At 44.1% G+C, this 72,089-nt stretch overlaps 1 protein-coding gene across 1 annotated transcript; it reads right to left on the minus strand.

Annotated features, from left to right (window-relative positions):
• Window positions 1-47,296: 47,296 nt before the first annotated feature.
• LOC120916487 (C-X-C chemokine receptor type 3-like) lies at window positions 47,297-57,121 on the minus strand. Its single transcript, XM_040327472.1, has 2 exons — window positions 57,055-57,121; window positions 47,297-49,202 (listed from the first exon to the last, which is right to left on the minus strand). Exons 1-2 carry the CDS (start codon window positions 57,079-57,081, stop codon window positions 48,138-48,140), a joined length of 1,092 nt encoding a protein of 363 aa, XP_040183406.1. The 5' UTR covers window positions 57,082-57,121; the 3' UTR covers window positions 47,297-48,137.
• Window positions 57,122-72,089: the final 14,968 nt, after the last annotated feature.

The raw sequence follows: 72,089 nt of genomic DNA on the forward strand, positions 1-72,089 counted from the left end.
AGCAGTAGATCCTCCACTTGCGCTAGAACCATGCTGTGCTCAACGATGGATATAAAAAACAAAACAGAGCTCCACATAGCATAAAATCCGGGTGATTTATTTAAAAACAAGAGTAAACAGGTATACAACTCACATTTGGGTTGATAAAACCAGCATTTGGCCTGTAACGCCGGCCGGACGTATCCAGGAACAAAGCCACTCGTATGGAGTAATGAAAGGGATGGCGTCCACACGTCACTCACTCCACCCGACGCGTTTCGTGAAAGAATCACTTTGTCTCGTTTCACGAAACGCGTCGGGTGGAGTGAGTGACGTGTGGACGCCATCCCTTTCATTACCCCATACGAGTGGCTTTGTTCCTGGATACGTCCGGCCGGCGTTACAGGCCAAATGCTGGTTTTATCAACCCAAATGTGAGTTGTATACCTGTTTACTCTTGTTTTTAAATAAATCACCCAGATTTTATGCTATGTGGAGCTCTGTTTTGTTTTTTATATCCATCGTTGAGCACGGCATGGTTCTAGCGCAAGTGGAGGATCTACTGCTGATTTAAGATCTATGGTTGAGAGATATGTTGATAGTGGTCCGGCAGGACCTTGATTTCTGGTAAGCAGCTGCATGATTGGTGGTGGATTCACGTCTGGTGCCTAACAACAGCATTCCTGCAGTTTTCACGGGTGTTTTCCTTGCTATATGGACCTACCTCATAATCTTTATTTATTTTTCATTTTGGACTTCACGGACTTCACCTACCACTTTGTGGTTTATTTTTATTTTTTATTAGCAATATTGTGGTCACGTCTTTTTACACATTTACTTGTGGTATTCATCACTGGGCTTACACATAATATTGCTTAGCAGGGCCAGGTGGCTTTGGGCCCCCTGACTCCATGCGATTCATATAAGTGTTTATATCTTAGAGTGTTAATTTAGATGTTTAGCACATGCACTTGGGCACATGCCTAAATTGTTTGTTTGATATAAGTTCACAATTTGGTTTAGCGCAATTATCCTCCTTTACCCGTTATTTACTTTGTTTATACAAAATTTAATTGCTGCTTATCAATCCGATTTTTCACCTTAGCGCAGTTGTTTCCAAATTTTGTTTAAACCATGCCCACCTCCCACGCCTCCCATTTTCCTTTCCCCACTACACTACACCATGCCTAAAAATTACTGCTCCGCCCCCTAATAAGACTCCGCCTACAGACAGAAAAGTGTCCCTATGAATTTATTGACAGTGTTGGCAACTATGAGAGCTGTGTACATATTTATAAAATTCTCTTAGGACTAGAACCATTTGCACAATCTTTTCCACTGCTTTTAGAATTTTAAAACACTTCACCACATCAACAACGGTCATTTACACAAGTCTCACAGCTACTGGTAACAGGTATTGGTTGGTTAGTTAGTGAGGCATGTGCTGTATGCCTGTATACCTACAGCTTAATAAATATATGTGGTCTGTTAAAACTCTTCCAACCCTTGTAGGATTTCTGGGTTCAATTCACAAGACAACCTCAAAATTTTGAAAATCCTAATGTTTCCAAAGAACCACTGAAGTCTATGGGGAGGGAGGGGAAGGGGTTGGGGTCCTGATATTTATTTTGTTTCTAATAAGAAAACTCGTTTAAAGAAAAAAAAAAGTACTTTGCTAATCTGCGAATATTCAGTTCACAAGACCAACACTAGAGGGAGCTACTATGCAAATTAAAAAAGCAAATAAAAGCAGTCATCTTCAAGGATTACTAAACATAAAATGCAAACTTTACAATATATTAAAAAGCCATGTTATCCAATTCATTGTTATGTATGTAAATATACTCACACTTGAACAAAAGACGATGGTCAACTTCATTAGAAATTTATATTTCAGTTTTCCCTGATTGCCAGACAGTTGAAATACCTTCTAGCTTGTCTAGAATATTCAGACATTGGATTTTCAAAGTATTCCTATTTTTTTCCTTTCCATACGGAGACATAATGCATGCCTCTTCCTGTTATCTTACTTCTGTATCACCCTCTGACCCCTGGAAGCATTTTGGTACCCCCAGAGACAAGGTAGACTGGCATTTACCTTCGGGGTAGACCACTTAGACAGACATAGTGGGACATGTAGACAGATGGGCACTGATCACTTTTAGGTGCAACAAAAAACAGGATTTTTTGTACTCACCGTAAAATCCCTTTCTTTGTCGTCCATGGACGGACACAGCCTTCACAAGTCTTGACATATGGGTTATGTTCCTGTTCATAGGAGAGGACTAGGCAGAACATGTTAGATATTTAAATACATGTTACTTTAACAGAATTGAACAGCCCCGCCCAGGGGGGCGGTCTCTCCGGACATAACCCTTCGCACTGCAGCATGCAGCCTCAGTTCGTAACAAGCAGTACAAACCTTAAAAAGGAGGAGTGGGTGCTGTGTCCGTCCATGAGCTTGTATGACGGTCTGCCTGATCCACCGAGAAATGGTGGCCGACGAGACCACCAGGCCCTTTTGTAGACCAGACACCGTCACAAATAGCGAGTCAGACCTCCGAAACTGAGCCGTAGCAGACAGGTACACCCGCAAGGCATGTACCAAGTCTTAAGTATGAAGCGCAACCCCCTTAGGATGTGCCAGCCGAGGACACAAGGATGGAAGAACAATGTCCTCGTTAAGGTGAAAGGCCGAAACAGCCTTCGGAAAGGAAGGAAGGCTGCGGGCGCAGCACCGCCTTATCCTTATGGAGGACCAAGTATGGCAATAGTGTCAAGAGAGGAATCTCTCCGATGTCTTCAAAGGGAGGTTTCTGAAGAACCAAGAGCACCAGATTCAAATCCCGTGGAGGAAGAGGTGGTCTAACAGGAGGAAGCACATGACGAACCCTCGCACAATGGTACCCACCAGGGAATGGGCCACCAAAGGTCGTTGAAAGAAGACAGCCAAGGCTGATATCTGCCCCTTAATGGTGCTTAAGGCAAGTTTCTGATCCACTCCACGCTGTAAAAATAGCAGGACCCTGGACACCGAGTACGTCCATGGACGCCACCCCCATCTCTTCGCACATAGAGATGTAGGCCTTCCAGGTGTGATGGTAGATCTTACTGGAAGAAGACTTCTGTGTCCTCAGCATGGTTGAGATGACCGAGTCCGAAAGACCTCGGCCCCTTAGTACCTGGCTTTCAATAGCCATTCCATTAAAGCCAACGACTATAAAGCAGAATGAAGTATGGGACCTTGAGACAGAAGGTCCTCCTGCATTGGAAGCTGCCAGGGTGTATCCGCCACCAGGCGCATGAGATCGGCGTACCAAGGACAACGGGGCCAATCTGGAGCGGAGCAGACGAGGAAGCAACTTCAGTAGGGGAAAGGCATAAACTAGCCGATACTGACCCCATGGGGCCACCAACGCATCTGACGGGTCTTCCCAGGGATCTCTGCACCTGGCCACGAACCTTGACACCTTGCGATTGAGGTGAGAAGCCAGGAGATCCACGTCCGGTGTGCCCCACCTCCGGCAAAGGAGTTGAAACACCTCTGGATGCAATGACCATTCCCCCTGGTCCAGCATCTGGCGACTTAGGTAGTCTGCCTGCCATTTTTTACACCCGGAATGTAGACGGCCGACAGAGCCAGCAAGTTTCTTTCCGCCCACCGCAGGATGTGAGCGACCTTGGACGCTGCAGCTGAACTCCGTGTTCCCCCCTGATGGTTGACATAAGCCACCGCCATGGCGTTGTTCGTCTGGATCCTGATTGGGCGACCTTGCAACCTCCTCGACCACGAGGAGAGGCACAGCCTGATCGCCCAAAGTTCCAGGACATTGATTGGCAGACGGGATTCTTCCAGAGTCCAGCGATCCTGGGCCGACTGGACCCCCCAGACTCCCGTGAGGCTGGCGTCTGTCATAATCACCATCCACTGGAGGGGGAGAAATTACTTCCCGGACCAAAGAGCCGGGGATCTCAGCCACCAATTCAGAGAGACTGACTAGGTGACCTACCTGAATCTGATGATCCAGAGACAATGGAGATTTGTTCCATTTGGACAGGATCTCCCTCTGCAATACTTGTGTGGAATTGGGCATACGGTACCACCTCGAAGGATGCCAACATGAGGCCCAGGACTCGCACGAAAAAACAGAGAGGCGACAATTTTCGGGATGCCAACAGCTTCACCGCAGACTGGAGAGTCTGCAATTTTTCCAAGGGAAAGAAGACTCTTGCCTCTGCGGAGTCCAGAATCAACCCCAGGTATTCCAAACGCTGAGTCGGTACCAGGACCGACTTCTGGATGTTTAACACCCAACCGAATTCTCGGAGGGTCTGGCTGGCTATAGACACATCTACCTCTAATTCTGAGCCAGAAGCTGCTCTCAGAAGATCGTCCAAGTAGCCCATGATGGCAATGCCTCGCTGTCTCAGCAAAGCTAGAATCATGTGAATGGGTGATGGTGACGCGCTGTGTGGCTAAAAGTAAAACAAGGGAATAATACAAAACCCACCGGCTGGGTAAATGAACCCTTGGTGCAACAATAAATGAATGGGGGTGAGGGTGAATCAAAATATATAGCAAAATATAACAACAATGTATCAAAATATATAGCAAACTATAGCAACAATGTGAACTGATGCACATAAGCCCATACGCTATTTGCCTACCACGCTACTTAATCCATGTGATCACCTGTACTGGTCTTTCCGCAGTCTTCTACTTTTTATCCTATTTTTTATAAATTTTTGGCTATTTTTTTGTATACCATTTTATGCCTAATAAAGGCTTTTTTTACTGGAAGTAACCACACTATGCGAAGTTGTGTGTGTTTTCTTTCCTTACATGATTCTATGATGGGTCTACCTGCCACAATGCCATTATCCATGAGTTTCCCCTGAAGGATTTTCTCTCACATTTGGATCCACTCGGCTTCTGATGATCGACTGTCTATTGGCTCAAAGGTCTCCCATTGACATCATCACTTTCCAGGAGTTCGTACATGCTTGATTGACACACCATCGCTGACGCGTGTGTCCACGCCATCCGGTAAGAGTACCCAACTTTTATCTGTATCGATTGGATGTTGTTGTGGATCCTATGAGATTGACCGCCGATGGGGTTTTTACTACCTGTTTAAATCACTAAAGTATCCGATTCCTGTGTTGATGGACTTATTCTACACGTTTTTGCAATTCCGTTTGCCTTAATGTGATTCTGTTCATTTTTACATTGGGACTTTTTCATCATCAGAGTTTCCATTCCTTGGTTTCTTTGGATTGTTTTTATGTACATTGCTATTTACAACATATATTAGCATTTGATCATTTATCTTTGGACGTATCTTCCCGGGATATTTATTTGTGATACACATCCATTTTCACTTGAGTGTGAAGTACCCTGGTGGTACCATTTGGTATCACACTTATTTTGATTTTGATTTTTCAGCATTTAAAATTTTCTTGCACATTATTTGATATTTACACGTATTGGTCTAGTGCAATTTTATATACTAATAATGGCGTTGGCGCCGCCAAATTAGCGGTGGAGCACCGCGATGTGGATGAGAAGGCCTGAGGTAGGGACTTTCCCAGAGGCAGAGCAAACCTCAGGTTTGCTAATCTGAAAAATACTGTATTACTATAGAAGGTCATTTTTCTGGTAAAAATAAGTGTGAAATGCAAGAGTTTGGTGGGTGTAAAAAGACTGCAGTCGAAAGCGCTGGGGGGGTACCAAGATGGCCGTGACAGAACATCACTTCCGTTACAAAATCTGATGGGTCGTCTAATCTGACCAAACACCGGCATCATTCAACCTGGAATACAGAGGCTATACTTTGAGTGCAGGGAGTCATAGACCTGTTCTGTGGGATGTAATTACCATGACACCCTGTGCTCTCAGTGCATTGATAGGGAGAGGCGCTTTCACCGCATCATTAAGGGTCTCCTATCACAAGGAGAAGGACCTTGCATGACTGCCCTGAAGACCTCCAATAAATACAGAGGGAGATATCTCCAGGGTGGAGGCAGCAACTGGTGTGCAGTAAGGGGAGCCCTGGAGTTAGTATCAAATTCACATTACTTTTTGCTCTAAAACATTTATTTCATATTGGGAAAAAAATAACTAAAAAGTTTATTTTGCTTTCATTTTTTGTCTCGATGATTCATTACGTGCAAAGACTGCACTATAGAGTAGGAGATGTTTCATTATGAGCAATACTAGTCTGAAAAGTCATATTCCTCTCCGTAGTTTTGACTTGTAATTTCCCCACATTATTTACATATACCCTAGAAGTGTCAGGTTGTTTCAGTTTTCCTGGCTTACATTTGCAAAATTTTACTTTGCAGATGTATTAATAATCAAGCATATAAAAAAGGAAAAAATGTAATATCGTTACATTAATTTAAAGGGATTTGCTTTTTTTTTTTTTTTAGGACTGTGAGAGCTTTGGAGACCCCTTAACTACTTCAGCTTTGAAAGATTCACCCCTCTTCATGACCGGGCCCTTTTTTGTGGTACGGCACTGTGTTACTTTAACCAACGATTGCACGGTCATGTGACTCTGTACCCAAATAAAATGTGTTTGTTTTTTCCCCACAAATAGAACTTTCTTTTGGTGGCATTTGATCAGGTTTTTTTTTTGCGCTATAGACAAAAAACTAAATCGACAAAATAAATAAATATATATATATATATATATATATATATATATATATATATATATATATATATATATAAATTAATTTTTACCTTTTGCTCTAAAACATATCCAATATATATATATATATATTTGTATTCAATTTCTTTATCTATTTAGACCAGTATGTATTCTTTTACATATTTTTGTTAAAAAAAATCCCAATTAGTGTATATTGATTGGTTTGAGCAAAAGATATAGCATCTACAAAAATTATGAGATAGATTTATGGAATTTTTTTTCTACTAGTAATGACAGCGATCAGAGACTTATAGCAGGACTGCAATATTGCGGCAGACAAATTGAACACATAACTGGCACTTTTTTGGAGACCAGTGACACTAATACAGTGATCAGTGCTAAAAATATGCACTGTCACTGGGTGGTGTAGTGGGGAGGTGCTTTTACTAGGGGGAGACATGGATCACTGTTCCTGCTGTGCATGCGCTGTCATTCAACACTGTATATTGATTGGTTTGCACAAACATTATTGTGCCTACAAAATAGGGGATAGATTTATGGCATTTTTATAGTTATTTTTTTTACTAGTAAAAGCAACGATCTGCGATTTTTATCATGACAGTGACACTGTGGCGGACACATCAGACACTTTTGACACTATTTTGGGACCATTCACATTTATACAGCGATTAGTGCTATAAAAATGCACCGATTACTGTGTAAATTTTACTGGCAGGGAAGGGGTTAACACTAGGGGGCGATCAAGGGGTTAAATGCGTTACCTAAGGAGTGATTCTAACTGTAGGGGGAGAGGACTCACAAGGAGAGGAGACCGATCGGTGTTCCTCTGTACTGGGAACACGCCATCGGTCTCCTTTCACCTGACAGGACATGGATCTGTAAGGTTAAACACACAGATCTATGTCCCTGCTGTGTGACAGGCAATTGCGGGTGCCCCAGCGGACATCGCGGCCGCCAGGCACACGCACCGGCCACCGAGTGACGCGCCCCCTAGAGGCCCGGGAATCTGAGGATGTCATGTGACGGCAGCCCGGAGGGACAGAGGGTTCCTGCAGCTGTCATGACTATAGCTGGGTAGGGAAGTGGTTTTGCCACTTTTACATACCGTGTATACATTTAGAACCTTGTTTTAAATATAACCTCAAGAGACCCTTGCAAATGCCCACAATGCATGAGTAGCGGTCTGGGGTTTAGTCAGGGAGCTCCTCAACAAATTTCCATGTCAGGAGTAGCTATTGTAGTTAATTACTTGGGAACCATTGACTTCACCCTAAGTTTGGCTTGGGGGGTACTTTCCTCTGCTACCACCAGGTGGCCGGGCACTTGGAGGTATTAGGTTGAGGAGGACAACTCAAGGTCAGGTTATGGGTATACTGTATGGGGCATCTCAGCAAATGGGCAGGGATTTTGTTGAGTCCTTTTGCCTGCTAGGAGAGCCTATGTATTCGGGTGAGGTCAGGTGATCCACGTTCTTGTGTACCACCCAGACGGCCATCTGGGTGGATGCGTGTCGTTCACCCTCAGGTGCTAGGCCGAAGATTGGGCCTATCCCGGGGGCATCAAGCTGCCAGGCTGTGTGAGGGCCTTTCCAGAAGAGGGCAGCGAAGGGTAGGCAATGCGGCTTGCAGTCCAACCAAAAGTTACAGTTCTGCCAGCCAGAGAACCCGTCAGTGGTCTGAGGTAGAAGGGAAGCTGTTGCCACAAAGGAACCAATTGTGATAGATTTCTGTAATAATGCCTATTTGATAAGCTGTGCTAATCTTTATATTAGAATTATTAATAATGTTTAGTATTATTCTTCATATTATTTTTGATACCTTTTTATATATAAGTATATTTATGCATGTGTGAAATATATGTATCACAATAAGTGTTTATTTTCCTTGAAAATAGTTTATATTAGAAATGATATATGCTATATGAAGCTTCCCCATCCCCCATTGTATTCACTCTTCCGTGCATTCCTGATCATTTCAAGAGGAAATTGTGACTTTGCTACATCCTGCCTTTTGGAGATGGAAAAGGAATTTGTAGCCTGGACTGTTTTTCCCTTAAAAGGCAACGTGCTGGTTTCCTGTGTATGGATTTCTAAATGGGCGATTTGCTGGAACTATTTCCCAACGAATATTCTTCCTCCTGTCCTGGACATGCCCCTTTCCAGCCCACCTCACTACATCCTTGCAGTTCTGATCGAGAGACCCCTATCACTTATGATGAAACAAAGACTTTGCCATGTGGATTAACAGAATGGGAGGGTAACTGGGTGGAGTAAAGGGTTATTGGGAGGGATTGATGGGTGTGTATTCTGTGACGACATAAGGAGAATAAAGCTAAGGATGAGAAGATTGCCATCAGCATCTGCTCACATTTTACCCCCTGCATCTCTGTGTGTGTGTGTGTGTGTGTGTGTTCGTTTGTCTTTGCTTATTTCCACAGATTATAGCAGTGAATCATGGCAGATCTAAATCAATTGGGCCCAACGTGCTTCTTTTGGACTTCAAGGACAGACTTTGTGGACGCACAAGAAACTGGCTGAGAATTGAGGGACCGTCTACCATTGAAAGGGGCGTCATGAACCCCTAAACACGGTAAGTGCGAGTTTTTTTTGGCTCCCTTACACCGTGTTACAGGCTGGACGGCCTCTATTCCCATCTAGTTTGTCTGCAAATTCCGAGCCTTTGAAACAGACGGAATAATTCTGGTCCAGAAGTGAACCCCGGCTTGTGCTGATTCACTGCTATTAATTTTTTTTGGTGTCTTGCTGCCTGTGAGTAGAAGGGTGCGCTGTAAGGGTGTGAGTAGAAGGGTGCGAGTAGCTTGAGTAGAAGGGTGCGAGTTTGTGGGTTGTTTGCTGTCTGTTTGTGGGGTGTGTGAAGGGTGTGCGTAGCTTGTGAGCTGTGTGTGAAATCGGCCTACTAAGTGAGGTACTGGTCGTGCATCGTCTCGGATTAAGCCGATGTGATAAAGGTGGTGTGCACGGGGAGTGCATGCTGGCTCGGAATAGCCTGGGTTCAGCCCTAAGGAAGCTGGCTGCGAAGATGTATATATGGGCTTTTGTTATATTTAGGCTTGTGATAAATATTTCAAAACCCCTTTTAGATAAATTGGGGTACATTGGGATACTGGGGATTATTTGTGTATGAATGTAGTGAGATATATGTGTGGAGTCAGATATCTCCCATCTGCCTTGCTTTGAATTTCGCGGGGTTTTTTGCTTACTAAGTTTTCCTCTGTAAGGAAAGGTGGGGGTCGAAAGCTGGAGGAGGTTGTTGCATGTGTCCTCTGCTAAGCTGTAAAGCTGTTTCTATTCTCGTATCTAAATTGTTTCTTTTCTTGCACTTCTGCCTTTTGTCACAGTTGGCTAAGCAATTAACTCTTGGTCTTTCTAAACTAGCATTCTTAACTCTTTCGTCTGTGGCTTCTTGCTCTGCTAACTGTGCTGATTTGTGACCTGAAACCCTATGCCTTTCATCACAGCTGGATACCAATTAAGGGTTTTCTGCCTAGCAGTCTTAACTCTTTGCAGTCTGAACAGGAAACTTTTTCATTTCTGTGCCTTTCCTAGTTAATTTTTTTTTGCTGGGATGATCCTTTTGTCTTTCTCAGTATGTATGTGTTTTTATTATGCTGGATAACTGTGTTTGACTGAATAGAATACCTGGCTTTCTTGTTGTATGTATTGACTGCTGTTGGCACTGACTTTTGTTTTTCATCTACAGAAGTCTGAAGTTTTTCTTTATAACTTCTGACTCCCCTTCTTCTTCGTCTTCCATTTTGCTTTTCTTTGGCTTTAGATTTTTCCCGCCTTTTCTGAAAAGCTCCTCCCCCCTCTGCCATCTTTTTCTTAGCTCCTCCCTTTCTTCTCCCTTTTTTCATAGCTCCTCCCCTCTCCACCATTTTCTTCTTAGATCCTCCCGTCCAACCCTTTCTTTGCTGCCTACTACACAGCCCCTATCTTCCCCTCCCTCTATGTAGCATGCTGATTGTACTGACTGTGCTAGAAGTGATTTGATTGCGTCTAATGGTACATTGTGTCTGTAACATATAACTTATGGTGTCTTTCTTTGCATGCACTTTTCGTTTGGGTTCTCAACTCTGTGCTGGAATCGAACTCTTTCTTTCTTATTTCTTTCTCCTTTCTTCAACCCTTTTTTTCTTCTTCCCATTGAAATTCATTGATCCCTTTTCCCAATTCCTTGTTGGCAAGTGGTGAATGAATTCTTCTTATTATTATTTTTGCTGTTTTTTTTTTATATTTCTGGGATGCCTCCCTGATATAATATATACTCCTGCCCCCTCCCTGGTGGGGGGATAGAACTGGGTGTGTGAGGAATGTGGGAGGTCCAGACCCCTGCATCCTGCCCGCCCTGAGCTCTGCCACATTTGCAAGTTGGAGGATAGCCCCCCTCTTCCCCCCCAGGGACGACAACCTAGGAGACAGTTTTTTTGTAACACAGAGTTTTTTTTTAACAAAAGGTTGACTTGGGATATTGCAACTGTTTCTGTACAATTAAAATTGGTCTGAATATGCCTGTTACATTGTACGCTGATTTATCAGATAATTCGATTTAACTAGAAATAATGGGATATTTCTCCTGAGGTTTAAAAAATATGGAACAGACATTTGATGCACATAATAAGCAATTGTTAAGTCTTTATTTTACAGTTAAAATCTTCTACAGAGAATTAATTTAGGTGAATTATTTCGTCCCGTTTTTTTTTTATCCTTTTAATCGGATGGATTGAATGCGTGTTCTGTGGGGACCTGTCCCATCTGGGTTGCCCACTTACACTTACACTGACGATGCCATGCACTGTATTTTGACTTGATACATAGAGGGCTTTTTGCCAGTTTTGAAATTTATAATGTGATACCCAGGGCCTGTTATTGTCTTTTCGTTTCCCTCATGTTCTGCCCACGATGCCTGCTGGAAGCATGGGCCCCGCCCGACTGCTTGAGGCCGTGCCCCTTCTTTCCCCTCACGTTCTGCCCAACTGTATGCCCCGCTGGAGGAAGCATGGGCCTGCCCGGATGCTCTTCCCTGCTGAAGGCTTTGCCTCGTTCTGAACGCATATGGTGTCGCCTCCTGCCCGCTGCCCGCTGCCCATACTGGATTCTGTGCCCTCCGGCCCACGGGCCTTCTTCTTCATGCCCTCCTTAGTCTGTCCAGGGGGGGGTAACTACAATGCCACTTCGCTGGACAGACACGTAAGGGAGGAGAATGATGTAGATGGGAGTGGCAGACCTACCTGAAGGTAGAATCCGCTCATATGCTGTCCTGTGTGCCCCGACCTCAATTCCTTGACCTCATGGGGTGCCCAAAAGCGGTAGAGAGAGTGTGTAAATCCTGGCGTTCATGACTACAGAAGCTGCGTTCACAAGTCACAAATGAGGGATGAGGAGATTCTGGGTATCACATTGGAACAGTAGAACATTTTACATAGTACATTTAAATGGTTTTATTCCACATGCTGTGCCATGCCATCCTCAGGGTTAAGTGGGTAAGTGGCCCCAAGGGGGGAGCATTCAATACATTATCCCTTTCTGAAATCTTGTTTGAGACAGTCTCTAGATTAGATTGTTATGAGCTATGATTATGTGACCGCTTTTGAAAATAGGTAACTAATATTCGTGTACGAGTTTTTTCTCGCATTCCTGATGTAGGTACCGATAATTACCAATATCCCCTGGGTGATGATTAAGAGGTTCCTTCGAAAATATTCTCTGGAAGATGAGTGATATTATGGATTGTGCCGCCCAAATCTGAATGAAATTATATATCTTTTTTCAAATACATGGGATTGTGACAACTGGGGTTTGTGGGTTGGAATATCTCAAAGGGGGGTCCTTGTTACATGGGGTAATTAGTTAATTAATGTCAGAGTGTAAAGAAGTTCTTTAATGAGATAATTAAGTTTAATTCTGCCTGTAAATGTTTATGAATATGTTTACTCCAACAACTGAAAATGTATTATGACATGTCAAAACATGCATGGGATTAGAACAAAGGTTTAATGGGAAAATTGTTGATTGAGATTGTGTGAAGAATTGTATACAATTCAGTAAATGGTAAACAACATGGTATTTTATGTTTAACTGAAATCCTACAGATCTGGTTGTAAGAATTAATAAGTTGAGGTTTGAGCAATGTTTACAACAGATTCTAAACTTGGGTTTGGTTTATTATAAGGTTCCCCAGAGAAAAATATTAAAATATGAAAGTTATGTTCAATCTAAAAAACTTTATAAAAAATATTATTATAAAAATTGTAAAAATAAAATTAAAAAATAAACAAGTGTTAAAAGTTATTATAAAATGACATTTCTGATAAAATATAGATTGTGAGTAATTATGAGTGACTTTATCAGTAGAAAACAATGGTCGGTTCATGCGCAGGGACTGGTCAGTGGATTTCATGAGATTTGTCCTCTAAGCGATCTTTTGTCGCTATTGGAAGTTAAGGAATGTCATGTTATAATGTGGTGTACATGATTTTTGGCAGATGTACAAACCAAATATGTTTTAAAATTTTTGAAAAAGAGTTAAAAATGAGAAAAACGATGCAATTCGATTGGATTGTATATGGTCTAAAACTTGTACAATCTGCTCCAAGCATGGGGGGGGACAGATGTTTTCCCTTAGAGGTCATTAACAGCAGATCAGGTTACAGGCTGTGGTGGTTTACAGGAGTGAGTGCTAGCTTGAAATCCGACTCCCAGTGTAAACATCCTCAACTTTGCCTAGTTTGAAGGGAAAAATAAATAAATATCAGAGTTTATGTTAAGTAAACTATGGAAGCGTATTATGAGGGTAAATCTTTCTTTAATAATACAAGGTAATTTGTACACAATCATTAGAAGATCTGAAAGAAAGCCCTTATTAATAAAGTATTATTTTTCTCTTTCTTTTCCTTTCTTTCTTTTTCTCTCTCTCTCTTTCTTTTGCTCTTTCTTTCTTTCTTTCTTTCTCTCTCATTCTTTCTTTCTCTCATATGTTACTAAACTGTGGTTTTTTTGCACCATTTGGTTTGAAGAATACCTTACTTTGAGGGTGTCATTTTAAAGAGAATGATAATGGTGTTAATCTGCATAGCTTAAGAAAGTCAGTTAAAATAGTTTAAAAATAAAAATACAAATATGGATAGATGATGCGGTATGATACAGCCATATTTATGGATTAAAGGGTCATCTTCCAGGTTTTGGAGTGACAAAGGTGTTCAGTCAGAGAGGGAAGTTGTGTTTTGTAGAAGGATCCCTATGAGATACAGTGAATCTTTAAGACTGAACCAAAGGCTGCTATGTTTGTTTAAACAGACATGCGACAAGAATATTCATGCTGCATGATCAGTCCTGAAAACTAGTGTAATGTAATAAAGTTTCTTTAGGAAATAAAATATTTAGGACAGAGCCCAATATAAAATTAAAATGCTAATGAAGGGAAATATAGTAATTTGGTGGGAACGGATGCTTTTATGAAATTTAACTTAGTAATGTAAATGTAGGTTGGATCAATTATGGTTGCTATGGTCAATAGAGGTTTGTTAACTACACCAGGGATGCACTCCAGGGAATAGCTGAACAACTAGAAGCCACTTCACGGATGACTTTTCAAAATCGCATGGCCCTAGACATGATATTAGCTGAAAAGGGGGGTGTATGTAAAATCTTACCTGGTACAAGTACATGTTGTACGTACATTCCGGACAATACAGGTCCGAATGGCAAGGTAACATTGGCCATTAAGAAATTAGAGGAACTCTCCAAAGAATTAAAAAGAAATTCTGGGTTGACAGATCCCTGGGACCAGTATTTTGGATGGATGAAAGGGTGGCAACGCATTTGTACTCAAATAGGTATAGCAATTTTGATTTTGGTTATATTGGTTGTGGTGATGTTTTATTGTATTCTGCCCTGTATAAAGAAACTGTTAGGGAAAGCAGCTGAAGAGGTAACTCCTACTTTTGTAAATTTGGGTGAAATAGGAGATTCATTGAAGAAAGTAGAAGAAGGACCTTATCCTCTGTTACCATCCTTGACTGTTGAGACTGCTTACAACATTCTCAAGTGAAAGAAAGGGCAAAGAGAATGTAGGGATGTTGCTTTTCAAATAGACCTTATAGGGGGGATTGTGATAGATTTCTGTAATAATGCCTATTTGATAAGCTGTGCTAATCTTTATATTAGAATTATTAATAATGTTTAGTATTATTCTTCATATTATTTTTGATACCTTTTTATATATAAGTATATTTATGCATGTGTGAAATATATGTATCACAATAAGTGTTTATTTTCCTTGAAAATAGTTTATATTAGAAATGATATATGCTATATGAAGCTTCCCCATCCCCCATTGTATTCACTCTTCCGTGCATTCCTGATCATTTCAAGAGGAAATTGTGACTTTGCTACATCCTGCCTTTTGGAGATGGAAAAGGAATTTGTAGCCTGGACTGTTTTTCCCTTAAAAGGCAACGTGCTGGTTTCCTGTGTATGGATTTCTAAATGGGCGATTTGCTGGAACTATTTCCCAACGAATATTCTTCCTCCTGTCCTGGACATGCCCCTTTCCAGCCCACCTCACTACATCCTTGCAGTTCTGATCGAGAGACCCCTATCACTTATGATGAAACAAAGACTTTGCCATGTGGATTAACAGAATGGGAGGGTAACTGGGTGGAGTAAAGGGTTATTGGGAGGGATTGATGGGTGTGTATTCTGTGACGACATAAGGAGAATAAAGCTAAGGATGAGAAGATTGCCATCAGCATCTGCTCACATTTTACCCCCTGCATCTCTGTGTGTGTGTGTGTGTGTGTGTGTGTGTTCGTTTGTCTTTGCTTATTTCCACAGATTATAGCAGTGAATCATGGCAGATCTAAATCACAATCTCCTTTACCAGGGACACAGTGAGTAACTGAAGCAAGTACTGGAGCAGTATTCAATCCGAACGGGCACAGTGGAGAATCTGGAAACTTCAGGTGATGATCACGTTAGGGTCCCAACCAGCGGAGGTGATGCTAGCAGAGCAGTCGTGTGTGTCAAGCCAGGGACCAAGCCGGTCAGCAGGGGTGAAGCTTGAAGGTAGTTACCACAGCAAAGCCTGGAGGAGCTCACGGGGATTCAGAGTTAGTGAATCAAAGGGTCCAGCGAGAGACCAGGAGCTGAAGGGGCCGAAGAACTGCAAGGAGAAGTTGTAGGATAGCTGAGAGAATTGTTGCTTTGAGTTAGGAACTGTTTAAATACTGTTGCCATAGGAGAAAGCAATCCTGCACGTGCAGACGTTGTGCATTGCTGGGGCCTTTCCCTGTATGGCTGTTCTCCTATTGAAGTCTCGCAGTCTGCCATTTGAAATTGCAACTACTTAAAGCAGAGGTCCAACCAAATTTTTTTTGTAAGGGAATGTCCAGACAGGTGCTCTTTGCTGTGCTCTTTATTACCCAGGCGGGTAAAAACAGTAAACTTGTGGTGAGGAAAGTAAAGCTGAAGAAGATAGGAGAATAGCAGATACAGGCGCAATGATAGGAAACAGTCCTGTTCCCAAACGTAACACTTCTTAGCAACACTCCCGCCGGAGTGGGTTTAGTGTACCCGGACAGGCATCACTTGGACAATTGTAGGAATAAGTCTCTGCCACAGACCCTCCTTGATGAACTTGAACTTGGGAAAAAGTCTCTGCCACAGACCCCTCTCAATGAGCCTCAGAAAGACACCTCTGCCACAGGTCCCCTCTGGGTTGAATTCTGGAGATATGCCTCCTTAATTGAGTTACGTCTGGATCTCCTTCAACTTGTCGCCCAGGTACCGACCAACAGGTGATCATTCCCTCGGTGTCTGACTACCTTGATCCCGGTGGTTTATCCAGGCCCTTTTGGACCACCAGCCTCTCAATGGCTCTCCTCAGACGGACTCCCCACCGAACAGCAATACAGCTTGAGATCTTCAAAGGTGAGAACCCTAGTCACTCACTGGGTCCCTGTCACTGTTCAGCTGCTCCGGGTCAGCATGGCCCCGGAACCAGGAACACCTTGTGGCACACACGCCCCGGCCAGGTAGGCCATAACGCCGGGGCGCCGTGATGTGGCCACCCTAAAGGTGGGTGCCACACTGGACGAAGAAGACCCAGAACCAATGGCGTCTGTCCCATAAATACCCCTCCCCCAGCATGCACAGCGAGGACAAATCCTTGTGATTGGCTGCTAGGAAAGAGCACCCAAACCTGGACTCCACTGCTGCCACCTGCAGCACCGGGGCTGGAAGAACACCCCAGTACAACAGAATGGGCTCACAGCACAGTCAAGCTGAGACAGAGACTGCATTTTGCTACCAACAATCAGGATCAAAGTTTAACTACACTCTGATCTACCCTTAAATTTAACTAGCACTAGTACTGTATAGTACATAGGTGCTACATGTGTTTCCCAGAAGGCAGCGGGGGGTGACGCAAAGGGGCTTGACTCCTGCGGGAGTCTATTCCCGGAAGTGGGTGCAAATACCTGTATTATACAAGTATTTGCACCCCCCTGAAAGGTGCCAAATGTGGTGGCGGAGGGTTCCGAAAAAGAGGTTCACTTTTTGTGTGGACCTCCGCTTTAAGGGTGTCCTGGCCCTAACCCTCTTTCCCCTACAAAATATAAAAAGGGACTGTGAAAGAAATAAACCTCTTTTACATCCAAGAAGCATCTGGCACCCAATGACTTTGCACCCACTATGCATCACAACCCACCACATATTGAAGGATGTCAGTTGTCTTTGGCATGTGGGGTCCTATGGGCAGGCGTGTACTGGCCATCGGGACTACCGGGAGTGGTTTAGTGTAGGCTGGTGACTCAGATAGCATCACCTCTTGGTTACCTCCCTCTGGCTTTCAGAAGATTCTGGAAGCAGAGGAGGGTGAGAGAAGGGGAGCTGTCTGGGTTGGTGTAAGGTGCCTTGAGCAATCCCCAACTTGGATTGGCAGGGGGCATGCCTCCTTAAATACCTTGGGTTAGCCCAGTTAGGGAGGAGTTGTTTGAGTGGAAGAACTGAGAGATGGAGTGTTAGGCTGTCTGGGCCTTGGAGTTACCCCCTCAGTGTGGTGGGGGGGTGAACTTGGTGCGGCTTGGAGCTGTGAAGAAACCCCACACAACTATAAGATGTGTCCTGAACAGCAGCAGGAGAGGAAAGCAGGGAACACTGCCATAAAAGTCTTCATGAGGGATCCACCAGGGGTCGGTGAGTGAGTGACAGGCAAAGTCAGGAGAGCTGGGAGAGGCATGCCAGGAGTGGATGTAGAGCCAGCGTAAGACACAGTAATGTTACATGCATTGAAATTGGGCTGCTGCAGCCAGGAGGGCTGGCAGAGTCTGCTCAGTCCACCTTGATACAGCTAGCACTTTGTTTTTCTACTGCTATCGGTTGCTACACCAATCGGGCCAGCGGTCCCTGCCAGCAAATGGCAAATACTTACAGTTGGGCTTAATTCAGAGTTGGCCCTAACCATGTAGCTGTGCCAGGAGTATTGCACAGGAGAGAGAGAGTTACAGTCTACAACGAATTGTTGTGCTGGGGAAGTCAGGAGCTTTAAAGAGATGTAAATAGAGGTTCCTATCAATCATATCAACATTTAATACTATTGATTCTGGGCATCCCATAATCCCTTTACCCCATCCAAATGTAATCCCTTAAAGGAGTTGTAAAGGTAAATGTTTTTTCACCTTAATGCATCCTATGCATTAAGGTGAAAAATCATCCGACAGTACCAGCCCCCCCCGAACCCCCGTTTTACTTACCTGACCCCTCGAAAGTCCCGCGCACGTCCACGTGATCCGTTGATTGGCTAGGCTGGACGGATTGATAGCAGCGCAGCCATTGGCTGGCGCTGCTGTCAATCACAGATGATGATGCGGCGCGCCGGGGGCGGGGCCGAGTGATACAGTCGGCGGCTATTTCCGCCGCTGTATCACGGGAGCGCGCTCGCAAAAGCTTTCCACCATGCGAGCTTGCTCGCATGAAGGTGGAAAGCTTTTGCGAGGAGGAGCCGAGACAGCCGCCGAGGGACCCCAGAAGACAGGGTTAGGGGACACTCTGTGCAAAATGAGCTGCACAGTAGAGGTAAGTATAACATGTTTGTTATTTAAAAAAAATATGTTTGCCTTTAGTGTTCCTTTAAGAAAATAACAAAAACAAAGCTGACGGACTTTTGATTGTCTGGAAAGGTAGCCAGTAGGAACACTGAAACCTTTACAGTGGTAGTCAGATTGCTACCCTTACAGATATCTAAAAAGATAATTGGCATCAAGCTGTGGGCTTTGCCAAGCGGTGTTGGCTCTAGAACTATGCAGACATCATCCAATGGGGAGGGGAGAGCAATCAGCTCAAGGAACCCCAAGGAACCTCTGACAGAACCCTGGTTGAGAATGGCTGCTATGTGTCCTGACCTTAAAGGGGTTGTAAAGGTTCGATTTTTTTTTTAAAATAGCAAACATGTCATACTTACCTCCACTGTGCAGTCTGTTTTGCACAGAGTGCCCCCGATCCTGCTGTTCTGGGGTCCCACGGCGGCTGTCTAGGCTCCTCCCCGCTAAAGCTAACCCCCTCTGGGAAAATCTTTCCTTGCGGGCGCGCTCTCTTGTCATACAGTTGGCATTCATAGACGCCAAGTGTATGACTAAGTCCCGCCCCCCACGGCCACGTCATTGGATGCGATTGACAGCAGCGGGAGCATCAAGGATGCATTAAGGTGAAAAAACACGAACCTTTACAACCCCTTTAAAACAAAACTAAACCAATGGATTTAACGGTTTTAAAAAATTTGCTAGGAACTGCAGTTTAGTTCCACTTTAAACTTGATGAAAAATGTGAACACAAATTGCTGCCATTGTTTACATACAAATAATAGTACTGTTGTGTATGTGATTTTGCAAATAAGCTGTACGGGAAATGGCACAGTGCCCAGACAGTTAATAATTTCTACATTATGCAAAACTGTTAAGTCAGCAAGGAAGATGTACTTTGGAAATACCCCACTTACTGTGTATATGCTGTAGTGTGTTTTCATAAGTGATTTAGTGTTAATGAAAGTTACTTATATTGACACAAAAAGGTTCTTTATGCAAAAACATTTTTTTTAAAGGGAAGTGTTTTCAGTTTTATTTTACCTCTGCTTTTTAAGTTTATATGATTTTAAGATAGATATTGTGTGTGTGTGTGTGTGTGTGTGTGTGTGTGTGTGTGTGTGTGTGTGTGTATATATATATATATATACACAGGTGAAACTCGAAAAATTTGAATATCGTGCAAAAGTTCATTAATTTCACTAATGCAACTTAAAAGGTGAAACTAATATATGAGAGAGACTCATTACATGCAAAGCAAGATAGTGCAAGCCGTGATTTGTCATAATTGTGATGATTATGACTTACAGCTCATGAAAACCCCAAATCCACAATCTCTGAAAATTAGAATATTGCATGCAATCAATAAAACAAGGATTGTACATAGAACAATATCAGACCTCTGAAAAGTATAAGCATGCATATGTACTCAGTACTTGGTTTGGGCCCCTTTTGCAGCAATTACTGCCTCAATGCGGCTTGGCATGGAAACTATCAGCCTGTGGCACTGCTGAGGTGTTATGGAAGACCAGGATACTTCAATAGCGGCCTTCAGCTCTTCTACATTGCTCAGTCTCATGTCTCTCATCTTTCTCTTGGCAATGCCCCATAAATTCTCTATGGTGTTCAGGTCAGGCGAGTTTGGTGGCCAATCAAGCAAAGAAATCCCACGGTCATTGAACCAGGTTTTGGTGCTTTTGGCAGTGTGGGCAGGTGTCAAGTTCTGCTGGAAAAGTCAGCATCCCCATAGAGCGCGTCTGTGGAAGGAAGCATGAAGTGCTCCAAAATCTCCTGGTAGACGGCTGCATTGACCCCGGACTTAAAGGAGTTCCAAACAAAAATGGAACTTCCTCTTAACCCACTCCTCTCCCCCTTACATGCCACATTTGGCATGTAATTTTTTTGGGGGGGGGAGTGGGGGCTTCAGGAGAAGGGGACTTCCTGTCCCACTTCCTCCTTCCGCCGAGGGGCTGCAAAGGCGATACGTCATATCGCCTTTTGGCAGCCCCTCCCTGTAGGCGATCGCCTGGGACAATTGACAGGTCCCAGGCGATCGCCTGTCCAATCAAATTGCGCTGCGCCGCTCGCGCATGCGCAGTGGGTGCCCGGCCGTGAAGCCGAAAGCTGTCACGGCCGGGTGCCCACAGTGACAATGAAGACGCCGGGAGGGGGGAAGAGGAGCGGACCCCTGGCCGGCGCGTCGCTGGAACGCTGGAGCAGGTAAGTGTCAGTTTATTAAAAGCCAGCAGCTACACTTTTTGTAGCTGCTGACTTTTAATAAACTTAAAAAATGGGTGGAAAACCCCTTTAATGAAGCACAGTGGACCAACACCATCAGAAGAGATGGCTCCACAAATCAACACAGACTGCGGAAACTTCACACTGGACTTTAAGCATCTTGCAGTGTGTGCCTCTCCATTCTTCCTCCATACTCTGGGTCCTTAGTTTCCAAATGAGATGCAAAATTTGCTCTCATCAGAAAAGAGGACTTTGGACCACTGAGAAACAGACCAGGTCTGTTTTTCTTTAGCCCAGGTAAGACGCTTCTAACATTGTTTGTTGTTCAGGAGTGGCTCTTGATGCACTGACTCCAACCTCAATCCATTTCTTGTTTAAGTCCCCAACACTTTTGAATGGCCTTTTCCTGAAAATCCTCTCCAGGCTGCGGTCATCCCTGCTGCTTGTGCACCATTTTCTTCCACATAACTTTCTATTAATGTGCTTTGATACAGCAGGTAAGAAAGCTGCCGCTCCAGGTGAGCTCACTAGGGTAATTGATGTCCACTCAGAAGCAGATGGGTGCTGGCAATGCACTGGATGTGCAAAAAACAACAAGGATATGGACAGCCGCACTCCAGTAACTTGAAAAAGACATGCCCTTTATTGGGTACAGGAAAAAATACACTACAGGTATCAGCACACAGTGGGATAAACAGCTAAAAGTAAGCTGTTTATCCCACTGTGTGCTGATACCTGAAGTGTATTTTTTCCTGTACCCAATAAAGGGCACGTCTTTTTCAAGTTACTGGAGTGCGGCTGTCCATATCCTTGTTGTTTTTTGCTTTGATACAGCACTTTGGGAACATCCAACTTATTTTGCAATTACCTTTTGAGGCTTTTCCTCCTTGTGGAGGGTGTCAATGATGGTTTTCTGCCCAACTGTCAGGTCAGCAGTCTTTCTCATGAATGTGATTCCTACTAACTCAGACAGAGATCATTTAAAGGCTCAGGAACCCTTTGCAAGTGTTATGGCTTAATTAGCTTTAGAGTGTGACACTTTGAGCCTAGAATATTGCACCTTTTTACAATATTCAAATTTTCTGAGATTGTGGATTTGGGGTTTTCATGAGCTATAAGCCATAATCATCACAATTATGACAAATCACGGCTTGAACTATCTTTCTTTGCATGTAATGAGTCTATCTCATATTTTAGTATCACCTTTTAAGTTGCATTAGTGAAATAAATGAACTTATGCACGATATTCAAATTTTTTGAGTTATATATATATATATATATAAACATTTGGGGTTAAAAGAATATACATATAGGTCTTTATATTATGTATTTTTCCTATTCATGTATATTCTGAACGAGAGAGAGAGAGACAAAATGGTCTCTCTCTCTCTCTCTCGTTCAGAATATACATGAATAGGAAAAAAGTTTAAGTTCATAACTAATGATATGCTATGAACAATACTAAAGCCATTTTGGTTTCTACTTTCTCTTTAAGAGGTTAACCCAAATTCACTATCTTTTAAAGTTTAAATTAGGTTCATAAGCTTATAAATAGACAATGATTGTATGTCATACAGGGAGGTTGTAAGAGTTCTGGTTATACTAAACTCCCCAGGTTATAACTCAAAGGTTTTGGACACTTATGCCCTGTACACACGATCGGTTCATCGTTGAAAACGGACGATGGATTTTTTCATCAGATATCCGATGAAGCTGACTTTCATCAGTCTTGCCTACACACCATCAGTTAAAAATCCGATCGTGTCCAGCGCGGTGACGTAAAACACAACAACGTGCAGAGAAAAATGAAGTTCAATGCTTCTGAGCATGTGTCGACTTAATTCTGAGCATGCATGGATTTTTGACCGATGAATTTCCCCACAGACGATCGTTTTTTTCTATCGGTTTTTTAACCATCAGAAAATTTTAAAACAGGTTCTATTTTTTTTCACTGATGGGGCCCACACACGAGCGGTCCATCCGATGAAAACGGTCCATCAGACCGTTTATCAGACGAACAGATCGTGTGTACAGGGCATTAGTAAGATAAACAAGATAAAAGGATGTTCGTACATGCTAACACAAAACAGCATAGTATTGTCTTTGTATAATGAAGCCAAGGGGCTTATTCACAATTCCTGTGGTATTGTCTATTTTAAATAATGTTTCTTTCAAATATCTTAACAATACATCGGTATTAGTAATTCATATATAAATTGGGTAAATACATAGATATTATCATTATTAGAAAGCTGCATATATATATATATATATATATATATACACACACACACACACACACACAAACACTTTATTGGTGTGAAAGATATTAGGAGCTGTATTTGTCAAAAGTAAGTTAAAGGTTATATTTCAAATTACTTCAGCTTCGAGGAATTTAACTAATGGTCTCAGTTAATGTGTGGGTAGATTTTCCCGAGACATTAATCTGAAGCCAGAACCAAAATGTCTGGGTTAGTTATCACTTCTTCGACATAATTGAACAATTATTGATATTTCACCAAGCTAGGGGCAAAGGTCACGTCAATCAACATTAGAAATGATTCCTGATACAAGACTGTCCCTACAGGTTTAAATTGACATTACTCAAGATGGCCGCATACTTGGTTGTTATGGCAACCTACCTAAACATATCGTCATTTGACGTTGTCAGTTACATAGCTGTGACACACACACACACACTTTTGGGAGTAAGAAAAAAGTTGCAGCTAATATAGCAGTAGGAGAGATCTCTGGGAAAGGTGACTATCTCTCTATCTCTGGATGAACTCTCTCTCGGAAAAGATCTCTCTCGGGGGTCTACATCTGAAGGAAGCTGGAAGGGGGAGATCTTAAAACGCAAACATGTAGCAATGGTCAAAGAGGTCCCTCTTGGGACTTTGCTTCTCAAAGAGACAGAACCTGGTAATGTATTATTTTGTTTAATTACCTGTTAGGTAATTGAAGTCTGGTTGAGCATATGCTTGACTAATCCAATCTATTGTTAGAACAGTTTTGGAGTGATGTGAATTCTAACTGCAGTATGAATTGGTGCCACTTCTAAACAAGGGAGATATATATATTATCATATGTCCTAATACTAACTTCAGGCCCCATACACACGATAGAATCCATCCGCTGAAAAATCCCAGCGAATGGGTTTCAGCGGATAGATCCTATGGTGTGTACACTCCAGCGGATCTTTTTCCGCGGATATTTACCCCCTGGGATGGATTCCAGCAGATCGAATATTTGCTGACATGCTAAACAAATCTATCCGCTGGAATCCATCCCAACGGATGGATCCGCTGGTCTGTATAGACTCACCGGATCCATCCGTCCGAAGGGATCCCCCGCATGCGTCGTAATGATTCGACGCATGCTTGGAATTCCTTATATGACAGCGTCGCGCACGTCGCCGCGTCATAATCGTGGCGACGGCACGTCACGTCATTGCCAGAGGATTTCGGCGCGGATTTCAATGCGATGGTGAGTACACTCCATCGCATGGAAATCCGCACAAATCCTCGAGAGGATTTATCCACGGAAACGGTCCGCTGGACCGTATTCGCGGATAAATCCTCTCGTGTGTATGGGGCCTCAGAGTTTTAGAATTGGTTATAGGATATGTTAAACCATTGATTCATTCTAAATTTAAAATAAGCTTGATTATATTCTCAAGCCGTGTGCACAATATGACAACTGGTCTGTACACTTATAAGTAGTAAATAAGAGGGGATCTGTTTGTTTTTGAGAAGAGATAACCTAATGTAAACAAGAATGTTTATCTAAAGCCGTGAAAGTCACGGGAAGTGATTTACTGAGTCTGTGAAGTCACGGGAAGACTATTCACAAGTTACCAAGGTTTAAAATATACAAGTATTGTTTAAGTGTTGAACTGTGAATATATCTTGTAATAAGAGTTTGCATAGAAATGTAAATAATATTATCTGAACATTTCACCATCATTTATCTCTGATTGTAGAAGTATATCAATTATTTGTTTTATCACGAATTATACCTGATTTTAATTTTGCACTATAGCTTTAGTTAATAAATATATATATATTAAATATTCATTTGTGTTACTTGTCTTCAAACTAGCATGGATAAAGAACTTAGAATTTCCTGTTTGATATTGTAGGAAATTGTAAATCTCCCAAAAACAAGATTTCCATATTTCCATAAATACAAAACTAAGTTTAATATTTCAGTATAAACATTCTGACGGTATTTGGAGGCACTATGCTGAGATACATTAATGATTCTGACAGATATATATATATATCACAAACACACGCGCGTGCGCACACACACACACAGGACTGAAACTAGGGGGGAGCAGGGAGTGCCTGCCCCAGGTGACACATCTAGGGGGGTGCTGCCAGGGATTCCGTCCCCACCCACACTGGGAACCACTGCTCTAAGGGTGTCACTGCTACCCAATCAAGTGTAATGGAAAGGCAGGTCTCCCTCCTCGTCCTGTCCAGTGCCTCCAAACTATGGCATAGGCATAGCTCGGACGGGATATCTGCACCTTCATTGGAAACTTCAGATGCTGATCCCTATATGGCTGATGGTGTTCTGACATGCCTATTTGATCTCTATTACCTGAGATCCAACAGATTTGGTACCGACTCATGCTAGGACCATTGAAAACCTTTTAAAACAATCATAGATACTATTGAGTGCTCGATCTACTGCATACAACCAGCTTCAGCCATGAGTCTTTAGGGAGACTTTAAAAACCCTGGGCTTATTTTGACCGCCGTGATTGTGGTCACATCTGTTGGTAAGGAGACTGCATCATCAGCACTTGGGTGTTCCCCTTGGTGGAAAGAGGGTGCTTTCTGGCATTTCCACAAAGTTTTCGTTTACTTATAAGAAGAAGTTCCTGGATTTATACACATTTATTTGTGATTTATGGGACTCATTCACTATTATAATAGATTGGATTGCAAAATTCACTTCTCTATTTAACAGTTTATATTCACTTTATTGTTATTTTACACGTTTGTCTCTGGAGCATTGCTATTCACATATGATTTCTCTTGTACATGCGTGTTAATTGTTTAACTTTTCATTGGAGTTTTTGGTGTTATCATTATATTGTTTTAGTGCTGTACCTTATACTATAACACAATTTTAATTTTGTATCTGCAACTTTTTGGTACTGGTAGCATTCTTCTAAATCACTATATATAGTTTAGCGCAGTGTTTTTCCCAAAAAATGTTGGGTTTCTTTTTCCACATTGGTAAGTGTCAGGGTTTTCCCTCCCCACTCATCAATCTTGCTGATCATACCTTACTATCGTTCTTTGTCTTTTTTGGATATTATGTATATTTTGCTACTTTATTGCAGATATTATCCTCCTGAAGAAGCTCTTGTCTCCACCTCAGAGCACACCAAGTATTAGTGAAACATATGTATAGACAGATTGTATTTTAAAATATTTTTCTTGTATGAACATTGGGAATTATGGGCCAGATTCACATACATTTCCGCTACGCAGCGGTGGCGTAATGTAATCCATTTACGTTACACCGCCGCAAGTTTGCAGTGTAAGTGCCTGATTCACAAAGCACTTACCTGTAAACTTGCGGCGGTGTAACGTACATGCGCTTGGCGCAAGCCCGCCCAATTCAAATGGGGCGGGCACCATTTAAATTAGGCGCGTTCCCGCACCGAACGTACTGCGCATGCTCTGTCGGGTAAATTACCCGACATGAATTGCGCTAAATGACGTCGCACGGACGTCATTTGTTTAAACATTAATGTAAATGGCGTCCAGCGCCATTCACGGACAACTTACGCAAAAGACTTGATTTTTTAAATTTCGACGCGGGAATGACGGCCATACTTAACATGGCTTAGAACACCTAGGGCTCAGCCATAATTTTACGCTGTGTATCTCGACGGAAACAACGTAAAGTTAGTTCGACGGGCAGCGCGGACGTTCGGGAATCGCCGTAACTAGTCATTTGCATATTCTACACTGACCACAATGGCCTCGCCACCTAGCGGCCGGCCTAGAATTGCATCCTTAAGATCCGACAGTGTAAGTCAATTACACCTGTTGGATCTTAGGGCTAGCTATGCGTAACTGATTCTATGAATCAGCCGCATAGTTAGGACGGGTGGATCACAGAGATACGACGGTGTATCAGGAGATACGCCGTCGTATCTCTTTTGTGAATCTGGCCCTATGTTCCTATCTGTATTTGGATACTTGGTTTTTATATTTTTGTATAAATAAAAAAACTTTAATTTTATCCCACATGTATTCTGTCCAAGATACCGAGATAGTCCATTTATTTTTCCTCTTGGAGACTACTAGGGGGATTGTCTCTTTTTCAATTATTATTTGGATGATGATACCCCCCACATTGTGTTTGAATTTAGCTTTGTTGGAGGCCCTTCCTCGTTCATCCCAAAGGTATTCTATCGGGTTGAGGTCAGGACTCTGTGCAGGCCAGTCAAGTTCCTCCACCCCAAACTCTCTCTGGGGTGCCATTAAAGGTCATGTGTGTGTGTGTAAAGGTAGGCGTTCCAATACTTTTGGCAATATAGTGTGTAGCCAAGGGATTGCTACTGGAAAGTTATCATATTAAGTTATGTATTGTTTATTTTGTAAAGGGTTTGGCTCACTCTGGTGACCACTAAACATTATTAGGATATTTCTCTTTTGGTTAAAAGATGAACAGTGATGCATTGTGGGATGTATAGTTTCATGAGGAAGTGACTTTTATCGTGTAAATCAGTTGAGGACTACAAAGCCACAATGCCAAGCCAGTGACCCACAATTCCAAGTGTCACATAACAGCCTGCTGGGTAGCCAGATAAAAGGACAAGTGTGGCCTGTGTTTGGCCTCTCTGGACGCCATTCAACTGCCCGCAGGAAGTCTGTGTGTGACCGGGAGTGAAAGAGACTGCGGCCTACACTGGAGAGCCAGATCATCCGCCCCAGATGGCTCTTTGGAGGATGGCCCTGCTAGTCGAGCAGGTGGATAAATCCGCGCTTCAGAGCATTTGAAGCGGTTTCACTCGTCCGAGCCATGCGGTGTAACAGTGCCACCTTCTCTCACAGAAGCATCATCAAGTGAGGTTCTGGACAAAGTACACCAGCTGGCTGAGGATCCATAGTGGTGAGAGGGCATCTGCCTATCAAAATAATTATCTGAGATACTGATAAGTGATTTCTTGCTATGCAGACTGTCACTGACACTTGTAGTCCCACGATGGGTATCTATTTCATCTAAGTGCTTCTACAGCCGGATTGTCAGACTTATAAATGAAATGCTAAGACTGAAGCATATACTTTGATTACTGTGTCCATTGTTTGTTTTTTGGTCCAAAACAGGCACTGAAGTGTTGGGGACCTACTCCACTGTGTACTTGCTCACATACACTTTTGCCAGGTTGTTATTGGGTGTAGTGATAGACGTTACTAGTTGCAATATACATCTCTGATAATTACAATAATCTGTGTTCATTTACTATGGGTTTTACAATAACTTCATGTCATTTTTTGCTCTAGTAAAAGTTCCTTCTGTGATTTAGTAATTTTTATTGAGTCTGTTCTTATTATCTTGAGACAACTACAATGGAACCCAAGGTGTCAGAGGTAAGAGAGACTCTGCAGAGTCGGGACAGCCTGTGGGGTATAGAGTCAATCAGCAGCCCCCAAGGGCTATATTTGAAGATTGATCAACTGTGATGTACTGATGGACTCTCATTTCTTGAGGCCCTAAAATGCCAGGACAGTCCAATTCCCCCCCCCCCCCCAAAATAAAACCTTTTTGGAAAGTAGAGAGTCTGAGGCATTTATTAAGAGGCCTAGTGAGCTTTTTGAAGTTATATTTTTTTTTTTTTGCACAATTGTTTTGACAATTAAGAAATCGAATACATTATATATATATATATATATATATATATATATATATATATATATATATATATATATATATATATATATATATATATTACATGCTGTCACCGGTACAGTACAGCATCATCATATGACTGATGTGGCAGTGATCAGGGACACTAACTGGTGACGGTATGTATGTTTATTTTTTTTACATTTTGAAATTAGGATCATTGTAACAGCAGTTTCCAATTGTCATGAATGTGTTAACCATTCAGGACAACTGTGATCACTAGTGATATGTGATTGGCTACAGCCAATCACATGGTACAAGGTGCTGCGATTGGTTCAGATACCATGTGATAGCTGTGGGCCAATCACAACATAGGCAACTCAGCGATTCATGTTCCTAAACCCAGTGCAGGCACATGACGTACAGGTACGTGATTGTGTATATGCAGGCATGTCAGTAAGTAGTTATTAAATAGAAAAAAAATGTTAGTGTGGTTAAAATTTGCAAATAATACATTGTCATACAAAATAATACTGGTTTACCTAAGTATATAGTTAGTCAACCAATAGAAAATAAATAAATAGAAAATCTCCACACATACAATCCTAAACACACAGGGGTAGATCCACAAAGAAATTACGCCGGCGTATCTACTGATACGCCGGCGTAATTTCAAAATTCCTGCGTCGTATCTTTGTTTTGAATCCTCAAAACAAGATACGACGGCATCTCATCTAGATCCGACAGGCGTACGTCTTCATATGCCGTCGGATCTTGGATGCAATTTTTCGGCGTCCGCTAGGTGTCGTTCCCGTCGTAATCCGCGTAGAGTATGCAAATTAGCTATTTCCAACGATCCACGAACGTACGACCGGCCGTTGCATTTTTTTATGTCGTTCCCGTTCTGCTTTTTCCGGCGTATAGTTAAAGCTGCTATATGGTGGCGTACTCAATGTTAAGTATGGCCGTCGTTCCCGCGTATAATTTTTAAAATTTTACGTGGTTTGCGTAAGTCGTCCGTGAATGGGGCTGGACGCCATTTACGTTTACGTTGAAAACAATGACGTCCTTGCGACGTCATTTGGAGCAATGCACCCTGGGAGTTTTTACGGACGGCGCATGCGCCGTTTGTACGGCGTGGGGACGCGCTTCATTTTAATGAAACACGCCCCCTACCCGCTGCATTTGAATTCTGCGCCCTTACGCCGTGAGAGATACACTACGCCGCCGTAACATACAGCGCAAATTCGTTGAGGATTCAAAGAAAAGCAAAGTAAGTTACAGCGGCGTAGCGTATCTTACATACGCTGTGCCCTGCGCCGATGTATGTGGATCTGCCCCACAGTTGATCCAAAGGAAGGCAAAAAACCTTATAAAGCATAGTCCAATTTGCTAAAGAAAAATATCCACCTTCCTGATCCCCCAGAGGCATTCAGATATTCCCATGATCAGCCATTTCTGGTTTATTGCACGGACCCTAATATCTGGTATTGTTTACTCCTCAGGCCCCCAACCCAACATATAGGACATGAGAAAAGCCCACATCAAACTCCAAGCATAAAAAAAAAAACCTGAATCTAATTGAAGCTCAGGCACAATGGCACAAACCATGCTGCTTGGCAACTTATACTTCCCCATCGTTTCAAAACAAGTGTTGCCATGGTTACTAATCAACTAGCAGTTAGCAAGGCAACAGAAGAATATTGTAAGTTCTTGAATAAACTACCTGTAAATACTGTATAAGGAATTAGTCATGACTGTACTTATACAAAAAGGATCTGAGTACTCTAACTTTGATGATAATTATATACAGATAGTTGCATTGTTAGATTGAAAAAAAAGCAAGTCCATCTAGTTTTACCAATAGAGAAAAAAAGCAAAACAAAAAGAAAATCTTCATATACTTAATATCTTATACCTGCGACGGGAGTTTCTTTGGGCGGGTGGAACTCAGCTTACTGTAGGGAGGACAGGAAACTCCCTTTTCAGCTTCCCAGGCTCCTCTTATGTGTAAGTCACCCTGTGTCTATTAAGGGCACAGGGTGACCGAGAAGCCCAATCTGGTCGGCCCTAACCAGACTCACAGTACAACCACACCGGACTCAGCAGTTCATTTTACCCCTGTTATGCTGGGTCTTATATGTGATGTTTGTGTAGCGCTACCCCCTCAGGAGCCGCTGGTTGATTTGGAATCTACTCTCTGTTGCTTAGCTCACCCCTATTTAATTGGCTCAAACCCTCCCTTGACACATCAGAGGTCTGGTGGGAATATTATGACCTCTGCTGGGCTGGGGTCACAATAGCAGGCATTTAATATTCAATGACAATGTAACAGTGATATTACCTGCTTTACGGATGGTTCCTCCAGACGAGAAAATACACTTCACACAGTAGTATACTTAAACCAAAAGAATGAGTTTACTTTGAGTGAACTCGAAGAAGACAAGCATAAGTTTAAATCATAAATAAGCAACTGTCAGACATTAACACAATATGATTTCGCAAGGGCCCTTGCGGGAATCAGCAAATGACATTAATGAAAAAAAATCTAGACTAAAGAATGGTACCATTCAGCTAAACTAAAGTAGGCAGTCTATGCTCACGAGCTCCCTCTAGCGAGCGATCCTGCCGAACAGCTAGGGACTACGTTGCGGCCGGTTGGAGCACGTTAGTTTTATAATCCGCAAATGGTAAATGATGAAAGAAGTTTATCAAACAGGTATCCTGAACAGCAGCGTTGGTGAACTGATCGCTAGCCAGCGTCAGTCACTTCTGTATAACAACTATGCACAATAAAGGGGCCTTTAAGTCTTAGCTGGAGGCCAAACACGTGTCTCCGGCCTGTGGGTTGGCACTAGGTTAACTGTCTAAAGGGAGAGTTTTAAGTTGAGCATGTGCTCTCTCACCCGACATGCCCGATCCGCCTGAGTTCTTCTCAGAAGGCGCGGTGGTAAATCACTGCTCCACAGCACAAGGATCCCGGACGAGGGTTTTCCACTGCTTCAGTTGTCAGCTGGGTTGCCTCTCCGATCCCCGAGAACACGGCCTGGATACTGGAGTCTTGCTTCCTTCCGAATGGCTGGTCTCTCGGTGGATTTAGGCCAAGGCTTCAGGCCTAACAGCATGGCTGTGCTGTAGTCAGCAGCTCCGCAGAGGAGAATAAACAGGTCCCGAGAGAGCGAGATCAGCCACTCCCTTTCCTTAAAGCGGAGTTCCACCCTATTTTTCAACCTGTTTGCATTTTAATTAACACTGCCCCCTTAAATAGAACTGGCATGTTTTTTTTTTTTGTTTGACAAACTCACAGTTTTATTCCTGTGAGTTTGTCTTCCCGTTGCGGCGGATGGCTTCTCCGCCGCATCCAGCGCTGCTATGCCTCCTGGGTGATGTGTGTCATCAATCCCAGGAGGCTGGGCTGAACGAGCGCCGCCGTACAGTAGTTGAATCTCGGGGGGGCGGGAGGGAGGACAGTGCCGCCCATAGAGGTGGTGTCCTCTTCCTCCTCTCCAACTCCCCCCTGCTAGCACCGCCCCCCCGCCTCCACCACCCGCCCGCCGTCTGTCTCCGGTTTGCGGAGATACAGATCATCAGGATGACAGAGCGCATCTCTGATAGATCTGTATGTGAGAACACCCGCTCGTAGTACTGCCCCGCCTCCCTGTACATAGAAACAGCGCGCTTTGCACTGTGTGTTACAATCTAGTGCAGGGAGGCGGGGCAGTACTACGAGCGGGTGTTCTCACATACAGATCTATCAGAGATGCGCTCTGTCATCCTGATGATCTGTAACTCTCCCCACTCTGCACTGGTGTCACAGAGTTAGTGGGAGAGCGAGCTTGCCATCCACTGTGCCCAATGCTGCCCTTACTGTGCCCTTCACTGTGCCCAACACTGTGCCCGTAACTGTGCCCAACGCTGCCCTCACTGTGCCCAACACTGTGCCCAACACTGTGACCTCACTGTGCCCGTAACTGTGCCCTGTGCCATAACTGTGCCCAACGCTGCCCTCACTGTGCCCTGACTGTGCCCTCACTGTGCCCAACACTGTGCCCTCACTGTGCCCAACACTGTGCCCAATGCTGCCTCAATGTGCCCGTAACTGTGCCCTCATTGTGCCCAACACTGTGCCCGTAACTGTGCCCTCACTGTGCCCAACACTGTGCCCAACGCTGCCTCACTGTGCCCTCACTGTGCCCGTAACTGTGCCCATAACTGTGCCCTCACTGTGCCCAACACTGTGCCCAACGCTGTCGTAACTGTGCCCGTAACTGTGCCCTCACTGTGCCCAACGCTGCCTCACTGTGCCCTCACTGCACCCGTAACTGTGCCCTCACTGTGCCCGTAACTGTGCCCTCACTGTACCGATTCGGGGTGCTATGCCGGGGCCGATGCGGGGTACATGGGCCGATGCGGGGTGCTGGGCCAGGGCCGATGCGGGGTGCCGAGGCCAATGCGGGGTACAGGGGCCGATGCGGGGTGCCGGGGCCGATACGGGGTGCTGTGCCGGGGCCGATGCGGGGTACCGAGGCCGATTTGGGGTACAGGGGCCGATGCGGGGTGCTGGGGCCAATGCGGGGTGCCGGAGCCGATGCGGGAGGCCGATGCGGGGTACCGGGGCCGATGCGGGGTGCCGAGGCCGATGTGGGGTGCCGAGGTCGATGCGGGAGGCCGATGCGGGGTGCCGAGGTCGATGCGGGGTGCCGGGGTCGATGCGGGGTGCCGAGGCCGATGCAGGGTGCCGAGGCCGATGCGGGGTGCTGTGCCGGAGACGATGCGGTGGGCAATGGTATGGTGGCAATGTGCTGTGCTGGGGGAAGAAGGAAGCAGGAGGAACTCGGCACAGGGATGGTGGGAACTCCTCATAATGGGCACAGCGGGTGTACAGATCCGGGAACTCAGCACAGGGATGGTGGGAACCCCTCATAATGGGCACAGCGGGTGTACAGACCCGGGAACTCAGCACAGGGATGGTGGGAACCCCTCATAATGGGGCACAGCGGGTGTACAGACCCGGGAACTCAGCACAGGGATGGTGGGAACCCCTCATAATGGGGCACAGCGGGTGTAGATACCTGGGAACTCAGCACAGGGATGGTGGGAACTCCTCATAATGGGGCACAGCGGGGGGTACAGACCCGGGAACTCAGCACAGGGATGGTGGGAACCCCTCATAATGGGGCACAGCGGGTGTACAGACCCGGGAACTCAGCACAGGGATGGTGGGAACTCCTCATAATGGGGCACAGCGGGGGGTACAGACCTGGGAACTCAGCACAGGGATGGTGGGAACCCCTCATAATGGGGCACAGCAGGGGGTACAGACCCGGGAACTCAGCACAGGGATGGTGGGAACCCCTCATAATGGGGCACAGCGGGGGGTACAGACCTGGGAACTCAGCACAGGGATGGTGGGAACCCCTCATAATGGGGCACAGCGGGTGTACAGACCCGGGAACTCAGCAGAAGGATGGTGGGAACCCCTCATAATGGGGCACAGCGGGTGTAGAGACCTGGGAACTCAGCACAGGGATGGTGGGAACTCCTCATAATGGGGCACAGCGGGGGGTACAGACCCGGGAACTCAGCACAGGGATGGTGGGAACCCCTCATAATGGGGCACAGCGGGTGTACAGACCCGGGAACTCAGCACAGGGATGGTGGGAACTCCTCATAATGGGGCACAGCGGGGGGTACAGACCTGGGAACTCAGCACAGGGATGGTGGGAACCCCTCATAATGGGGCACAGCGGGTGTACAGACCCGGGAACTCAGCACAGGGATGGTGGGAACTCCTCATAATGGGGCACAGCGGGGGGGTACAGACCCGGGAACTCAGCACAGGGATGGTGGGAACCCCTCATAATGGGGCACAGCGGGTGTACAGACCCGGGAACTCAGCACAGGGATGGTGGTAACCCCTCATAATGGGGCACAGCGGGTGTACAGACCCGGGAACTCAGCACAGGGATGGTGGGAACTCCTCATAATGGGGCACAGCGGGTGTAGAGACCTGGGAACTCAGCACAGGGATGGTGGGAACTCCTCATAATGGGCACAGCGGGTGTACAGACCCGGGAACTCAGCACAGGGATGGTGGGAAACCCTCATAATGGGCACAGCGGGTGTACAGACCCGGGAACTCAGCACAGGGATGGTGGGAACTCCTCATAATGGGGCACAGCGGGGGGTACAGACCCGGGAACTCAGCACAGGGATGGTGGGAACCCCTCATAATGGGGCACAGCGGGGGGTACAGACCCGGGAACTCAGCACAGGGATGGTGGGAACCCCTCATAATGGGGCACAGCGGGTGTAGAGACCCGGGAACTCAGCACAGGGATGGTGGGAACCCCTCATAATGGGGCACAGCGGGTGTAGAGACCTGGGAACTCAGCACAGGGATGGTGGGAACTCCTCATAATGGGCACAGCGGGTGTACAGACCCAGGAACTCAGCACAGGGATGGTGGGAATCCCTCATGAAGGGTTCCCACCATCCCTGTTCTGTGCTGACTTCCTGTGGCTGTACTCCTGCTGTGCCCATTATGAGCGTACGAATCCGAATTGAGTTTCGGGCACAAAATACGAAATAACGGCTAATGCGAAACGGAACTAAACAAAATGAATTTATTGACAGTGCACATGTCTGGTATATGTATACACACCACATATATAACAAGAGATATATATCATCTTGTTATGTAGATATATCTGCACAGGAACAAATTATTTATTATATTTACTGGTTCCTGGAAGGAGGAGGGGAGGAGAGGTTTGCATAGATAAAGGGCGGTAACTTCCTCTGGCACTCCCGTTGCTATTGAAACCTGATCTGAAACCATTACATTGCTTGTGTAGCACTGAGCATGTGCGAGGCTGAAATCCAGGAAGTCATACAGTCTGGCTTCATGATGCCCACACTTAAGATGGCCCCAGTCAATTTCTGTTTTATAAAGTGTCTAAATGCTGTAAAAACCTAACAAAACGGACCTTAGTTTACAGACTAACTGTAGTAGAATACATTAAGTTTGTGTATTACAGGGGTATTCATATTTAAAAAGTTTATATTTTTAAAATTGTGGCCGGAACTCCGCTTTAAGTAACCTCCCCCATAAGTCTTTGCGGAGCTGTCACATGTTCCAATAACACAGGGCATTGTGGGATGTGTAGTCTGTTTCTCCTAGGAGTCAATGGAGTCCATATCTCCCGCTACTTGCAATCCCACAATGCATAACTTCTTAAAGGTATCTTACATATTTACAAACGTGAGCAAAGTTCCAGCGGAGAGTCAGGCCTGTCAGACTCTGACAGGATGACCCCGCTACATTTGTTTTACAGGCGCTGCTTTAAATTTAGTGGGGTCTGAGCAGTTATTTGGCTCAGACCAGAGTGATTAAGGGCAATTTAGCCTCTGTTCCAGCTATGGCTGTGCTGAGAGTATCCACCATTGCTCACCTGGGGGTGTCATTACCACTCCAGGCCGAGGGTGGAAGCAGCAAGGTCATGGTGTATTGAGTGTCCCCCTTGGCAGCGAATCAGTGGCAGTGGTCTCCCGGCTGTGCATGCTTGGGAGGCGCCATTGGTGCGGGGTCTGTCGTCTGTCTACGCCTTGTGGCCCCGCCTGGCATGAGATGCACGTTCTGAATCCTAGTACCGGGACCACGTTGGCCCGGGCCTGCGGCTTTACCTGAGGGCCCAGTTGTCTGGCTGGGACCTGTACTGCAAAGGTGATCCTGTGCTGTCCGTCCTGCGGGAGGAAGCCACTTGATGAAGGAAGCCAGGGAGGACCTATCCTGGAGAGCGCCATGCAAGAGGCTGGTACCTTGGGAGAAGGCCTGGAAACTTGATCGAAGGATGCACCGTACACTGAGAGGCTTGACACTTTCGCCTGTCGAATCTAAAAGTTCTAAAGAAACAAAGCTAAAGAGACCAGGATGCTGAATCCTGTGGCAGAGGATTCCAGACCAAAACATCTCACCTACAAAAGGAAGGTCTGTGTCAGAGACTGTACTTTACTTTGTGCTCCATCATGGCTGCTAGGCCAGTGAGAGGGATCTATCCGGGGTCAGCAATACCCACTCTGGCTACAGTGGCGACGAGAACTGTTTGCTGTAAACAGGAGTGTTTCCTTACTTTTGATTATGCACCTGAATCTACCTACCCTTCCACCCTCCATCCTTCTTTTCTACTAAAGTTCTGCAAAAATAAATCCAAGAAAAATAAGTGCATTGTGTGGACATTAAAATTCTTCAGACTCTCCTTTCACCCTGGACAACGAGAACAAAGAGGTAATGTGCTACCCACAACATAACCAGCAGCTCCTGTGGGGGTAGTGCTACATTTGTGTTGAAAGTCAGAGAGGCTCCTTCACTTTAGACAGTAATATTTATCAACAATAGCCCTTAAGTAATCTATGAAGATAAATTCATTCAACCTTTTCAGACTGCTGGAATATTGTAGGAGTTTGTCTCAAACTGTTGCCAGATAGTTTGAGGTGGGGTGGGTGGGGTTTGTTATGCGTTTTTCTGCTAAGCATGCCTTTTCCATTGGTAATTGCTAATTGGGCCACCTATTGGTTCTGACTGCGTGTATACTATCTATCTATGGTTGTACACTTATGAGAATGTGTATTGTACAGTTACTGATTGAATTATTAGTTGAAAAGTTTGAATATACCCATGTCTCAAGTTACTGGATGTACAGTTTACCCCACTCTGTGCCATGCAAAGAAGGGGGGATTGTTCCAGAGTGTAAATCTCTTTGTACCTATACTTCAATAAACATCCTGGCCCGAATTTACATACATTGGCGCATATTTATGCCGCTGTTGCGTATCTCTTTTACGCTACGCCGGCACAGAGCGGAGAGGCATGCACTGCATTCAGCAAGCCATTGCTCACCAAGATGAGCCAGCGTAGCGTATTTTCGAAAGCGCATGCCAGCATAAGTGTAAGTGGGCGTGACCCCATGCAAATATTGGTCTCAGCGTGGCGCAGTGGTTTACGTCCGGCGTATCTCAACGGTGCATGCGCCGTGACGCGGACGTATGTCCCGTACCCCTCTGCGCATGCTCACAACTACGCACGGCTTAACCCCTAAGATATGCCGGCCCACCGCCTACGCCGAGAGCATAAATACGCCCAGACATGCGACTTGCCCGTCGAGGGCAAAGGTACACCAGCAGCTTGTCTTCCGTGGTGCAGGTACTTCCGTGGTGCATTCTGAGTGATGTCTGCTCCTGAGACTGAGAGGGAGAGGAGGAAAAAAATGTTTGAGAGGGCCATCCTGATCTCTGCCATCTCTAGGTACGATGTGTACCTCCATGGCGCACATAGTGGCATGACCAGTAAAGGGCAAGAAGCAAGAGATCCTCCAGGAGGTCACCCTGGAGGTCAATGCCCTTGGCCATGAGAGAAGGACCTCTTAGGGCATCGCAAAGAAAATGACATGCGTCGTCAGGTCAGAGATAAGCTGGCCAAGGTAAAGAGGCACGCCAGGGGCACGGGAGGCGGACCAGCCAGTACTGTCAGGCTGACTGCCGATGAGGAGGTGATGGCCAGATGTATGGAGCAGGAGCAGGTGGAGGGCCTGGAGGGCTTTGACTCCAGTGAACAGGCCTTGAGGACAGATAAGTGTTTTTTATCCCCCATCTGGTGTGTGGCATGTGAGGGGGTGCAAGGGAACATGTGACAAGTGTGTGGGTCCACCAACATGTGAATGTTTTGGGTCATCCACAGATATGCTGGAGGGAGCAGGGCCATTGTCTGCTGCTGGACGACCCACGCCATCACCGGAGGAGAGTGCCCACACCTCTCCTCTAGAGGAAGTTGAGGAGGAGCATGTTGATCTGGAGGAATGTCTCTACCACGAGGATGATAACATCTTCCCTGGAACCTCCGAGACCTCCACCGCCATCAGGGGAAGCCCCTCAAGGGTCACCCCCATCAGGGGAAGCCCCTCAAGGGCCACCCCCATCAGGGGAAGCCCCTCAAGGGCCTCCCAGCACAGACGGGCACAAGGCTCTCCAGCCCCCAGGAAGGCTTTGTGGAAGACAAGGGGTGTACCCGAATCCCTACAAGAAGGGCTTGCGAGGGAACAGGCCCTCCAGATGCGCCACATAGGAGACATTTCCAGCGACCTCCATCGTGTGGCTGACAGCCTGGCCGCCTTTGTTGGGTCCTCGGCCAAGACCCATGCTGAATGCACAGTGGCTGTGCAGGGCACCGCAGCCACTATGCAGCAGTGCCTCAGCCAACAGGCTGCCCATACCGTGGCTATTTCAGACTGCATGCAGGAGGTAAATGCCAACTGCGCAGCCATGGTCACATGTTTGTGCGACCAAACCCAGTCCCTCAATGCTATACATCACCAGATGGTAGCAGGGGGTCCCTCTCCATATGGGGACCAGGGATCTGGGGACATTCAGGCCACCCTGGACCGGCATTTTGCGGCTATGGGGGAGATTCAGGCCACTGCCGCAGGGATCCTTGAGGAGGTGAAAAGCCTAGGGGAGGTTGCACAGGCCAATACTTCCACCATACAGATGGAGGGTCGCCTGAACAGGCGCCTACAGCGCCAGACCAGCGGCAGGCAGCTGCGTATGCAGGCGGAGACTAATAGCACACATTGCCTTTGCATTGGAGGGCATACAGGCAACATCTGCCAGGAGCGACAGGCCAGGGGATGACCCTGCTCGGGATGCCCCACCCCAGTCGTCCCCGCGGCTATTGAGGAGCCAGACCCTAGGCACGAGGCCTGGCCCACGAGAGGGTAAATGACTCTCTGGACGTTGGCAGCTCAGAGTATGAGCGTTATTTTTTTTTGCAGTGTCGTGCACAGATGTATGTGCCGTCCTCCAGTAAGGGCATGCCATGTCGGCCAATGGCATGATTCCTTTACTTTTTTTTGTAGTCACTACACACGGTCAGTAGTGCAGGCTACAGTGTGACTGGTGTGTAAATGTGTGGGTGACATTCCTGCCAGCAAGGCGTGTCACCTTGGGTCGTCGGGGAGAGGTTATCCCGTCGACCGTGTGAATGTGGTATGAATGGACAGCAACACCATTGAGGCCTTGGCGTGGCGTTGCTGCTCCTAAGTGCCCTGTGGTGGACTTGGGCTAAACCAATGTGAGGTGGATGTGGTGTGTGTGAGCACAGGACCCCAGATGGCAAGCCCCCTTTTTTTAATTTCTTATATTTTTTTTCTTTTTTTTTCTTTTTAGTTCCTTTTTTTTATATATATATATTTTTAGTTCTTCTTTCTCAATTCGCGGCAGCACCCCCCAGGCCCATGCCTGAAGCTGTGTAAGGGGCCCCATAATTCCTGATGGCGGCCCTGCCTGGCATGTTGGCATACAGATGTGTTGTCCTGCAAGTGTGGTTGCTCAGCTCGCCCTTTACGGTGATGCTGCATCTGCTGTCCAGCTGACCTGTGCACGTCAGGTGCTGAGTTACACCTCCTTTATGGGGAATAACTTTAGGCCGGACGTACAACTTACACGCATCGCGCGTAGCCTGCGCCAGGCGCACATACGTTCGTGAATTGCCGTATTTCCCTCATTTGCATATTTGAATAGAAAATCAATGGGCGGGCCACATGCGTCCAGCGTAAATATGCGCCCACGATACGCCGGCGTAGACATGTGACGTCAGTCGGATAAAGCCTATTTTCAGGCGTATCTAGTTTTGTGGGCACGGCGCATATTTGCACTTACGCGGCGTATCTCGAAATACGTCGGCGTAAGTGCTTTGTGAATCCGGGCCCCTATGTTTTGCACTAGCCTATACTGGTGTCCCGACAACTGACTGAGTAGGCTAAGTGCTGAGCAAGGGAAGCTTATACGATGGACATAACCAGGGTCCACCACAATACCTTCAGTAGATCCAGAGAAAGGCAAAAAACAAAGCATGATCCAATTCACTCCCGCAAGGGAAAAAAATGCCTTCCTAATGCCTCCGGAGGCAATCTGATCAACAATTTCTGGTGTTATCTATAAATGTTATTATCCAGTTATATATGAAACATTTACAGTAGGAATGGATCCAGCTCTTTTTCAAAGCAATCTACTGAGCTGGCCAGTACTAGTTCTTTAGGGAGAAGGTTAAGTCTCTTTTCCTCCAGACGTAGAGTGCCCCCTTGTGCTCTGTAATGACCTATAGGTGTATAACTCTACACCAAGTTCTTATTATAATACAGGATTTATATAGATACAATACAATACAGAAGGAATTAGAGGACCCTACTCTTTATAGCTTACAATCTAGGAGGGAGGGTCAAATGATACAAAAGGTGTGGGGGAGGAGCTGATGCAGAAAATTGAGGTACAGTTGCTAGATGAAGCAGGATAGGCTTCTTTGAAGAGATAGGTTACAGGGATCATCTAAAAGAAAACTGAGTAAAAGATAGTCTGACCGATTGGTGTAGAGAGTTCCATAGGATGCAAGATGCTCGGGAAAAGTCCTGGAGGCAAGAATGGGAAGAGGTGACAAGGGAGCTAGAGAGCAGGAGGGTTTAAGAATAATGAAGAGAACGATTAGGTTGGTATTTTGAGACTAGGTTAGGCCCCTTTCAGACTGAGGCAGGAGCTGCGGTTGCGGTATAACGCCGCTAAATATAGCGGCGCTATACCGCCGGGATTACCACGGGATTCGGCCGCTAGCGGTGCGGTATTAACCCCCGCTAGCGGCCGATAAAGAGTTAATACCGCCCGCAATGCGCCTCTATAGAGGCGCATTGCGGGCGGTATTCCCGCGGTTCCCATTGTTTTCAATGGGAAGGAGCGGTGAAGGAGCGGTATACATGCCGCTCCTCTCACCGCTCCAAAGATGCTGCTGACAGGAGATTTTTTTGTCTCCCGCCAGCGCATCGCCTCAGTGTGAAAGCCCTCGGGCTTTCACATTGAGTCTGCAGTGCAGGAGTTTTTCAGGCGGGATAGCAGCGCTATTTTCAGCGCTTTACCGCCTGAAAAACTCCTCAATGTGAAAGGGGCCTAAGTGATGTAGCTGGGAGCAGAGCTGTGGATTGCTTTATCAGTTGTTAGTATTTTAAAATTAATTAGTTGGGTGGGTGGGAGACAATGGAGGGATTGACACAAAGGAGTAGCAGACACTGAGTGGTAGGTAAGGTGGATGAGTCTGGCAGCAGCATTCATAATGGAGTGAAGGGGATGGGGGGTAAAAGTAAACCAATGAGAAGGGAGTTGCAGTAGTCAAGGCGAAAGATGACCAGATAGTGAATTAGGAGTTTAGTGGTGTCGTTGGTTAGAAAGGGACATATTTTGGAGATGTTGCGGAGGTTGAAACGGCAAGATTTGGACAGTGATTGGATGTGGGGCCGAAAGAATAGTTTAAAGTCCAGGATTACACCTAGAACCTTGGAATACAGGGGATGGACTGATAGTTGTGCCATTGATCTTGACAGAGAGATCAGGGGAAGGGGAAATTATGAGCTTGATTTTGGATAGATTGAGTTTAGGGAAGTGGTGTGACATCCAAGCTGATATGTCTGTTAGTAAATTAGTGATACATGAGGAGACTGAAAGAGTGAGCTGAGGGGTAGAGAGATACATTTTGGTGTCGTCAGCGTAGAGATGGCATTGGAAGCCATAGGAGGCTATCAGCTGACCCAGAGAGGAGGTGAAGATCATGGAATAGGAGGGGTCCAGGAATAGAACCTTAGGGTACCCAAAAGATAAATGAAAAGGAGAGGAGGGGGTATGAAGAGAACCAGCAAAGAGTACAGTGACGGAGACCAAAGGCATGGAGTTTTTTTTTTGAGGAGGGGTGGTCAACCGTATTAAAAGGTAGCAGAAAGGTCCAGGAGTAGGAGTACAGAATAGTTTCCACTAGCTTTGGCCGTTAGTAGATTGTTTTTAGTTTTAGGAGGGCAGTGTCTGTTGAGTGCAAAATCCAGACTGAACGAGATCAAGAAGTTGGTCGCTCAGTTGGTTGTAAACCAGACGTTCAAAATGTTTGGATAAAAGGGAGAGCAAGGAGATGGGGCATAAACTGTTAAGGTTGGTGGGGTCCAGTGAGGTTTTTTTTAAGTATGGGGGTGACTAGTGCATGTTTTAGAGAGTTGGGGAAGATGCCAGAGAAGAGGGAGAGATTTAATATGTGAGTTAGAGAGTGTAGAATAGAGCCAGAGAGGTGAACGTAGCATTTCTGATGGAAGAAGGTCCAGAGGGCAGGTGGTAAGCTGGATGTTAGAAAGAAGTTTAGAAACCTTGTCAATAGTGATAGGGTTCAATGAGGGAAGTAAAGATTGTACCAGTGGACATGTAGCGTTAAGTGGAGATGGTATCCGTACAGTGAAGATCACCTCACAAATTGTACGTAAAGTTCACTATATGGACCACTTAGGTACATGTTGATCACATCCCCCCTTAATCTCCTCTTCTCAAGAGAGAATAAATTCAGTTTGTCTAATTTTTTCTCATAGCTGAGCTATTTAAATATCAATGTGCTGATTATCAGCGCAGACCCCCCACCAGGAGAGCCGCTTATTGGCTCTCCTCTACTTGTGACTTGTCAGCGCGAATAGAGGAAAATCCAATAAACCGGCACTTCCTGGTAGCAATGTGATTAGCTGTGATTCGACACAGCTGATCACATGGTAAAGAGCCTATGTCAATGGCTCTTTACCAAGATCGAAAATGCAGTGTGTCAGAGCGACACACCACACTACTGATCGCTGTGCACCCTCGGGGGGCATGTGCGAGTTGCTTATCCTGCTAGACATCAGATGACGTCCAGTCAGGATAATGAAACCACCTAAAGCAAAATGACAACCGTACGGGATGTGATGAATAATGAATATTTAGATTATATATATTTTTTTAAATCAACTAATGTAACTTACTAAATTTGACATAATATCAGCCGCTGCAGTCCATGTACAACAGAGCTCAAAATGTTAGAGGGAGGTCAGGATTGGAAGTGTCTGAAACAAATGCATTGGCAGGGAACATGCTGGTAGGAGAGAGCAGAGTGAGCAGAGGGGATGACTTCTTCAGTGTGTTAGAAAATAAAATTATATAGGGTAAGGGGATGGTAAGTCAGCAGGCTAGGGGTGCAGCGCTCTATGGAAGTAATGTGCCTAATGTACTAACTACTTGAATTGTTCGATGAAAGCCCTACAATAGTAGTATAGAAAGTAGTGTATTGCATTGGAGAAAGCCAGAAGCACAGCCGGTTAGTATTGTCTAGCCCTAGGCAAGATAGGCAGTGTAACGTAGCAATATTATGTTTCCTGATGAGGAGGTTTTTTGTTGCTGTTCATGGACCCTGTTGTAAAAAACGTGGACTCTCACTTCCTGTGCCTGTAAAACAAAAAAGGATGAACAAATTTCCCCCAATGGGGCCATGACATTTTAAAATTACCCAAAACAAACAAAAAAAGTTTTGCCTCAAATTCCACTTAACACTATGGTCATTGCTGTATCGAAAGTTTAAAATAAACACAAATTTTTAAACCGTTCCATTAGTCACACAGAAACCAGCAGTGTACTGTAGGGCCAGAATGTATGCAGCATATTCATTTTCAGTTTACATGTTCAGGGCCTTCAGCATACTGCACAAGGAATAATCCTTAAAATTTGTGTTAACATGCCACACCACATTTTAAAGCTGATGTGAAAAAAATCCCTCGTAGTGGGGCTTCCCCTGCACAGCAATGGATGTTCATATCTAGGGTGCCAGGAAAAAATATTCTATTTACCTTATCCAATGCTCCCCTGGAAGTTGGAGCTCACCTCTTTTCTCCAGTGATCTGGGTGAACCCTGGGCATCCTTACTTAGAATGCAGGACTGTTGATCCTGCATTGTAAATGATGATGTCACAGCTGCAACCAATGGCTGTGGCACAGTAAAGAAATTGCTTCAGTGGATTGGTCCCATGGAAGGAGAAGCATGTAAAGGTAAATCACACATTCCTTTTTCCTGATACCCTAAGCCTTAACAAGCTTCTCACAGTGTGCATTAGAAGCTGCAGCAAGTGAGCGAGGGCCTGTCTCATTTCCTGGCTGGAGGACATCCAGCATTATCTAAGCCAGGGGTGTCCATCTCAATTTCATCGTGGGCCGCATGAGCATTATGATTGCATCTGTAAGATTAGATGTCCAGCGCTTCCCCTCCCATATCTGAGATGTCAAGAGCCACCCCACCATCAGAAGCTGAGTCCCCCACTCTCCCTTACATCACAGTGTACCCCCCCCCCCCGTTCCTTATGCTTTTTCTGGGAAGAATCTGGATGCATTGCTTGAAACCAGAAATTAAGGGTCTTGAGGAGGACCAGAGGAGGTCTAGAGCGCTCTTGCAGCTGCAGAAGAGGTGCGAGGGCCACATGAAATGGCCTGGAGGGCCAGATTCGGCCCGTGTGCCTTGTGTTTGACACCTCTGATCTAATCCTTTATCCCCCAGCCTCACTTGTAATAGCCCACCCCTTCCATTTGTTAAGATTTAAAAAAATTTAACCGTAGAGGCTCAGCATCCCATTGAAGCGTTAACTAGGGCAGTCAGCATGCAAATTCTGCCTGCCTACAAATGCCCACCCCTCCAGACAAACCTTTGCCCATTAAGGTATTTTGATATTTGTAGATCGCTTTCTAAGAGCCAATCCATTGCTTGTACCAAGGCTGAAGGCCCCTTAGAGGAACATGACTCCCAAATGTTCCTGATTTCGAGGGAATGTGCCCGATTTGGAGCAAAGTCCCTCATTCCTCCTCATTTGTCCCTCATTTTGGTCTGATCTATATAGTTGTATATAAAATGCACTTTTTATCTATCAAAAAGTGTTTCACAGTGCTAAAACTTTCATCTGTTTATAAATTGCTGCATTTGTAAATTCCAAAAGCCAATATAAAGGAATAGTAGTGGTAAAAAAAAGCACTTGTGGGTTTAATCAAGCTTGTTTTTTTTGTACAATTCTCCTTTAAGGGGGCGTGACAAGGGGTGTGTCCTATGCCTGCCTTCTTTTGCTGATAGGTGTCCCTCATTCCCATCTCAAAAAAGTTGGGAGGTATGGATTGGAGGAGTACTAATCAGGGTACTGTGATGTTTTCAGGAATCCATGTACAGAACCCTGCTGGCCCTTCCTCCCAGCTATGAATTGCCCACATTGCAAAAAGAAGCTCAGAAACTCACTGATGACATCGCTCAGTCTAAAAGTGTGTAATTAAAATGGAAAGGTTTATTTAAAAGCTTCATTATAATGTTGAAGAGGAAAAAAGGGGGAACCAGACAAGGCAATATATAAGCATTACAAGATTAAATGTTGGCTTTACATTTTGGAAAACTGTGAATGTTATTTAAAGGGCCAGTATAAAGGTACATTGCAAAGTTGAAAAACACACATGCATTAAGTTCACCAAAAAAAAAAAAAGAATAAATAAATAGAAAACCTCCATAAACAGAATCCTATACCCACAGTTGGTCCTATGGAAGACAGAAAATCCTCAAAGCATGATCCAATTTGTTCCAAACAGCAGAAAAAATATATTCCTTCCTAATCTCCTAAAGTAATCAGGTATTTTTAGATCAACATTCTCTGGTCTTAATCACTTATAAATGTAATATCCACTTATATTCTCTGAATTTAGTTTTGCAGTCTGTTTCTTATTAAAGCAATCATCTGAGCTGGCTGGAATCAGTTCTTGAAGGAATCTATGCCATAGTTTTACAGGTCTTACTGTAAAGAAGCCTTTGGCTATGTAAAGATTATACTTCCTTTTCCTTCAGCCACAAAAGGGTTGATTTACTTAGGCCCCAATCTCATTGGCGTAGTCCACCAGGGGATCCACCACTCACCAGGGGGTCCATTCCCTACTGAGCAGGCGGCTGACAGGTCCGGTTCCGCTCCACGGATGTAGAGTGGATATGGACATAGCCCATTGCTCTCTATGGGGCTGTTGAATGGAAATGGAACACCTGTCTGTTTCCATCCAATCCACTTGACGGATGGGGAACGCATCCCCATCCATTGTCTTTTTAGTGGACAGGATCAGATGTCGGCTAAAATCCGTCTCTATAGATGGCAATGGATGATTCAATTGTGTCCACCTGAAAAGCTGACAGATGGACCACATCGGTCTGTCAGTGTGAAAGGGGCCTAAGGCTGGGTTTACACTGATACTACACGACATTCACATGACTTTCATCCTACTTTGCTCTGCGACATCAGTCCTACATTGGTCAAACATCCATCCGACTTTCATGAACAGGATACTACTTTGATCCGACTTTGTGATAGTCTGACTTGTTCTTTGACCAATCAGAACAATCCCAGTGCAAGATAAATTCCTTTTATCGCTGCTGTAATCACCATGTCGGATGTCACAAGTCTGATGGTTAGGACAAGGATCCAACTTTGATCTGACTTCAATGATATTCAATGGGCTGAAGTAGGATAAAAGTCGGACCAAAGTAGTGCAGGAACTTTTTTTTAACTTGGACCGACTTGTGTTGGACCAGTTAAGACGGCTCCCATAGGGAACCATTGATTTTCATATGTCATGCGACATTAGCTCCTAATGTCGGAGTGTTTGTCATACAAGTGTGAACCCAGCCTAAAACTGGATAGTGCAAAATGTGGTGCAGCTGTGAACGGTAGCCAATCAGCTTCTAACTTCAGCTTTTTCAATTAAGCCTTCTAAAAAAAATGGAAGCGAGTTGGATTCTGTGCAGAGTTGCACCAAATGTTTCACTCTCCAATTTAAATTTTGTAAAAGTATGTCAGTCCTAAAGAGTCCCCTTGTCATTTGCAATGCCCTTAAAGTCTCAATTTAGCTTAAAAACAAAAATCAAAAATCAGCATAAGGGGCATTACTTTGCTTTAATTTGATATGTCCCTTGTGCTACCATCTTTTCCTTCAGATGAAATCTTCCTCCTCTGATGGCCCCTCCAGGTTATGATATCAGGTATACAGCTAAGGGACTGTCACAGGCCCTCATCAAGAGACCCCAACTATGTCCTCTCTTTCCGTCCAGCTACTCCTTTCATTGAAACTGTTTACATATGTAAACATTTAACAACAAACCAGTATGTTCATCTTTCTGTTGCTCCAACCCCTAAAATATCAAGTTGGCATACAGGGCTGGAATGACGGATTAAGGAAAGGAATGCAAGCCTTTGAATGCAAGCCTTTAAAATGTAGGCCTTCTCTCAAAACGGGTCCTGGGTGTAGATCGGGTATATTGCAAATGGAGCCAATTGTCCTTGTTTTCTTGCTCCTCTTTGTTCATAAGAGGTTCTTTTGGTCTATCCCTTTCATTGTCTAATAAATTCCAGACATAGATGTATCGCCAGACTCTGACCACGTAGAAGATCTTGTTGAAGGTCGTCTGATGTATGGTGCTGCTAGATTTGGACACAGTCTTGTGTGAACCAGTAGCTCGGCTAGGTTACTTCTGAATTTTTCTCCAATAAAAACATAGAGCACAGGGTTTAAGCAGCTGTGAAGGAAGCAGAACCCTGATGTAATGGACAATGCAATATCAATGTTTTTTTCAAAGCTACAGTTACCTTCAAAGCTTCCCAGCATGCTCAGTGTGTCTAGGAGCGCTGTAACATTATATGGTGTCCAGCATAAGAAGAAAGCCGCCACAATAGCAATGATCAGTCTGAGTGCTTTATGTTTCTTAAACCCTTTGGATCTAAGCAGGGTAACAACAATATGCGAATAACAGTACAGCATACCAGAAAAGGGTATCAAGAAGCCACAGAAGTGATACACAAATGCCAGGGATGCTTTCCAGGTCTTGGATGTAGATGGGGGAAAATATGGCCCACACTCAGTCGTAAAAGTACGGGACTCATAGTTAACAGAGTAATACATGGCATCAGGGATACAAAATGCAATGCAGATGCACCAAACCGCTAAACAACTCCAATGAACGTAGTGCAGTCTCTGCTTCTTGTAGATCTGGACAGCAAACACAATTGAGATATAGCGATCAAGGCTGATACAGAGAAGTAGAAAGGTGCTAGCATAGAAGTTGATTTTAAAGACAGAGGCCACAATTTTACAAAAGGCTTCACCAAAAATCCAACCATAAGTTGCCTGTACTGCCCAGAATGGTAGAGTGATAGTCAGTAAGATGTCAGCAACAGCCAGGTGTAAAATGAACATGTCCGTACTCTGTATTTTCTGATTACGCTGTGTCAGCGTGACCACGATAACGAGACCATTCCCCAGCAATCCAAGGATGAACAAGATGGAGTAAAACATTGGCACAAAATGTCTGTCGAAGACCTTGCTCTCCTCTTGTTTACAGGGAGCGACATCTTGACTGTCAGAGTATGATGCCCATGTTGGAAACGTAATGTTCCCAAGGTCAGTCTGAGAATCAACAAAATGGAACAGAGTAAGTAAATTACATTATAACAAACAGATCAGTCTTGACAAAACTTGAGGGGTACACATCATAAATCCTATTTTGCAAAGATATAAAGCAAAACTAAATTCATGAAATAAAAAATTGCTAGGAGGAAGAGACATGCAGATGAGACATTGTGTATACACTGCACAGTGCATGCCATGGGGAGAGTAGAACCCATGTCAGTGACAGAAGCACAGGTTACATCATCATTGACTACCCAATGGCCAAAGAGGAGTGTTGCGGGACACTGAAGAAGCAGTAGATAAGAAAGCAATTGACTGCAGATCATGACCATCCAACACTGGAGCTTTAAAGTAATTGTAAATATTTTTTTTTTCTTTAACAACAAACATGTCATACTTACCTGCTCCGTGCAATTGTTTTGCACATAGCAACCTTGATCCTCCTCTTTTCAGATCCCCCGCTGGTGCTCCTGGTTCCTCCACCCTTGCTGAATGCCCCTATAGCAAGCCATTTGTGTGGTCTCGATCCCATGCTGGGCTCGGTGTGTCTATTGACACACACAGCACGGCTCAGCCCTGCCCCCTTGCTCACTGGCTATGACCGACAGCAGCAGAAGCCAATTGCTACCGCTGCTGCCTCCCTGTCCAGTGAGGAGAGAGAGAACAGAGAGCCGCTGCTCTCGGGTATAACCCTGGATCGATATCAGGCTCAGGTAAGTATAAGGGGGGTGATTAACCCAGCAGATTTTTTTACCTTAAAGTAGAAGTTCACCCAAAACCTCACTCAAAACTAGCAGCCACATTCTAAAACAAATCTATCTAGCCCTGTAAAGAAGAAATTTCTATACTTACTTTCTGAAGCCAATCTGGTCTAGTCTCTTGCAGCAGATGCTGTGTGCAGGAGATAACCGACAAAGACTGGGATGTGATGTCACCCATAGAGTTACTATGGGGCTTCCGTTGTCGGCTGCACACGCCTATGCACTGAAGCCACCACTGACAGCTCAGCGTGGGACCGGAGCGGCTGCAGTAAAATTATGAAAAAAAAAAAAACTTTTGTACAGAATTAGATTTAGAATGTGGCTGCGAGTAGGTTTAGCATCATAAAAAAAATGAGAAAAAGGGATATGAGCTCTATTCGGACTTTAGCGGCACAGTAAACAATGGAAATACATAAAAATATACATATGTTTAATAGAAAAAGAGGAAACACATAAATTAAATAAGATACAAGGACAATACAAAAATTAAAAATCATACATATGAGTACATATTATATGATGAGAACCCGAATGTTTTGCCGTCGGGCTTCCCCAGGATGCAATTCAGGAAACAATAAGTGCAGAAGCAAAAAAAAGGATCTCACTTGCAAGTTCAATTCTTAGTTAGCCTGTTGCTAACGCAGATATCCAATGTAGGGAAAAGATTAGCTACGCAGAGAAGGTGCAGTGCTGGCAAAGCGAAAATCGGGGGAATAGACGATACTTCAGAGATCGCATAGGAAAAAATGGATACAAAAAAGTGTCCTCAACACGCCCATATACAGGGAGTCAAAAAGATTCTTCAGAGTAAACAGTATATTAGTAAACTGGGATACATAAATCCAAAGGGATATGCTGTACAAGCCCCCAAATTAGTAATTCATGATAAATTCATAGACTGAATAAATTCGAAATATTCCCCAGGAGAGAGCAAAAAGTACTTTCTCTGCATAGCTAATCTTTTTCCTACATTGGATATCTGCGTTAGCCACAGGCTAACTAAGAATCGAACTTGCAAGTGAGATCCCTTTCTTGCTTCTGCAATTATTGTTTGCAGATGGCGAAACGCGTTGATGCATTTGGGTTCTCATCATATAATATGTACCAATTTTAATTGTTGTATTGTCCTTGTATCTTATTTCATGTACGTGTTTCCTCTTTTTTTCTATTAAACATATGTATATTTTTTATGTATTTCTATTGTTTATTGTCCTGCTAAAGTCCGAATACTCCTTTTTCTCCTATTTTTTTATCATATGTTTCACGGATGTTGGTAATGTGAGTGCTGTTCTTCTATTTCTAGGTTTAGCATCAGTTAGATTTTGGGTGGCCTATTTTAATGCATTAAAAAAAAACACTCATTGAAAAACACTTTAAATGTTTCTAACAGATTGTCAATGTATCAAATAGTGGTAGCTAGGCACATGGAAAGATTTCCTATCATCTGCACTGCACCTACTGACAGTTTTGATTTTAAAGTGGTATTAAACCCAAAAGCAAGCATTTATTATATTGCAGCTTACCAATTCTTCGATATGATGGCTGCAATAGTTTCCGCTTTTATTTCCGGCTGACTTTTTCCCTTCGGGAAAACCGGTCGTGGAAAAAAAACGGGGAAAAAAAACGCGCATTCTCAGAATCAAATATGGGAAACAAAAAAGGGAAGCGCCACCCAAGTGCAATATGTCAGATACTATGTTTACTCTCAAAAGAAATGCACTTACAATACACAATTACAAATCAGGCTCATCAGGGTCTCATGATGTGCGGTGCGATCCGGTCTCTAGATCAACGGATCTGCAGGCAGGGAGAGAAATCCATCCTGTGGCCACCAGGAAACAGCCAGGTTCAGCGTGGAGGCGCAGAGGTTGACGTTACCAGAGGGCTGGACCAGGGAGAGCGCCGGAAGGAAGGTGAGACTAGAAACAACAGGCTTTGAGAGCTTTTGGCCAGATAAACCGGCCATGAGCATGCTCCATCGCAGTTTCCCCGATGAGAAAACTGCTGGAGAAAAAAAGGAGAACCAGCTTTCCTTTTTCCCGTTGGGATTCCCGGCTGACTTTTTCCCGTCGGGAAAACCGATTGTGTGCTTTTCACACGACTGGGGGAAAAAACGCGCATTCTCAGAATGAAGTATGAGACGGGAGTGCTCGTTCTGGTAAAACTAGAATTCGTAATGGAGATGGCACATTCATCACGCTGTAACGGACTGAAAAGCACAAGGCTGAAAAACATGAATCATCTCTCACCAAACTTTTACTAACACGAGGATCAGCAAAAGCAGCCCAAAGGGTGGCGCCGTTAGAATGGAACTTCTCCTTTATAGTCCCGTTGCAGGTGGTGTATGTTACCGAGCTTTGGACGGGCGGTATTTGGCCTGAACATGTGTATGCATGCAAGGCAGGCTTGAGAGGAATACCATCGGGAAAAAACGGTTTTTTTTCCTGCAGAGAAAAACGGTTGTGTGTACGAGGCATAAGATCTAAATCTCATTGTATTTATAAAGAGGCATCCAGGCAGACCCATATCTCCTAAAAGGTCACACAAGTGTTTATTTACTCTTGTTGTAAGCACTTTCAGAAGTTTAACCTCTAAAATACGCACATACAGATCGGCATTGTGGGTCTGTGTGTATCTCTCTAATGAGATGCAATTCGTTTTTTGATAGATGTAAGCACATGAATAACCTTCTGGAAACCTTAGGGACCTTCTGTGGTGCTACTTATTATTTTTTAAAGCCAATATTTAAAGGCTATCTCCACCTTCAGCAACATGTTATACCTGTATTTAGGGTGTAACATGCGACATGTTACTAAGCACCGCAACCCTCGCCCCCCTGAGCCCTCCTTCCCCGTGACAGCAGAAGGGGGTTCTTCTCCCTCACAACCACTGCCACATTTACCATTGGCGCGACTGTGGGAGGCTCCAATCACACAGTAGCATCATTCACAGATCTCTAACAAATCCTGTCTGCCACCACGGTGGTCAATGACCTCTTAGTCTACTGACACTTCCTACAGCTCAATAACTGAAAGGTTGTACCTGGAAGTGTCTTCAGAGACCTGACATTGTATTCACTGATCACCGATGCACGCCCATGTGTAAAAAAAAAAGATAAATTCAAATTTTTTTACCTGCAAAAATGTGCTCTTATTTTTTTGTTTAATGTGAACTTTGCCCTTAGGCTTCATTCCCACTTGTGCGACTTGTCATGCAACTTTGGACACTAAAGACATGTTTTTGGACATGTTTTTCAATCGCAACTCTTCAAATATGTGGGACCAAGTTGCAGCAACTTTTAAAGGGTTCCTGCACTGTTTTGGTTTGATTTTATGCAGCGAGAATACCATTGATGGCAAGGTAAACCAACAAAAGTTGCATGAAAGTCGCACATGAATGTTATACATGTGACAGTTGTCCATTATCATTGATCACAGCCAAAGTCGCATCCATCCAAAGTTGCACTCCATGGTTGGCTGACTTTGGAGTCATAAAAGTGTGAATGGAGCCTTAAAGCCCTGTGAGGAAGTTTAGTCCAGCTTTCTATTCTAAGAAAGCAAGAACAAAAATGAGAATAGAAACTGGAATCTTTGTGAGTGTTTTTTTTCCTGCTATCTGTCTTCCTGTTCTGGTGACCCCCATTCCCCTAATTTCTGGTGTTTCAAAGATGAAAGAGTTGAGAGAAATCTCCCCCAATGAAAATGCATGCAACAATAAAAGTGACAGAGACTCTAACTTTTCCCTACTATTTCCCAAATAAAAAATGTGATTGGATTTGGGTTTTAACCAATAGAAGTTAACTATTGGAGTTAACAACAATTAAAATTGGAGCCAGAAAATGTTAAAAAAATAATTAAAAAAGTTGGCCGTTAGCCAGGCATTTGATGAATTTCAGTTCATTGCTTCATTTACACACACTATAATATATATATATATATATATATATATATATATATATATATATATATATATATATATATATATATATATATATATATATATATATATATATATAACGGAAAAAAAAACATTCATGGATCCTTTTTTTTTCTTTTTTAAAGTACTCAGGAAAAGTAGAAGGTACACTTCACTCTCACACTCCACACAATATTTACTCACCTTTTAATTTGTTCTGTGCTGCCCTGTTCAGCTGCTGGAAACTAAGTGAATTACCCGCCAATTTTGGGTATAATTAAGCATATGACTCCCTCCCCTTCTCTCATTTGGTAAAACTTGTGATTGGACAGGAGTTCATAGCTGATCCGATTCCCAGCAACTGAATGGGGCAGTACGGAAGTGAGGAAAGATGAAAATATGCTACTGGGGTAGGGGGGTAAACATTTTTACTTTGCCCGTATGGGCAAGGGAAGGGTTCACTCAATGAAATACATAATATTGTGATGGACAAAGGGATTATCTGTTTACTTTTTTTATTTGCTAAATTACGGTATAATTCAGATTGTCAGACCCAGAAAAAAAAGTATAATGCCGCGTACACACGATCGGAAATTCCGACAAGAAAACCGTGGATTTTTTCTGACGGATTGTTGGCTCAAACTTGTGTTGCATACACACGGTCACTCAAATCTTGTCAGGAATTCCGACCGTCAAGAACACGGTGATGTACAAGACGTACGACGAGCCGAGATCAATGAAGTTCAATAGGCAGTTCGGCTCTTCTGCTTGATTCTGAGCATGCGTGCTTTTATGCGCATTGGAATTGCATACAGATGAGCGGATTTCCCAATAGGAACTTTTTCCGTCGGAAAAATAAAGAACCTGCTCTTAATCTTTTGTTGGCAGAAATTCCGACAGCAAAAGTCAGATGGAGCATACACACGGTCAGAATTTCCATACAAAAGCTCACATCCAACTTTTCTTGTCGGAATTTCTGATCATGTGTATGCAGCATAACAGTCCAACAACAATCCTGGAGTTGGGGGCTATAACAGATCAACATGTTGTTTTAAGCCATCATTGCCTGCCGTCCTCTTTGGAATGTCATCTAATGCAAATTTCTCAGCCAATTAAAATTTCAACCCAAAGTCCTTCATAAGAGCAGGTACTATAAAGTGCCTTGTATTGCCTTTGTTAACATTTTTAAGTGCATCCTGTGAAAGTGGTTTGATTTAAGGTCTAACGCTGGCCATGCATAGAATTTCAAAAACTAAAATTTTTAGGAAAAGTCTTAGAAAAATTCTCAGAGAATTAGCTTTTTGTTCGAAAGATCTCATTTAATATTAAACATTTGATTTTGTAATGAATGGACTTTGTCAAAAGAAATTTTGGGGCCCCTTACACAGCTTTAGGTCTGGGGCCCCCAACCATCATCCCCCCCTGGTCTGACCAACAACAATCCCCCCCACCCACTGGTCAACCCCACCAAACCCTCCCACTGGTCAGGTGTGTACAAATGTTGTAGCCACAGCAGGAATTAAACACCCTGTCACACTTAAAGGGGTTGTAAAGGTATTTTTATTTCCCCCTAAATAGCTTCCTTTACCTTAGTGCAGTCCTCCTTCACTTACATCATCCTTCGATTTTGCTTTTAAATGTTTTTATTTCTTCTGAGAATTCCTTACTTCCTGTTCTTCTGTCTGTAACTCCACACAGTAATGCGATTCTTTCTCCCTGGTGTGGAGAAAGCCTCTTGAGGAGGGAGGGGGCGAGCAGGCAAGTCAGGACACTCTCTATGTTGCAGATAGAGAAAGGAGCTGTGTGTTAGTGGGCGTCCTGACACTCCTGCTTGCCCCCTCCCCCCTCAAGAGGCTTTCTCCACACCAGGGAGAAAGCCTTGCATTACGGTGTGGAGTTACAGACAGAAGAACCGGAAGTGAGGATTTCTCAACAGAAATAAGGACATTTAAAAGCAAAATGGAAGGATGAGGTAAGTGAAGGAGGACTGCACTCCTTCCAGGTAAAGGAAGCTATTTAGGGAAAAAGAAAGTTACCTATACCACCCATTTAACAGGTGTAGCACTTGCCAAACGTGACCCATTCAAGTGAATAGGGTCACTCTACAAATGCCCTGCAACTGTGTGCAATTCTGGAATTCAGCACAAACTTGTCGGGACGTAGGTACAGGGAGAGTCTTATGGGACCCCCTGCAGTCCTGGTTGGGGCTTGGGCCCCCTATATCTATATTGGCTGCCCACCCCTGATGGCTGCCCTGGAAACCCTTACAATAATCTTCAGGTCTCAGGCAACCCCCAAATGCATTGGAGGTCACTGCGGTGGTCACAATGCCATCCTTACAGACCGATGATTGCTGTCACACTTCTGACTCTGCCAAATAGTTTTGCCCTTGGACCTAAGCAAGCACTATTAGATGGGAGGTCAGTCACAGCTCAAGGAATCCCTGGCAACCCTGATTAGAATTGGCTTATTCAGAGCTACGCACAGTTGTATAAAACTATCGGCATAATGGTGATCCTCAAAAAACATTTCACGTGGTAGCAAGCAAGAAACACCTTCTAATAAACAACAAAGATTACATCAAGATTACATCAAGGACATGTAAAAGTTTGACAGAACAGGAGAGAATTACGATGTGTGTAAAACCAAGTATCCTCGTAAAAAAGTGACAAGACACTAATAAATTCAACAAGAAAAATTAGACCCTTAAAAAACTGACCAAAAATAGGGATACCCCCTTTGCAACGACAATGGCATGGGAACTCTAGTGCAGTGATCCATTTCTGTCAGTTGTCATCATTTATCCAAAAATTGAACATCAGTTTTGTCTGCACCGAACCTTTAAGAAACCCTTATATTTTTTCACAATGTTTCAAGAAAAAGTATTAATAAAAAATAAATTATATATATATATATATATATATATATACACATACATATACACACATACACACACTCTCACACACACGCAGATATGAATACATTATAAGTACTAGACAATAAATACACACACACACATACATATATATATATATATATATATATATATATATATATATATATATATATATATATATATATATATATATATATAAAAACCACATTCCAGTATGAAAGTTTGAAATTAAAGAAATCAATAAAAGAAATACAAGATATTTACATTTTCCACTTACCGTATAAGACTCATACATGATGAGCATAACTCAGTGTTGTAGTTTATCTCAACTCTAATGTGGTTTAAGAGTGGAAGTGAGAGTAGGATTAGTACAATGCTAGAATAATCATGTGACTGGTGGTTCTAAAGGGTGTACCTCTCTGTTCTTTTGTCCATTATATGGTAACTGATTGTGCTTGCTATCATGCCTTGCTTCGCACTATTTATTACCAGCCTGGTCCCAAAGAGCAAAAACAGACAATCCAAACTAAGATTACATACACACAGGTGGATTTTATTTACTTATTTATTTTTTATTGCCGATTCATTATTCTTTCCCTGAAAGATTAGTAGAAATTAAGCCAGAATATTGCCAGAAGCTTAGTGCTCCAAAAGTTTACATTTCCAAGTACAGTGGAACCTTAGTTTAAGAGTATCTTGGTTTGAGGGCATTTTGATTTGCGAGCACCTCTTTATTTTTTTTAATTCTGATTTGCGAGTGTTGACTCGCAAGGCGAGCAGAATTCAAGCTAAATAGGCCTGCAGTACCTCATTTGGCCTGAGGTACGGGGGCGCAGAAGCCAAGCAGAGCTGAAAATAGGCCTGCAGTACCTCATTTGGCCTGAGGTACGGGGGCGCCGGAGCCAAGAAAAGCCAAACATTGGCCTGCAGTACCTTATTTGGCCTGAGGTATGGGGGCACAGGAAACAAGCCGAAACATGTCCTTGGACCTAATCGGTGCTCTCTGGCGCCCCCCACATCTGGCCGCATTCGGTATTGCATCCCATTAAAGTCAATGCGGAACAAATTATTTAAGTTTCCATTGACTTCAATGGGAAAACTCGCTTTGATATGAAAGTACTTTGGATCACAAGCATTCTCATGGAACGTATTATGCTCGTAATCCAAAATTCAACTGTATTACTGTTTGCAGGGCTTTGGTCCTACAGCAGTGTTTCTTAACTCTTGTCCTCAGGACCCACTAACAGGCCAGGTTTGCACGATAACTGAAATAGATCACAGGTGATATCATTTGCTGTTCAGTGATTGCAGTATTCTAGTCTGAACCTCCTCAAGGTAATATTTAAAATCTGGCCTGCTAGTGGGTCCTGAGGACAGGAGTTGAGAACCGCTGTCCTACAGGGTAATTAGAAGTACATCTCTGGGTGAGGGCAGCAGTGCCCATAGGGTGTGCGAACGTTCCCCTGCCTTAAGCCTTACAATTACAAGTCCAAAATCCACAAAGTGAAAGAGCAGCTTCCAGTGTAATAGATATCACACTAATGGTGTCATTCATTGACTGTTGCTTCCCTTTAAATTTATTGTGAATAGGTATTTTTGTTGTTCCTCTTTCCAACTCCTATTGCAAATATAGACTCTGAACTTCTCTCTTATGCATATTTCCCGGTAGTATACTCTCTGCACTCCTCTCTTACCCATACTACATGCTGTCATACTCTTGTGCTCCTCTCCTACACATAGGGTTTGGTTAATCAAAGGCAAATAGATTGTTCACTTTTCAAGGTAATGTTCCCTTTGCAAACTGAATCTTCATGAATTCACTAAGCTAAGAAAAAATAGTTTTTTTATTTTTGCTGTCACATTATGGAACATGGGGGTCAGCAAGTGGATGTAAACTAAATTCATGAAATTTGAGCTGGGCACATATATCTGCAATAATTTGTTATCTCTGTTCAGAGAACCAAGTCCCTTAGCACTCTCCTGACCCGTTCCTCTGTTATCAGCCGGATAACTCCTGACAAATTCTCGGACACATCAGATAAAAGCAGCCTGGAATTGTTGTCCGGGGAGGCTGCTATAAATAAATTAGCAGGCAGCTGGCCCTTTTTATAAAACACCTCTGATGCCCCGTAAACACGATAAGTTTTCCCGTCGGAAAAAAGTAGGATGTTTTTTCCGACGGAATTCCTCTCAAGCCTGCCTCGTATACACACGGTCACACAAAAGTTTGGTGAACTTTTGACTGCCAAGAACACGGTTATGTAAAAGACTCAGACGAGTCAAGTAAATGAAGTTCAATGCTTCTGAGCATGCGCCAAACTGTTTCCGAGCATGCGTAGGAATTTTGCGCGTTGAGATTTGTACAGGAAAAAAGAGATCCTGCTCTCTATCCTATCCTCTCTCTCTATTCACAAGTTGTGGATTCTCCACTGGCCACATCACATGCCACAAGTTGTGGATTGTCCACTTTCCACGTCACCTGGCCACATCACCTGCCACAAGTTGTGGATTGTCCACTTGCCACATCACCTGGCCACGTCACCTACCACAAGTTGTGGATTGTCCACTTACCACGTCACCTGGCCATGTCACAAGTTGTGGATTGTCCACTGGCCACGTCACCATTCCACGTCACCTGCCACAAGTTGTTGATTGTCCACAATGCAATGCAAGCAATTACATTTTTTAAATGTTTTTAATGGTTTTTCATTTGCCATAATTTTTGAGATTTCTAATGTAAAAAAATATGCCACCTTTAAAAACGCCCATAAACGAAATCGCGGCAAAACGGCGGTACCCCGTTTTGCAGCGATTTGCCGCGTTTTGCGCCTGAAACCCGAAAACGTTTGCGTCTGAACCCATTTATTTGCTTCTGAAAAAACGAGCATAAACACAACTGCCGAAAAACGCAGAAAAACGTGACTGTGTGCATGGACACATAGGATAACATTGAATGTGTTCAGGGGCAGTTGAAAAAGCTGTCCAACTGCCTCTAAACATGCGTTTACCAGCATCTCGTGTGCATGGGGCCTTAAGGAAAATGCCTGTGCAAAGTAAGAGCCCATTTGCCTCCTAGGGTCTGTAGTCATAACCCTCCCATGCACATACTGTCTCACCATTTACTTCCACACCTACTGCCCACTGTCATACTCCCTGCACCCCTCTTCTGCACATACTAGCCACTGTCAAAACCTTCACACTCTTTATCAAAACATACTACCCACTATCATAGTCCTGACGAATTTGGGTTTCCTGTGAAATGCGTTTATGTCATGCATACATGCTCCAAACGTCACTAGTCATGCCCTCCACATCTTCCACCCACCCAGGAAGCAGTGTGGGTCCTCTGATTCACCATGAACAGGTGCATACACACATGGAGAACAGCGTAGCTATCATGAGCAGTGACTTGCAGTGATACCCCATTGAGCGGCATATCTGGACTTCCCAAAGACCAGTCAAGTATCAGGTTGCCTCTATGGCCAAGATCTACAAGGATTGGTATCTCATATCAGTATTGAGCGATCCTCATTCACAGAGTTTAGAAGTTGAGTTGTGATATGCCAGGACTGGTTCCTACCTGCTATATGAGTTATATACTCTGCCAGCTCCCTCTGCTCCTTGCTTATATGGGCTTTGCCATTCAGCTGTGCTCTGTTGCGTGGATCTGCTTTTTACCCACTGCTACTGCCTTGCTGTTTACTACCTGTATTTTCCTGCTCTGTTGCTTCACCTGCATTTCATGGAACAGTAATCATATATAATCAATCACAGATATAAATTCCAATAGGTCAACTGCATATGGACACTAGTTGCTTCAGTCCTAGGCTGCACGTTTCATTTACTTCCAGCTGAGAATTCATTGATAGGCTTTAGCCATTGTATTGATTCAGCTTATTTGAGGAGTTGTCAGCCATTTATAGCTATTAGCGCTATGTCCTATTATCCATGGTAAATCTTTATCTGAAATTGTATACCTTGATGGTGTAGCTGTGACACGCATTATTTGACCTACATTTACCTGGATTGGACAATGTTAGTAGGCTTTGCCACTGCACGCCCTGTACCTGCTGCACCATCCTGTTGAGATCTCCCAGGTGGAAGAATGTACACACAGCCCCTACTTATTTCATGCTGCGTTATAATAAGGGTGTGGGCGGTGTATATGTGAGTGCAGGGAAACCTAAGCAGGAGGAGCATCTAGTCCTCTACTGCTGGTCACATGTTCAAAATAAAAAAATGCCCTTGGAATACAGAGAAAAAATAAATAATATCAATAAACTTACAAATTGTCTTACAAATTGGGTTTTGGGTTTAGTACAACTTTAACCACTTCCCGCTCAGCCAATAGTAAAATGACAAAATACCAAAAAATGTGTATAGTAAAAAGTCCAACAAAAACTCCTAAGTGTGATGATCCGAGGTATGTAGCAAAGTTCATCAACATCCACAAGTCATTCAAGTGAAAAGGTGAATAAATAGAAAAAGCGTGACTCCTTTAACGTGACAATCCCATCACCGGAAAAAGTGCAGGCTTACCGGAACTTGTTGACCACTGGTGGCATATGCCAAAAGAGGTCAGTCAAGGCTTTATATGACGGTTGTCAAACAGCAATCCTTGGCAGGAAGCGTAGGTCCTCATATGGAATAGGTCCCCAGGAGTAAGCCGGAAGCTATACTGATGTTGGTATCCCAAAACCAATTGGCTCAGTGTGTTAGTGGTGCATAGAGAAAAATAAAGAGAAGTTGCCACATAGCGTAACTCCGTATAAAAGAAAAAATAAGTGTTTATTCACAGCTAACAAACTTACATTTGGCTGGAAGTAAAAGAGCTCTTGCATGTAAAAGGGGCGACAGTGGAGTCCTCCCACTGTCGCCCCATTTACATTTTGCTTTTTTGAATAAGCCGTGTCAGCAGCTACCATTTACGCACACCTGGCAGCGCAGGGTATCCACTCTCTTTCAATAGTAAAATGACAGGCGCGCAATGGTTCTGTGAACCTGACTGTATGTCATATGACGTCTTTCAGGACAACCAGCTGGCACTCGCCCAGTCTGACAGACCGCAACACTGATCTCAGTAAAAAGCCTCTAACGGTAAAGAGCCTCTAATCATTCTGACATCCGTTCTTCACTGAAACCAGTTTCCGGTTCCGTTCTGCAAGAAGTGGCCCTGCTATGGAGGCTGTGACTGCAGTCTTTCTTTCCTATGTGGTGTATCACAAATTGCTGCGCTGTATGAGACATCTTCTATGCAATACTGAGACAACACTGAGGCATATATCCTACCATTAGAGATCCTAGGCTGGGACATTAGCCATATGCGCATACTGATCTTCTATAATTAAGAGATCACATCCATCTGGTAAGCGGCAGTGTTTGGTGGAGGCACTATCCCGTCATCACTCCTTTCTGAATTATTGGATTCGTTCAACACTGAGGATGTTTTACGTGTACACTTTCCATTATTTTTTTGTTTTAATTGCTTTTAACACTAAGGACTTTTTTGTTTACACGGATTGCTATTCATTCACTTGTCACTCCAGGTTTCCACCTATTTTTGGAAATTAATCCATTCCTGTCATCCTATTGAGGTCTCATAGACCCATTTATAGATATTTTTCACATAGTTTGTGGTTTACACTTTCAATTGCTATTTATCTAGTACTCATGGCCAGGCCCGGTGGGCCGCGGCTCCTGGGCTGCTTTTTTTTTGGAAGAGGCTTCTTGATGACTGGGCCACGCGGCAGGAGGTAAGCGGCGACCGCGATCTGGACAGGGTTAACACAGACCGCGGCCACCGCTCACCTCCAGCTATACGGCATTCCTTAAGAACGGCCGGCGCCAGCACTTTTACTAGGCGCAGAAAGAGGCGGGAGAGAAGGCTTCGGTCCTGTGACCTGCAGCAAGTGCCTCGTGGGCCGGACGAGCTGGAGGTATAGCTGCGCCTGCACTGATGGAGACGACGGCGGCAGCCTCCTCCTCTTCTCTCCTAGCACCGGCGGCCTCTTCTCTCCTAGCACCGGCGGCCTCTTCTCTCCTAGCACCGGCCAAGACACTGCTGCACAGGGAGCAAGGTGAGCACACTGAGAAAACAGCGTTACATCCCGCTCTGTAGTGTCAGGGAAAGGGAGTGGATGGAGGCTATATTTACTGGCATGATAAAGCTGTCTAATATTACTGGCATGATAAGGCTGTCTAATATTACTGACATGATGGGGCTGTCTAATATTACTGGCATGATGGGGCTGTCTATTATTACTGGCATGGAGCTGTCTATTATTACTGGTATGGAGCCGTCTATTATAACTGGTATGGTGCTGTCTCTTATTACTGGCATGATGGGGCTGTATATTATTACTGGCTTGGGGCTTTCTATTTCTACTGGCATGGGGCTGTCTATTTCTACTGGCATGTTTCTGTCTATTATTACTGGCATGGGGCTGTCTATTTCTACTGGTCTGGGGGCCGTCTCTTTGCTGGTCTGGGGATGTCTCTTTGCTTTATTGGGATGTCTCTCAGAATGAATATCTGGTCACCAACGACCCTGTGAATGCCCACCCAACATCTCCGTCCTACTTCCCCCAGGGATTGGGCTGCCCAGTATAAAATGCCCGGCCCTATTTTTTGTCCCAGTCCGGGCCTGCTCATGGCTACTAGTGTCACATTTTAGTTCACAATAGCGCAGCTTTTTTCTTGATTATTATTACAGTGTAGTATGACCGCGCAATTGCCATTTAAAAAGTGACAGTGCTGAAAGCTAAAAATTGGCCTGGGCAGGAAGAAGGGGGTGGTTTGCAAGTGACTGGTATTGAAGTGGTAAATGATATACCGTGTACAAGTTTATTCCCCCGAAATACACCTTAAAGCAGACGTCTGCTGAAAAAAAAAATATTAAAAGCCAGCAGCTACAAATACTGCAGCTGCTGACTTTTAATATTAGGACACTTGCCTTTCCTGGAGTCCAGCGCCGTCCGCAGCAGAGGACGAGCGATCGCTCGTCTCTCTGCTGCTCCCCAATTTCTGAGTACAGATTTCCTTTTAACACAACTACATTGTTAAAACCGCTATTTTTGAATGTATGAATGCAAAAGAATATGCAAATGTGCCTACTGCCCAAAATGTACCCCTCGGTTTTGTTCTAATTCTTATAATAAAATATCCCTTTTGATCCCTGGCTTTTTGCACAATCTCTGAGCAGAGCAAAAAGGGGTTTTCCCTGTGGGGCCTGGTAAGGAAGTGCTTAGTTTGCCTTTAGATTGCACATCCTTTTTTTTTTTTTTTTCTGTTAAAGCTTATTTAAACTAAAAAAAGTTGTATTTTTCCATAAGATTCACTTAAAGTGTTACTAACCCCAGGGACCTGTATTCACTATATCTGGTCTCCGACAGTACACAGAACATAGAAATGCAATTATTTTAGTAAATATAAATTAATACCTTTTCTCATCCTTTTCTCATCAGCAGTATATAGCAGTTTTGCGACTTCTATCAATGTCTGGTTAAAGCTTGTAGGATACGTTTTCATTCTCATGTGACTGTCCTGTGAGGCTGCAGGATCCCTGACCCGCTGTGCTGAATGGCCCTGTGCTGATCACATGCACAATCCCAAGAAGAAAAAAAAATCATTCGCAATACACACCAAGCAGAGCGACTCCGTCTTATGGACTGCGGACAGTAGAAATAGATGATCAGCATTTTACACAATGCGCAGGATTAGCTCCTTAGGTTCCACAGTGAGTATAACAAGAATGCTTTACTGCATATAAAGACTGATTTTACTGTTGTGGGTTTAGAAACACTTTAACTCCCACTTAGTGGAGGCTTGGGGTTCCTGGTTTGCCTATGCACCGCTTCGGTGTTATGCATAACTGCTACCATTAAACACAAAAATACTATAAGATAGGTGTAGGAATGACCTACCTGGGTTCAGTTTTTAGCAGGGTTCAGCGAACATGAGTAAAGTTCAGGTGCCAAATCAAAACCCCACTAAAGTCAATGGAAGCCAAATGTTAAAGATCAGTTCTTACTATTTTCTAGGCTAAGGGGTTGTCAAACAAATGGCATGGGGGCACCTGTCCTGTGGGAGTACCAAACCAAACATAAGGTTTAAAAACTCAATTTGGCGGAGCAATTTTATTAATGTTTTGTTAAAGTGAAATATTGAAAATACAACGTTAACCAGATCAATACGGGCCACTTTCACCCCCTTCCTGCCAGGGCCACTTTTCAGCTTTCAGTGCTGTTGCATTTTGAATGACAATTGCGTGGTCATGCAACACTAATTTTTTGGAGACAGATAAAGCTTTCTTTTGGTGACATTTAATCACCACTGAGTTTTTTATTTTTTGCTAAAAAATTGAAAGGACAGAAAATTGCTTTGTTTGTTACAAAATGTTGTAAAGAAGTAATTTTACTGATGTGCACCGAGGAGGCTGCACGGACGTGCACTAATATGCGGCACTGATATGCAGCACTAATGAACACTGATAGGCGGCTGTAATATGCCAAACTGATAGGCAGCACTGATGGCCAGCCTTTATGGGCACTGATGGGCACTTATCAGTGGCACTGATCGGCAGCACTGTTTTGCATCAATAATGAACACGGATTGGCTTCACTGGTGGGCATCACTGGGGGCACTGGCAGGCATTGCTGATGGGGCTGCACTGATAATTAATGCACTGATTATCAGCACAGACACCCCATCAGCGTGAGTAGAGAAATGCCAAAAACTGGCACTATTTACACTGATTGGACACAGCTGATCACGTGGTAAAGAGTTCACAACATAGGCTCTTTACTGTGATTGGAGATGCGGTGTGTCCGGGCAAAACATTGCACCACCAATCTGCACGCTGCATGCCCCCGGGGGCATGCACAGTGGCTTGTTCTGAAGAACATATAGCGTCCCAGTCAAGACAATAGAACCCGTGCCTTGCCATCATTCTACTATAGGCTGGGAGGGAAGTTGCTAAAGTGTATGTATATACTCAAGTATTTTCAGGTGGCTCCAGTCTGGTCACGTGATCTGGCTCCCCTGTGTCAGCAAGCGCTGCTGCAGGGAAGAGGAGAGAGCACCAACAATGGATGTGGAAGTGAGGCTTATAGTTGACATTACCTCTTCAGGCTTTACTAGCCATTGTCAAAGCACTCACTTCTCTTCTTTTCCCTGCAGACACAGGGGAGACAGATCACGCGACTAGACAGTTAATGGCCTGAAAATATTTGAGTATATACTATACATCTTTCTTACACAGGTTAGTTGGCATAGATGTTAGGAGGGGAGAGGGAATAGTTTTAAAGCTAATTAGAAGTAGGCTTGAATTTCAATCTAAATTGAGATTAGAGGGATTGGTGTGTGTATAGCAAAAATTGGTGTGTCCAATCCAGAAATAGAAACACGAACAAGAAAAACCTAGTGCATATAGCACGGTAAACCCCTCATGGATTTTGACAGGCAGACCAAAGTATTAGTAAAAAATATATTTTTATTAGAACATGATAAAATTGTGTAAATCAACATTTGACATCACATAGATGGCATTAGTATAAATATAGAATCACGATACTTAATACCCAAAACAACGCATGCTGTATGTCCAAACACAATCTGCCCATGAAGTTCTGGTGGGTTAGCCGTCGTACATACTGGCGTGGACACCTTACATGTTTCGGACTGATTACAGTCCTTCTGTAGTATTAGTAATATAGTAGCATAAACATACATATAGAGCAGAAAAGTGCATTCATGTTTCTACGTATAGCATAAAAGGGTTATGTATAAAACATAATGTCATATATTATGTAGCGCCCCCCTTACTTTTCTGTACGGGCGCTACGCTAAAGTTAGTGGGAATGGGAGGATTAGTTTACTCCCAATCAAAGTTTATGGAAATTTAGGCTGTTGCCAATTTCAGAATTTGTCCTGTGGGTCAGTCTGCGCTCCGGGGGTGTGTTATCACCCCCGGGCGGCAGCTGTCGCTAGAGGGGTTCTGACGGACCCACCTTCTCCCAGCAGCCAATCAGAGGAGTTCTTCCCTCGTTGGGCATGCTGGGAGGGGGTATATATGGGCAACCGTTTTTGGGCCGGGCTGTTCTGTGCGGGGCCCGAGTTCCAGGTGCGGCATCCACCTTCAGGGTGCGTGCATCCATGGGCATCGCCGCCATGGCCTGCTTTACTGAGGTCATGCACCATGCAGAGCCTCATCCCACCCTAGAGAGGGGCCCCAGCGACTGGCTGGGTCCCAACCTTCTGCTGAGATGATCCTAGGCCGGGAGCTGTGCGATGGGGGGATTGGCTCGGGAGAACCTAGAATCAGAGGTTGTCCAGGAGGCCTAGACGAACCGTCGGGGATCCGGTCACACTGCATGACAGGTATGCTCAAGCTGTCAGTGGGTGACACTATCTGAACTGACTGGGAGGATTTGCTTAAGTTAATTTCACAAATCTCAAATTATCAAGCCTGTGGCAGAGGCCTGTTCCTCCCAGTGATCCTTAAGTGGCGCTCCGGATGCCAGGCCCGCAATAGACGCCTGTCCGGGGGCACTTTACCCACCCTGATTGTGGTGGCGACGAATTGGGTTACATTATTGCTGAGAGCAGGTTTGCTCTCTTTCATATCCAAGGCCTGATACTAAAGTTCTCTCTGTGCTCATCAACTTTTCTCTATTGTGTGTCATGTTGATGTTGGCCTTGGGAATAAAGCATTGAAAACGCAATGGACGTCTGGACACTTGCTCTTTTTTTTTTTTTTTAAGTGTATTTTTTGTGCGTGTACTCGAGAGAGGAGTCGGACTGCAGGAGTTGGGAGTAGGCAGGCCTCCCCAGAGGCAATCTGCCACCTTTCTCTATGCCCCGGGTGGCAATGGCCACACAGCCCGCCCTACCTGCTCCGCTTTGAAGCCCAACGGGGCAGAGGGACACCTTATAATTTTCAAGTGCGTGTAAGTGTGGTGGATTTTGTGGGAGGGGGGTGGGAGTACTAAGCGCAGGCTTACCTCGCATAGCACACCCACCGGGAGCCGGGCTGAGACCATCAAACTCAATTCACATGTAGCCGAGACCGGGATCCGAACCCCTAGCTGCAGAGGTGAATGGCTTGTCAGCGCAGTGCCAATCGCGTTGAGCCACCGCAGCTCCTTGGACACTTGCTCTTTATTCACACTCACAGCTATCACCCCTAGACTAAGTCAAGAAGGTAACTTAAGTAGGCTGATCCCAAACTAAACAGCGGCTCCTTCGGGGGTGAGCGCTACAGTTATACTTACAAAATTGCAAAAACAAATATTGCACATAACTGATGGATAGGTGGTCAATTGTTTCCTGGAAAAGGCAGCGCAGGCAAACCCTAGGTGGAACCACAAGTGCCATGGGAAGGTCAGACTCAATGCTGCATATACAAGGACCCCAAGGTAACAGATCGAAAGCTCTCAGCCTCCCACCATGTAATGCCAAGCAGCCAGAGATCAATGGTCAATCATTGCGAAGATTACTATAATGCTCATCTGTATAGATAAGCAAATATAAGAAATTATTAGTATGATGTTAAGGGTTGCAAGGGCTCAAAGACATTTGAATTGTAATATAGTAAAAAGCAGAGTAATAAGAGAATTAACCTGGGCGTATCCGGTCAGATATCTCATAAGTAAGAGTAATAGTCTTCCAAGTCCAGCATACCCGAGTCTCCACCACGGTACACCACCAGCTCCAGTGCATTCTCCTCCCAGTTGTGTGCTGCATTAAATGACCACACAGGGTGGGGTAGATATATCTGGCTGGTGGGATTGTTAATCAAATCCCCAAATTAGCGAATAGGGACAGCTGGTTTGGCATGATGGAAACGCTGGTGCATAAACATAGGCGTCCATCATGGATCCTTCAGCCTACCCACCTGAAGCCATTCATCCTTTTGTTCTCTTGTCCATTGTGGATTCCTTGGAGCAAAAAGAACCAGCAAACATGTCCCGCGTCATCACGCCACTGATGCGCGTGCGGCTGCCCTTCTGCATTCCAGAATGGGACGCAAGCTGGAAGGGAAGCAGCTGGAAAACCTGTGATTCCCAAGGTCAGAGTAAAGTCCATCCAGGACCCAAAAGGGGGGCAATGCGACTGACCCACGCATACCAGGAAATGCAGCAGGAAACCCCCTCCCCCAGCCAAGCCCACCGCGGGATCCCTGAAAGATCGGCCATGCATGTCCAATTCAGGGACATGAAACGATCCATCACAGAGAAACATTTCATAACACATGTAATGTATCGGGTTGACCCCTAGTGGTGGTAAAGGATACACAGATATATAGATCAAATAAGAATTTATTATACAAATTGCCAAATTGGCAGCAGGTATAAGACAACAATACTGTATATCCTATAAATCATCCAATCTGAACATATAAACATATACAACGGTGAAAAGTAATAAAAAGTAAATACACAGATTATGCAAAAATAATGACACAAGCTGTAAGTCCAGTTCACATACACCCGATTGGTAGCCTGATAAGTAAGGTTTGATGTTAAATGCCTCATTGAGGCCCGGTGGCATAGTGGCTTTGAGATAGAAAATCCATCTTAGCTCACTCTGTAACAGCAGTTTGTTGAAGTCCGCCCTCTAGGGTTTGCATAGATATGATCTAGTGCTAGAAATTAGATTTTTGGGATAGCCTCCCTGTGAACCAGAGAGCTATGTCTTACAAGTGGTAATTCTGGATCTTTTTTATTTATACTTGTGTAGCAGGGTCAGCCCGTCACAGTCTAATGACAGGCCTGAATTCCCGCTGGAACTTTATTCACGTTTGTAAATATGTAAGATGCCTTTAAGACGTTATGCATTGTGTGACTGCAAGTAGCGGGAGATATGGTTTTGGATGGAAGCTGAAGGCCTCAAGTAAAGCGTTTCCTGCCATAGGCTTTCTGAATAGTTGGCTGGACAGATGGCCATTGGGATGTTTGTGTATGGGTTACATCCAAGAATGTACAAATGGATGGTCATAGTAACTTTGAGGTTAAAAAGTATTGCTCCGATTGTTCTGAATTCTAATCTAAAAACATGCCTAGCAGATGCCCTGATCCTACTTGTGAAGTGGTACATCTGTGCGATGTATACAATCTAAAATTTACAAAGAAATGTGCGTCTATATTGCTAGCAAAAATGGTGTCTCTGAGTTGCTTTGTTCTGTTTGCAAACAAATGGGCACTAATTCCATTCATCTCTACCAGACCCTTATCCTTGATGAAAGTCTGCTATACGAGGGGAGCTGAAAAGTTCTCAGCCTGACCAGAAGGAAATGAGCAAGAGCAATGAAACTTGCCTGCTATTTTACATATTCTCCTCTAAGTTAAACACACTAAGCACATTAAGAAAATGTAGTTGCGCTGAGGTGACTAACTAAAACAAGTGAAAAAATATATAAAAAATGAATATGAAATATCAATGTTCACTTAGTGTTGAGCAGAATACGCCATATTCGATTTCGCGATATATCTCGAATATATAGTCGAATATTCGAGATATATTCGCTAAATTCGAATATTCGTGATATTTTATCGAAATGAAATGATTGCGAATTTTCGCTATTGCGAATGCGAAAATAATTGCGAAATTTCGATAACTGCGGTAGGAGCACTCTGATTGGCTCAGAATATTCTTGATATTTTTTCGAAATTTCGCAAAATGCGAATGCGATATTTACTGCGCAATTTCGACAAATGCTGTAGGAGCACTCTGATTGGCTCAGAATATTCGTGATATTTTACAATGCAAAATAATTGCGAATATTCGGCAAATGCGGAAGGAGTACTCTGATTGGCTCAGAATATTCTTGATATTTTACAATAGAAAATAAAAAGTGTTTTGCATTGGTGGTGATTCTTTACTCTATCCATCTGTCACAGCCGTTTGTCAAACACCTTGAAGATTGAACACGTTCATGCTGCATGCTTTGGACTTTTTTTCACTTCACATATCAAAGACATTTTTATGAAAGATTATTTTTCTATTATTGGGACTATATTTCTTTATATATTTGTTTCACTGTGTATTTCACAAGTTATTTGCGCTTGCTTATTTTATAATTTGCCCACATGTCTTGTCACTAGAGATATTTTTTATTCTTGTAGAGCGACTCCATTTTCTGTCTTGTATTAATTTATGTTGTATAACATTTTTGAGTTGCTGCTGTATTCTCCCCTTTTTTTAAGGTATGCGCAATTTTTTCCTTCTTACAAAAAAAAATAATATCAAACATACAAATATTCATAACAGAAACATACACAAAGCCCCCCCCTTTTGCATCAGAGACAATCAGAGTTCTCCTACCACAGTTATCGAAAATTCGCAATCATTTTCGCATTCGCATTAGCGAAAATTCGCAATTTTTTTTATTTTTATTCGGCAACATAAAAGGATCGCCTCAGCTTAGCTACTCGGCCCAGGGTCTCTAATCATACCAGCAATGCTTTTAGACGTCGATAGGATGTGATCTGTTTTAAAAATAAAATTGAAAAAATGCGAATATTCGGAATCGCGAATATTCACCGCGAAATTCGAAATATATCGCGAATACTCGAATATGCCATATTCGAGCCGAATATTCGCAATACGAATATTCGTGAGCAACACTATGTTCACTGTGTGAAGCCCGTGTTGAGTGAAATCCAAACATAAATCACAAGGGCTAATATAAATTCTGTTCAGTGAAGTTCAAACAAAAAATGCAATTGAATAATTCTGAAATTCAAATCGTTTTACTGATGTAAAGAAACCACCACCGACACAGAGATCACCATAAGGATTGCAGGCTTACCAGATGGCAAGCATAACCAGCTTGCTGCTGTAATCCCCAGCCCGGGCTTTACTTGGGGACTGCAGCATACACCGATAGACTATGGATCCTCAAGGCACAGACGTCACCAAGGATTGAAACCCGTAAAAAAAAATGGGCTCACAATAGTGAAGTACCGTAGTGATCAGTAATAAAATGTTATGAATGAAAAACACTTACAGGAGGAAAATCTCACAGAAGCAACGTCTCGAGACGTGCTGACTTGTGGCGTGATGGTCCGAAGTGGACGGGCGTTCGTGTAAGCCGGCCGGCTTTATATCTTTTATCCAATGCTTCTGTGAGATTTTCCTCCTGTAAGTGTTTTTAATTCATAAAATGTTATTACTGATCACTACGGTACTTCACTATTGTGAGCCCATTATTTTTTCCGGGTTTCCATCCTTGGTGACGTCTGTGCCTTGAGGATCTATCGGTGTATGCTGCAGTCCCCAAGTAAAGGCCGGGGCTGGGGTTTACAGCAGCAA

This window comes from Rana temporaria, chromosome 10 (genome assembly GCF_905171775.1).
Source record: "Rana temporaria chromosome 10, aRanTem1.1, whole genome shotgun sequence".
Taxonomy (NCBI): Eukaryota; Metazoa; Chordata; class Amphibia; order Anura; family Ranidae; genus Rana; species Rana temporaria.

Bases quoted from the DNA above. Each gene is read 5' to 3' on its own strand.
- LOC120916487 (XM_040327472.1), bottom strand. From the start codon at position 57,081: ATGCTCATCATGTATGAGTCTTATACG. The intron at 49,203-57,054 runs GTAAGTGGAAAA...GTTGATTCTCAG, and splicing joins TCATGTATGAGTCTTATACG to ACTGACCTTGGGAACATTAC.